The sequence below is a fragment of the Nicotiana tabacum genome, chromosome 11 (assembly GCF_000715075.1).
Source record: "Nicotiana tabacum cultivar K326 chromosome 11, ASM71507v2, whole genome shotgun sequence".
In the NCBI taxonomy this organism is placed as follows: domain Eukaryota; kingdom Viridiplantae; phylum Streptophyta; class Magnoliopsida; order Solanales; family Solanaceae; genus Nicotiana; species Nicotiana tabacum.
In genome coordinates, this window is record NC_134090.1 from 124628818 (window position 1) to 124700906 (window position 72089).

At 39.6% G+C, this 72089-nt stretch overlaps 1 protein-coding gene across 1 annotated transcript; it reads left to right on the forward strand.

Moving 5' to 3' along the window:
- The first annotated feature begins 31409 nt into the window (after positions 1–31409).
- Positions 31410–40940, forward strand: LOC107819090 (respiratory burst oxidase homolog protein E). The gene is made up of 14 exons (XM_016645171.2): positions 31410–32568; positions 32901–33060; positions 35148–35196; positions 36224–36337; positions 36812–37234; positions 37314–37697; positions 37798–37893; positions 38116–38231; positions 38310–38480; positions 38563–38716; positions 38808–38996; positions 39129–39257; positions 39507–39585; positions 40245–40940. The coding sequence occupies exons 1-14, from the start codon at positions 31956–31958 to the stop codon at positions 40352–40354; spliced, it is 2787 nt and encodes a 928-aa protein (XP_016500657.1). The 5' UTR covers positions 31410–31955; the 3' UTR covers positions 40355–40940.
- The last annotated feature ends 31149 nt before the right edge of the window (positions 40941–72089 follow it).

The following is a 72089-nucleotide window of genomic DNA, read 5'->3' on the forward strand; positions in this document are numbered from 1 at the left end:
GTTAACTCTCGAGCTCAGGAAAAAACTCATTCAAATTGTTTTGCTTGGTCCCATCTTGACATGACAGGGACCCCCCCCCCCCTCGAAAATAACCACCCACAAGCTAAGCCTGGACCCAAAATTCCATCTAGTCAAGCATAAAAGAAGGCCCTAGTTCGAGGTCAAACACGCTTTCATCAAGGATGAGGTATCTAAAATCCTTAAAATAGGGTCCATTAGGGAGGCTAAATACCCGGATTGGTTAGCAAACATAGTGGTAGTCCCTAAAAAGGGGAACAAACTAAGAATGTGTGTAGACTATAAGGATTTGAACAAAGCCTGTCCGAAAGACTCCTTCCCTCTGCCTAACATCGATCGCATGATCGATGCCACGGCCGACCACGAGATCCTCAGCTTTCTCGATGCCTATTCCAGGTACAACCAAATACGGATGGACTCAGATGATTAGCAGAAAACCTCCTTCATTACTAAGTACGACACATACTGCTATAACATGATGCCATTCGGATTAAATATGCCTGTGCCACTTACCAACACCTAGTAAATTGGATGTTTAAGTAACAAATAGGAACATCGATGGATGTTTATGTTGATGACATGTTGGTTAAGACCCTGTGAGTAGAGGACCATTTAAAATATTTGCAGGAAACTTCCAGCATTTTGAAGTAGTACAACATGAAGCTGAACTCGGAGAAATGTGCGTTCGGAGTCGGATCAGGTAAATTCCTCGGGTTCATGGTATCCAATCGAGGAATTAAGATCAACCCCGACAAAATCAAATCCATTGAAAATATCACGGTCGTGGACAACGTGACTGCCGTCCAAAGATTAACCAGACGCATAGCCGCCCTGGACGATTTATCTCGAGGTCCTCGTATAAGAGCCACCGATTCTTCTCCCTACTCAAAAAGAAGAACAACTTTTCTTGGACCCCGAAGTGTCAACGGGCCCTGGAGGAACTCAAATGGTATTTATCGATGTTAGCAGGACCCTAGGTGAGGCCGAGACTAGGTAACCTCATCTAGAAAAATTGGAGATCGCTTTGCTAAGCGCCTCTAGGAAACTAAAACCTTATTTTTAATGCCACCCCATATGTGTTGTGACAAGTTACCCATTGCAAAATATTATGAAAAAACCTGAGATCTCGGGACAATTGGCCAAATGGGCCATTGAAATCAGCGGGTACGATATTGAGTATCGACCCCGGATCATAATCAAATCTCAAATTTTGGTAGATTTCATGGCCGACATTATGGCGACCCTAATACCCGAGGTCGAACGAGAGTTGTTGGTAAACTTGGGGATGTCCTCGGGAATCTGGACCTTCTTTGCAGACGGTGCCTCAAATACGAAAGGATCCGGACTCGGCATTATTTTGAAGCCGCCAACAGGAAATGTAGTTAGACAATATGTCAGGAGTGTAAAATTGACTTACAATGAGGCCGAATATGAGGCCAGGATTGCAGGTCACGAACTAGCCAAAAACTTGGGGCCGGAGGTGATTGAAGCTATGTGCGACTCCCTTCTCGTGGTAAACCAAGTCAATGGAACATTCAAGGTCAGAGAAGAATGAATGGAAAGATACATGGATAAGTTGTAGGTAGCATTACATCGGTTCAAGGAGTGGACCTTACAACATGTGCCCCAGGATCAAAACAGTGAGGCTGATGCCCTTGCTAATTTATGGTCATTGGTCGAAGAAAATGAGCTTAACATGGGGATAGTTGTAACGACCCAAACCGTTGTTTCCTGTATTTTCGTCTCGTATTCCCCGTTAAATGCTTATTCATGTTTCAATATGTGTACTTGGTGAATTTGAGTCAATTCGGATCAAGTTTGGTATGAAATGGGACAATTAGTCTCTTTAAGGAAGAATTAGTTTAGAAAAGTCAACCGTATGTTGACTTGTGTGTTATAGGGATCAGAATTGAATTTTGATGATTCAGTTAGTTTCGGGGGATGATTTAAGGCCTAGGAGCGCAATCGGAATTAATTTTGGAGGTCCGGTGAAGAAATTAGCTCATTTTGGCGAAGTTAGTATTTTCAAGAAATTCCTTCAAGAACTCAAAGAAGGGTTTTGCAAGATTTCTTCCAAAAGGTAAATCCTACACCTTAGACTCACATATATGGATATATTATGGAAATATGAGTATGAATCAAGTATTACAACTTATTGTATGGTGGTTGGAAGCCATAAATTCCCAATTTAAATACATGAACATGGTAGGGATTTAAAGGTGTTTATTTGATGGAATTTTTGTTGGTTTGGGTGTGAATGGTTGATCACACATGTGATGTTAGGAGTATAAATTGTTAAAGAATAATAGTGTGATGAATTGTTGGTTAATGGTGATAGTTGGAGAAACCAATGCTATAGTTAAGAGGTGCAAATATTTATGCCTACAAGATGTTTGATAATATGCCTAAATGGCATAATTTATGGGATCTAGTACTAATATTGGCCATATTGAGTGTTGTATTGTAGATTGAAGTTACATAACTGTATGAGATCATTATAGTATCATTAAGGGACGAATTTCAGATATGTATGGTTAAAACCCCGTCTTTTAGAAATCGAACTTCATCGAGGTTTGTGTGATTTTTGGCAGATTCGTCACACGAGGAGGCCAATTAGAGAGGCAATGGCATAGCGAGCTTGAGGTGATTAGTGATTTTAAATGATGCACTGAGGGTTTGAAACCCCGGATTGCACAACATACTGCTATGTTGAGATGAGACACGCGTTGTATGACGAGGGCGGGTCATTTACTATTGGGGATTGTGACTTGGTCCATCCCAGTTGATATTTTTACCGCGTAATTGATAAAGATTTATTATTTTTCACTATGATTGGGGCTTATTGCCATATTTGGACTTCGTGCCAATTATCTGAAATCTTTTGTGAATTTACATCACTATTTTTCTCACGAATTGAAATATTATTTGAACTCAGTCCAATTGAATTATATTATTTTGTGAACTCAGCTACATTTATACTCAACTCGAGATTTAATGATATTTATAATGTTGTTGAGTTGAGCACTATTGTTTTACTGATGCCCAAGAGGCTTATGATTATTTTCTGGACTGATTGAGGCCGAGGGCCATACGTGAGGATATGTTGAGTGTTATATGAGGAGGCTTTCAGGCCTCGAGTGTTATATGAGGAGGCTTTCAGGCCTCGAGTGTTATGTGAGGAGGCTTTTAGGCCTCGAGTGTGATGTGTGAAGGCTTTCAGGCCTATTGATATTGCGCTTAGGCTGTAGGAGCCCCTCCGGAGTCTGTACACACCCCCAGTGAGCGCAGGGTACCCAGGTGAGTTGGGAGTGGGCCTGAGAGGCCGTTACTTGTGTGTGGTGAGTTGGAAGTGAGCCCGAGGGGCTGAGGTTGTGTGCTGGTGAGTTGGGAGTGAGCCTGAGGGGCTGATATTGTGTGCTGGTGAGTTGGGAGGGAGCCCGAGGGGCTGATACTATACTAAGATTTACATATTGAGCCCGAGGGGAAAGCTTTTGATTTATCCTTACTGTGGAAATTATATGTCTTTACTATTTTAAAAGAAGAATTATCTGATGCTCACTATTTTACGGTATAACTGATTTTACTTCTTGGGATAGCGCTATATTGTGCCGTTATGAGATTTCATATTTTCAGTCGTTATTTATTTTTATTATTCACTAGGTCGGAGTACTCACATTACTCCCTGCACCATGTGTGCAGATACAGGCAGAGCTGAGTTCGCTCCTGAGTGCTGATTCTTTCCAGACCAGGCGGTGACCAGGAGTAACGAGGTAGATGTTGACGTCCGCAGTCCCATTTTCTTCCTTATCTTTGTTATTTATGATAATTCCAGACTTTGTAAATTATTAGTAAACTCTGTAGTAGCTCATGACTTGTGAGACCCCGATTTCGGGCTGAGTTGGGAGGGTTTTCCTTGTTCTATCACGTTTATTTCGCATTTAAGATTATATTGCCCATGATTTAGACTTATTCCTGCTAAGTAATTATAAAGAGATGTACTGTTTTGTTGATTGGCTGGCCTTGTCCTCACGAGAGGCGCCATCATGACCGGGTTGAGATTTTGGGTCTGAAGACCAGAAAACTACCCTCGGATCCAAAAGATTTGAGGGCCCTCCGTATAAAGGCAGCCCGGTTTTGTTTGTCCGAGGATGGAACCTTGTTTAGGAGAATGTTTGATGTCCCCCTGGCAATATGTTTAGGACCAGGAGATAACGAATACGTTTTGAGGGAAATTCACGAGGGCACTTGTGGAAATCATTCAGGTGTCGAATCATTGGTTTAAAAAAGTGATCAGGACAGGTTATTACTGGATCGATATGGAAAGAGATGCGAAGGATTTCGTACGAAAATGTGATGGATGCCAACAACATGCTCCAATGATACACCAACCTGGGGAGCTAATGCATTCGGTTTTATCGCAATGGTCGTTCAAGATGTGGGGAATGGACATTGTCGGCCCCATTCCATGGGCACCCCATAAGGCCCAATTTATTTTGTTTATGACTGAGTATTTGTATAAGTGGGTAGAAGCCCATGCATATGAGATGTCAGGGAGAAGGAGGTCATCGATTTCATTTCGGACCACATCATATGTCGGTTCGGAATGTCGGCCGAGATCGTGTGCGACAACGAAAAACAATTCATCGATAGTAAGGTGACCAAATTTCGCGAAGACCACAAGATCAAAAGGATCCTATCAACACCCTACCACCCTAGTGAGAACGGACAAGCCAAATTGACCAACAAAACCATACTCCAGAACCTTAAAAAGAGTTGACCGATGCCAAAGGAAAATGGAAGGAAATCCTACCCGAAGTCCTTTAGGCATATCGTATGACCTCGAAGTCCAGTACCGTGGCTACTCCATTCTCATCAGCTCTAATATTGGTCAAAGTTGGAGAGCCAAGAATCAGATTCCGATATGAAACAAAGGAATCAAATGACGAGTCCATGGATAAAAGCCTGGAGCTATTGGATGAAAGGCGTGAAGCCGCACTTGTTCGGTTGGTTTCCCAAAAGCAACGAATCGAGAGATATTACAACAGAAGAGCCAAACTTCGATACTTCAAAGTTGGGGACTTAGTACTAAGGAAGGTCACGTTGAACACCCAAAAACCGAACGAGGGAAAATTGGGGACAATTGGGAGGGGCTGTATTGTATTATCGAAATCACCAAAAAGGGATCCTACAAGATCGGAACGATGAACGGTAAACAACTACCGAGCAATTAGAATGTAACTCACCTAAAATGATATTACTACTAAGGTACGACCCCATTTATTTTATTTCATTTATATTTCGGACTAACACTTGAAGGTGATGGACAAAGAGCAGTACAAAGTTTTAAGACTGAAAGCACGTGTTCCACTCTTTTTCCCTTGAACCGATTCTGTCCTAAATGGGTTTTCCGGAAAGGTTTTTAATGAGGCAACAATGGATTGTACTAACTTAAAATCAAAGACCGGTCACAAATAGATGTCGAAGATTGCATCAAAAGTATCCGAGGCTTCTCTACAATCCACCTTGAATACTATGGGGCAGTACCCTTAGATATCGACTTTATCAAGGAAAGAAACTTTGTAACCGAAGGGTTTCGATCGATAGGATATTTTGTAAGGGCCAAACGGTCAAACAAATTGTTCCTGCATAGGCTGCTCGAACCCTAACACAAAGTATGTACACATATATTATTATTATTATTATGCACAAGAATAAAGACAAGTCTCTTCCTTGCAATCATCTTGTCCTTTGAAATTTCTTCTTTACATTCCTTAAGGAATTCCCTGCTTCCGATCCCCTAAAGGTAGCGAGCCCAAGGTCCACTTTAACCTGAGTTCAAACGATCACTCTCTCACTCGGGGACTGCCGTCCGAAAACAAACTCGAACAACCCAAGCTATTAGACCTCGGGGGCATAAAACCTATTAGGTAAACCCCGAATTTTAAAGGTCACGACCGCCCCCACTCGGGGACTGTTATCTTAGGCAAGCCCGTATAACTCGAGAAAGCATGTCCACTAGATGACTCCCAAACTGAAGGCCATGGCCATATTAACACGGTTTAGAGACGTCTAAGACCCATAACACAAATAAGGCCTTCAAAAAGAAAATGTTTCATAACCAATTCCAAAGGATACCCTCGGCAAACTATAATCTAAATTATTTACTTTGGATGAATATTTCCGATAACACCGAACCCCTAAGATGCCTTAAAATAGAATAATATAAAGGCAAGGCTTGTTTGAAACTTCGAACATAACTTAATTATGTCATGCCAAGGCATTTCGATCTTTGTGAACACAAATAATAAAGCAAAGGAAAAATTCGAAAGCTTTGAAAGGGAAAGAAAGCCTTATATTTATCCAAAATCCTTTTTACAAGGGCCAAATGGTCCTGATACAGAATTATACAAATGGCCAAAATGGCCCCCAAAAAAACAAAAGACAAAAATGTCTAAGAGGATCCTAATTGGCCTAATCTTCACCAGGGGTTGCGTCATCGCCTTCGGGGTCTCCGCTACCTTTGGGCTCAACCGAATCTTCAGACCCCTCTGAATCCTCCTCTTCAGGAAAAGCCAGCTTCCTGGCCTTGGCTTCAGATATCTTGGCATTCTCGATTTTAGCCAACAGGTCAAACCCTGAGCTTTAACTCCCTCGAGGGCCTCCCTTCAGGATTGCCACTTCATATGCCACACCATATTTCTCACTTGGTCCTGAGCCGCCTCGGCATCGGCCTTATGCTGGGCCACCCTCTCATCGACCTCGGCCTTGACTACAGCAATCTCTGACTTGGCCGCCTCAAGTTCCTTTGCCAGATATTTTTTGGCTAAAAACTGCCGAGCACAGTTGAGACTAGATCTCCCTAATCTTTCTTGCTTGTACCAAGGTTTTTTCTATTGTAGCTGGAGCTGGACCTCATTCGAAACCAGTTGTGCCCATGCAGTCTCCTTTTTTGAGGCTAGGAGGTCCGTGTTTTTCTTCCATTTTTTGGCCTCAGCTTTCACCGAACTTTCGGGTTCGGGTCATTAGCCACTGTGTCTAAATCATCGTCACTAACTTCAAACACTCATCTTATTTGCTCGACCCAATTAGCATGCTCCTTCCGAGCAGCTTCTAGCTCAGCCTGGAGTTTCTCACTAAGAAGCTTGTAAGCATCCCTCTTCTTAGTGAGCTCCCGAGTCTCGTCCTCGTGTTGGTTTAACTCTTCCTGGTGTCGGAGAAAACTTTTGTGATGAAGCACCAAGGCCTGCAAGCACAAAGAGAAATATTACGATTGTTTGCAACTTAAATCTAAGTACGTAATAAAGAGGCATTCGAAATTACCCGATTTAATGCTTGTTGAACTTCTTTGAACAGGCAGGGCGCTTCCACTTCGTCCATCTTGTCCTGGTTTTCTTTGGTCACCAAGCACCAAAGATAGCTGGCAACCCCCACGGGGGCGGAGAGAACCCGGGCATCCTCCGGGATGGACATACTAATTGTCCGCTTTTGGCTAGGATCTATACTCGGAGTTGGGAACCGGTCCACTAATTTCAGACTTGAAGAAGGCCCGCTGGTTCCCGAAGGCGGACCCTTCTTTGATGCCGATAAATCGCCCAGCCCGGTGACATCTTCCGAAGGGGTCTTCCACCGCTTGGACCCCATAGTTGGGCGCTTTATTAGCATTTGGGCGTCATAGATCATAGAATCAGTAAAAAATGGCGACTCGGAGTGGTCTACCACCCTAAGTGCATCCTTTGGGACATCATCTTCCGCCCGAGAAACACCAACCGCAGCATGTCGATCGGCCTCCCTAACTTTGGTCAAAGCAGCCTTGCCCCTCTCTAATTCGGAGGCCTCGGTCGCTACCCTCTTAGCAGCCTCCCTGGCTTAAGGCAATGCGATGTTACCTCGCACATGGGCCACCAGCACGGAAGCGTCTTCTTCTTATTATTCTAACTCATCCCTCAGCCAGTGGACTGAGTCCGATGGGAGAGCATCAGTGCCTTTTTTAGGTTTACGCACCATCCTCCTTTTTGGTTTTTCTTCTCTGAGTTCGGAGAACTCGGAGCCCTTTTTATTTTCTTCTTTTTATCCTACCTCAAAGCAGGTGATTGGGGGAGGATGTCTTCATCTCCGTATGAGGGCCTCATTTCAACATCTTTGGGAAGGCCTGCAAAGGAAAGAAAAGTGAGAAGGAACATGGCAAGGAAAGTAAGTATCATTCATTCAGCAGAGAAATCTCACCGTGAGAACGGGCCTCCCACCGGCCCTTTGAAAGTTTACGTCATGCGCACTTGGAATAGGGTTTCTGAAACACGATGCCCTCGGCCTACTCCTTGAGTCGAGGAATTGTATCTAGCATCCGAGCAACAACTACATTACAAAACATCGATAAGAAGGGAAGAAAAGGAAAAGCAATAAACGAAATATTAAAAGTCAAGGTTATACTTATGTTTCATGTTCCATTTCTCAGGAAATGGCATATTCTCAGCCGGGATTAAATTCGAGGTTTTAACTCGAACGAATTGGCCCAACTAGCCTCGATCCCTATCCTCATCTATACTCGAGAATGGGACCTTAGTGGCCCGACGGGAAAGTTTTATTAATCCCCCTCGATAGATTCGGGGACTATACAGATGCATGAGGTGATCAATGGTGAAGGGACATTTCTCGATTTTGCTTACGAAGAAACGGAGGAGAATTACTATCCTCCAGAAAGAAGGATGAATTTGACCGAGGGTCCCCTCATATCTCTTGCAGAAGGCGATGATGATTGGGTCCAAAGGACCCAACATGAAGGGATAGATGTAAACACTTAAAAACCCTCCACGTTGGTAGTAATCGATTCCTCGGGCGTAGGCACCACCACGTGCTTACCAACACAATTGCAATCTTCCTTGACCTTGGAGAGGAGACTGTGGATGATCGAGCAAATATATCTCGAGATTGGCTCTCACCGACCCGGTACAAAATAGCTTTTCTCGACTTTGAAATAAGCACCAGTCGGGCACCCTGCAGGAACAAACGTCGTCGAGGAGGGCTCCGGAGTCTTTTCCGCAGTAGCGGCAGACGAAACATTTTCCTCTTCATCCAGTCGCGAGGCAGAGAGAGCTTCTTTATGGGGAACGGAATTTGAGGTTTTTGCCATTCTTTTTGGAAAATTAAGGTAGAAGAGGAAGTTAAAAGGATATGCTTGATAATTTGGGATAAAGAACAAAAGTTCTTATAAAAAGGTTTCAGAGTAATCAGAAAGTTGATGTTTGGGAGTATAGAAATTTCTAATGTATGATGGCAGAGGCTTTGATAGTAAAGTTTGAATGAGATGATGAGGAGGTATTTATAGTTTTCAAACGGCGGTTTAAAACCTGTAATGGCCGACCAGCAACTAACGAACATTTAATGCCATTAAGACGTGACTGACGAGACGTTTTGTCAATTTTGTTGTTTCTGAGGTGTAGTATCAAGATGAAGATCGAAGGATCATATCGTTTATTGTTGTTTACTCTCCAAAAACCGAGGGGACTATTTGAATATGGTTGAAACCAGGATCGTCTATTGCATGACAGATCAGAACTGAAACGTGATGGATTGAGGATCGACCCCGAGTTCCATCGAGCCAAGATACGAAGTTAGAACATACATCTTCAAAGATCATCGAGCCCGTGACTCTAGAACCAACCGCGACTTCGGATAAGCTCGAGGAAACATTGTCGGATATCACGGCGGGAATCTCGGCACGTATCAATAAGAGATCGATTAATTAGTAAATTATGAGATTTCTTAACTTTTATAGAACTATATCTAGGGTAGGACTCCCCTGCTATATAAAGGGGATCTGATTGTTTGTATTGCATATTTGTTTGTATTGCACGTTGTAACACGCATCCCAAAGCTATATACTATATTACTAGTTCTTGTTATCTTATCATTTTGTTCCAATATTGATTAAGACACTTTTGACTCGAGGGCGACCAACCACAAGGCCAAGACTGTTCAACTTATGTGGTTTGCATTTACTTTTCTATCATTGATTTCAATTTTAATATGATTTTCTTAACTTGTGTCAAGTTAGCTCACGTATTCTTAAAACCGCGTATAAATTCAATTGTTATCCGATTTTGAGGGTAAACAAAGAGCTTGTTAGAAGGAGAGATTTCCAAGAAGGCAAGAACCAAATCTTGCAGGAAATAGAAAACTAATAAAGAAGGAAAACCTGGTTAATTCCAGCAACTGAATACGGATTTAGCGTGTGATTAGTATGGTGGAAAATATTTTCTGAAAAATATGCTCAAATTTGGTTTGCTTAAATCTTTTGAAAAATATGAACTAAATTAAAGGAAAATGACTCTTGTAGAAAAAGTAGGAAAAATATTTTCCGAATCTCCAAGCATGTTTTTAACCCTCCCCAACCCACATCCTCTTACCCCACCCACCTTGCAACCCCTTTAACTCTGACAAACCATCTCTCGGCTAACCCAACCCCCACTAGCCACCACACCTCAACCTCGACCACCACTCTAGCCCTAACACCCTACTACCCTCCCACCCTAATCCCAACCTTACCCCTGACCCCGACACATTCATGTGACCCAATTCCGACCCCCTAACCAATAACCCATGACTCGCCCTGAACTCTCATTCGATTTCACACGAACTTGACCCTCGACTCCCGACCCCCAATGTAGGTGCCTAATAAGTGTAGATGAAAATTATATCCCCACTTGATGCAATGTTGAATTGCTCTTTTATTTCTTATGACTGATCATTTTTAGCGGTTATATAAAGGCTTTTATGATGAGGGATTTCTTTTAATCTTGAAGGCATCCAACGATTGTTAGGAATAGTTAGTGACTATTTAGAATGAACACAACTATATTTAGAAGAACACAATAAATGTTAAAATTTTCTTCCTTATAAACTGTTATTAAGTAAATGGTTAAAAAATTATTTTATTTTTTAATGGGCTTTTTGGTAATTCAACTTTTAACTTTTGAGGTTCCCACTTTTAAAATACTATAGGTATAGATTAGATAAATAGAAATCAAATTTAGAACTCAGGGAAACATATGCACTGCTTTACCAAAATAACGAGTACATAAAGAAAAGTGATAGTAACAACAAGCACAACTGCGAAAATCCACTAGAAGCCTCAAAATCCGATGTCACAAGTGCATGAGTAATTTAGGGAATATATAAAATTACTACAACTACTTATGAAATGAAATAAACAAAAATAGTAAATAAGGCAAAGGGATACTCCGGGTGTCGCAGAACGAAGCGGGGAAGGCAGGTCACCACCTAAGTGCCCGTGAAATGTGTCTATGCGTTGTGACCAATAAAAGTACTTGTCTCAGTACCTGCATAGCCAGTGTAGAAGTGTAGCATGAGTACGTAAATTAAAGTGTACCCAGTAAGTATCTAGCCTAACCTCAAAGAAGTAGTGACACGGGGTCGACTTGACACTTTAATAATAAATTTCAAAATGTGGATCATTACAAAATCACTATGCGCTATCAACTGATATTAATATCAAATAAAATCCCAAGTCTTATACACAAGTCTGCCGAGGCGAACGACCTCATCCCATAAGAATTATGTTATACAATACCACTGAGGCGAACGGCCCGATCCCATAAGAATAGTATTACATAATCTTGCTGAAGTGAATGGCTCGATCCCGTAAGAGTAACTAACAATACTGCCGAGGTGAACGGACCGATCCCATAAGAATAGAGAAACTGTCTCACTCACCAAAATACATACGAGTTGAGAAGGCATGAAATTTTTTCACAATTTCTAAAGTAAGAGGCTCGATTATTATTTTTATTCTAGTCTGAATTTCAGTCATGAATTAAAAAAGTCAAACAAACAAGATTAATCTATTAGCACATTTAAAGCATGATTTGAATCTAAGTCTATCTGGCCATATACATGAATCTAGCTGCGTAAGGACTCTCGTCACCTCGTGCGAATATAGCTCCCACAATAAGTAGCACACAACAATTAATATACCTACGGGGATCATTTCCTCTTGCAAAATTAAGCAAGAGACTTACCTTATTTCCAAGCTCACTACTAGAAATCCCCAAACAATGCCGAGCAATCCGAAACTAGTCAAAAGTCGTACAAATCAATCAATATATCATTAAAAATTCATAAGTCATCTATTAGAGTAATTTTCCAACTCAATTTGAAAAGTCCATAAAAGTCACCCCTAGTTCCACATGCTCGGATTCCGAAAATTTTCGAAGATATTTTTTACCCATGACCTCACTTACTCAAACATAAAATTTATTTCCAATTTCATAATCAATTTCGTGGTCAAATCCTATTTTTACCAAACCCTAGGTTTTCAACAAAATCCCATAATTTTCACTAATTTTAATATTAAAATCTACCCATAATCCATATATTAAACTCATACTTAGTAGAAATCACTTATCTTGTAATGTTGATGAAACTTCCCCGCAAAAGAGCTCCCAATTATGTCCAAGACCAAGTGAAAATGAGAGAAAAGAGAGCTAAGTCCCGTATTAAAATCAAGTCTACCCAGGTCTCCCCTTTTCATGCTCGTGGAAGGTACCTCGCAATCGCAAAGACCAACTGCCCAACTGACCAAATTTACCCTTCGCGTTTGCGACCTTCTCAGCTTTCCGCATTCGCGATCGCCCAGTCGAGTTCATGAAGGCCAAATGCCTTCTATACCAGCTCAGTTTCCCCCTTCTTTGCGTTTGCGAAGCTGTCTATGTGTTTGCAAAGAAGGACTAGATTCCCCCTCGCATTCGCGAAGAGTAAAATCCTAGACATCCCTCCAGCATAGTTTGGCCAACTTAACTTTGCTCCGGGTGATCTGAAACACATCCAAGCCACCCGGGACTCCATCCAAATGTACCAACAAGTACATAAACATACTATGGATCTAACCAAAGCCTCAGAACACATAAAATAACACTGTAACCAAGAATCGCATCTCAGAACCAAATTAATCAACTTCTAAGCTTCAAAATCATTTCAACTAACTTCGAACGTGACTAAACATACTTAGACAACTCGTAATGAAGCAAAATTTTACGTACAAGTTAGAAATCACAATACAAACCTATTACAAGGCTTAGAATCCCAAACGGCCACCGATAACACCAAAATCCACTTCAAATCAAACTTATAAAATTCTAAAACCTTCAAAATGCTAACTTTTAACATTAAGCGCTGAAACGCTCCCGGTCCACCCAAAACTCGATCCGAATATACGCCCAAGTCCAAAATCATCATACAAACTAATTGGAACCTTCAAATCCTGATTCCCAGGTCTTTTACTAAAAATATTGACTCAAGTCAAACTTGGCTACCTTAGGACACTATTATCGAACTAAGTATTCCAAATTCAACCCGAAGCCTTCCAAAACCAAACCAACCATCCCTACAAGTCATAAAACAGTAAAAGCACATATGAAAAATTTTAAATAGGGGAACAGGGATCTAGAAATTAAAACGACCGATCAGGTCATTACAGCAAGTCTCTCTAGCCTCCAAGAAGAAGAAATACCTATAAGAGATATATCTATGATTTTCAATGATAAATGTGAGCCAAGATATGACAAATAAAGTGCTTTAGGAATGGTGTAACCACTTGTATATCATATAATATCCTACCCCGAACCAAAATCCTTCATTACTCGAAATAAGTCCTATTTGATTTCAAACCGAGTATGCATACATTAGTGAAGATGTACATGAAGGGCAAGCCTATGGTACTTGAAGTTTAACTTGTGACCGTTCTTTTTGAGAGAAGAGTGAAACTTTTGATGCACAAGAAATTGAGTGCTGAATTTTGAAGCGATCAATGCCAATGGAAGGTAGAAGAGGGATGGTTTGGAGTCCATCATGATTAGCATGAAAGAACAAGAATCCTTGATGAATGAAATTAACTCTTGAGACTCAAATGTCACACTAGAGACACATGAGATGATCAAGTTACAGCTTTTTGAAAAAGTTGACACCTTGCTTAGAATGCATGAGTATTGTGGGTAATTGTTAGTCCCAATTGAGTATAAATAACTTGTGGGTAACTCCTTGAAATGACCTTAGAATGTGGGAATGAGGGTGATAATGTATTTGCTTGAGGAAAAGAAAAGGCTTAAGTTTGGGGTAGTTGATAAGTGTCAATTTTAATCACTTATTAGTGTATTCTTGCTATAGTTTTTAGTTTGAAAATACTGATTTTGTCCCCTAATCTAATGAAAATGATTGAATTGCAAGTGTGATGGAAAGTATAAGTTCAATGAAGAAAAATGATCCAAAAAGGAGATGTTCTCGCCAAATTTAGTAAAGAGGAGAAGAGTTGAGATAAGTGTGGTCCACATAATTACAACTACGGCTGTAAAAGCAAATGCGATCCGCGAAAGACGAAATGCAACCACAAAAGAAGGATTGAAGCTTTGGGAACTTTAGGCAAAAGTGTGGTCCTCAGAATAAAATGTACTGTCGTACTTAGTCTACAAAACAGGTGTGCACTGACAAGCTTGAAAGATCAGGCAATGAGCAATTGAACAAGTCTGAAGCCTCCTCAAATACGCTCCAGAAAATTTAAAGTGCGATCAATAAAGCTGATGTGTCGCCGCAAAAGCTGAAGTACAACCGCAGAACTTTCCTACTAAAAGCACAGGCAATGTCAATCTAGCAAAGTGCGGACTGCAAAAGCCGATGTGCGGCCGCAGAACCCTCTGAAGGGCATTTTTGTCAGATATTTTGGGATCTTTATAAATAGAACTTTCTCACTTTTATTTTTTCAATGTAGCAGCTAGGAGTTAGTTACTTTTAACTATTTTGAGCAAGTTTGAGCTACAATTGGAGAAGATCATCCACTCTTTCTTTTATTTTTGATTTTATGTCTTTAATTTCTTCTAATTTTCATCTTTCCATGTCTTTTATTATGAGTTGCAAGATTTTTATCTAGGGTTGTGATCCAACTCTAATGTGTAAATCTTATGGGTTATTGATATTATGCTTATTATTGATTGGATTAGTGCTATTTAGCCTTGTTTATGTTTAAAGCTAGAATTGATGGTTGAAAATATTGATTCATGCCTTTTTACCTTGTTCTTACTTTAGAAAGAGGAACTTAGTGTAGGAAAACTTGGCTAAGAAGAAATTAAACTAGTTGAGTTATTGATAAGTTTAATTAACAGATTTGAACTAGAAATAGAGATAAACTAACTTAGGCTCATATTCAATTGCAGTTATAGCTAACCATTTGGACTTGAGAAAGCTAAATTGGGCGTAATAACTCTTTAACCGAGAGGTATTGAGTGAGTACTTGCGTATTGAGATTCATAACAACCCCGATCTATCAAGCAAGCATATCTGACCTTACCCATTAGGTTTACACCTAGGTTAAGATTACAACCCTAGGCTTTTCTCCATTTGATAAAACTTCAAAAATATTTTGTTTATTTCTTGTTTGCTAGCTTAGTTCACAAATCATTTTAGTTTAATTAGTGAAATTAATACACCACTTTGTTTGAAAGACAAATTGAGTTATATCAAGTTGCTCACTTAAGAGTTTACTATAACACCCATATTAAACTCCTTGAGGTTCAACCCCCACTAGGGTTGGGTAATTATTATTGTAACAGTCATTTCATATTCCCTCATTTGGGATGTAACTTGGACAAAATCAGTGCCTAGGTTAGAAGGTTCAGGGTTGGGTTTGGTTGGGTTGGGTTGGTTCGGGTTAGATATCAAGATTGAGGGTAATAATTAGGGTCGAAAGTAGGGGTCGAGGTTGGGATCAAGGTCAGGATCGAGAATCTATGGTTGCGGTTGAGGGTTAATAGTTAGAGTTTGTAATGACCCGGTCGGTCTTTTTGAGTGTTGTAGCCTCACTCCCTTATTTACTGCTCATTTTCTACTTAATTATTGTTATCTGACTTGTCGGGGTAGTTGATTCGGCCCCAGGGATGTTTCTGAATGAGTGAGGACACTTAGTCTCAATATTGGAAGCTTAAGTTGAAAAGGTTGATCGGATATTGACTTATGTATAAATGACTCCGGAATGGAGTTTTGATGGTTCTAATAGCTCTATTAGGTGATTTTGGACTTAAGAGTGTGTCTGGTTAGTGAATTGAGGATCCGTAGTTGATTTAGGCTTGAAATGGCGAAGGTTGGAAAAGTAGAAGTTTTGGAATTGAAAAAGTTTGACCAAGAGTTGACCAAATTGACCTAAAAGGGTGATCCTTTTAGTTGATCGGATGAGTGTGAGGAGAACTTTCAGAAGCTCGAGAATGCCTTGACCACAGCTCCAGTTCTAGTTTTGCCTTCATCTTCTGGCTCTTATACAATGTATTGGAGTTGGCATCCATCGTTCATGCATTAAAGATTTGGAAGCATTACCTTTATGGTGTTGTCTTGCAAGGTATTTACAGATCATTGGAGTCTCTAGCACATGTTCAAAGAGAGGGATCTAAATTTGAGACATCAGAGATGGTTAGAGCTGCTAAAGGACTATGATATTACTATTTTGTATCATCCCAGAAAGGCCAATGTGGTGGCCGATGCCTTAAGTAGAAAGGTGGTGAGTATGGGTAGCCTTGCATTTATTCCTGTTGGTGAGAGACCGCTTGTAGTTGATGTTTAGGCCTTAGCCAACCAGTTTATGAGATTAGATATTTTGGAGCCCATCCGGGTTCTAGCTTGTGTAGTTTCTCGATCATCCCTATATGATCGCATTAGAGAGCGCCAGTATGATGATCCCCATTTGCTTGTCCTTAAGGACACGGTTTAACATGGTGATTCCAAGGATGTTACTATCGGGGATGATGGGGTGTTGAGGATGCAGGGTCAGATTTGTGTGTCTGATGTAGATGGGTTATGTGAGTTGATTCTTGAGGAGGCTCATAGTTCACAGTATTCCATTCATCCGGGTGTCGCGAAGATGTACCAAGACTTGAGGCATTACTATTGGTAGAGGAGGATGAAGAAGGATATAGTGGGGTTTGTAGCATGGTACATAAACTGCTAGAAGGTGAATTATGACCATGACCATCAGAGACCGGATGGATTGCTTTAGAGGATTGAGATTCCAGAGTGGAAATAGGAGCGTATCACCATGGATTTTGTAGTTGGCTTCACGGACTTCGAGGAAGTTTGGTGCTATTTGGGTGACTATGGATTCGTTGACCAAGTCCGCACTTTTCATTCCAGTTGGGACTTCTTCGGGATGGTTGTCTAAGATCTAAATCCACGATATTGTTCGCCTTCACGGTGTGCCAGTGTCCATCATTTCATATCTGGACATGCAGTTTACATCAGAGTTTTGGAGAGCAGTGTGGCGAGAGTTAGGAACACAGGTTGAGTTGAGTACAGTATTCCACCCTCAGACGAACGGATAGTCCGAGCGCACTATTCAGATATTGGAGGATATGCTACGCATTTTTGTTATAGATTTCAGGGGTTCTTGGGATCGGTTTTTGCCGCTTGTAGAGTTTTCATACAACAACAGCTACCAATCGAGTATTCAGATGGCTTCGTATGAGGCCTTGTATGGGAGACGTTGTTGGTCTCTGGTGGGATGGTTTAGATCAGGTGAGGCTAGGATATTGGGTACTGACTTGGTTCAGAATGCTTTGGACAAGGTTAAATTGATTTAGGATTGACTTCACGCGGCGCAGTCTAGACAGAAGAGTTACCCGATCCGGAGGTTCGTGATGTTGCTTGCATGGTTGGGGAGAAGGTACTACTCAAGGTTTCACCCATAAAGGGCGTTATGAGGTTCGGGAAGAAGGTTAATTTGAGCCCTCGGTATATTGGGTCATTTGAGGTGCTTTAGAGGATTGGATAGGTGGCTTACTAGCTTGCCTTGTCGCCTAGTCAGTCGAATTTTCATCCAATATTTCATATTTCTATGCTCTAAAAGTACGTCAGTGTTTCGTCTCATGTTTTGGATTTCAACACAGTTCGGTTGGATGGTGATTTGACTTATGATGTGGAGTCGGTGGCCATTTTGGATCGGCAGGTTGAAAGGTTGAGGTCAAAAGACATAGCTTAAGTGATGGTGTAGTGGAGAGGTCATCCAGTTGAGGAGGCTACTTGGGAGATCAAGCGAGAGATGGGGAGCATATATCCATGCCTATTTGAGACTCTAAGTACATTTCTAGACCCGTTCGAGGACGAACGTTTGTTTAAGAGGGGGAGGATGCAACGACCCAGCCAATCGTTTTGAGTGTTGTAGCCTTGTTCCCCATTTACTAATCATTTTATACTTAATAGTTGTTATGTGACTTGCCGGTGTAGTTGATGTCGTTCCGGGGATGTTTCGGGATGATTTGAGACACTTAGTCTTAAGGTTGGAAGCTTAAGTTAAAATGGTTAATTAGATGTTGACTTATGTGTAAACGACTCTTGGACGGAGTTTTGATGGTTCTGATAGCTCCATTGAGTGATTTTGGAATTATGAGTGTGTCCGATTAGTGATTTGGAGGTCTGTAGTTGATTTATGCTTAAAATAGTCAAGGTTGGAAAATTAGATGTTTTGGAAATTGAGAAGTTTGACCGAGAGTTGAATTTGTGGTTGTCGGGCTCGGATCTTGTTTATGGGAGGAGTAGGTTCGTGGTGTCATTTATGAGTTGTGTGCAAAATTTGAGGTCAATCGGAGTTGATTTGATAGGTTTCCGCATCGATGGTAGAAGTTGGTATTTCCTAGTTTTCATTAGGCTTGAATTGTGGTGTGATTCGTGTTTTCTTATGTTGTTTAATGTTATTTGAGGCCTCGACTAAGTTCGTATCATGCTTTCTGGACTATTGGTGTATTTGGTTGAGGTCCCGGTGGCCTCGGGAATGATTCAGATAGGAATCGAGTTGAAATTTGGACTTTGGAAGAATTCTGGGTTGCTGATGTCTGGTGCCATTGCACCTACGGATTTTTGGTCGCAGGTGTGTGACCGCAGAAGCAAAGTAATGGTTACGGGTGTGGTTTGAGCGAAGTTGGGTAGTGGTCACAGATGCAAGTGATTGTCTGCACCTGCGAGGTCGCAGATGCGGAGATGGGTCACATGTGCGAGATTTGGAAAGGAAGCCTGGGAGCGCAGGTGCGGAAGGGTATCCGCAGATGCGGATGCGCATCTGCGCATGAACGATCGCAGATACAGAAGTGGGCTGGAGGTCTTGGATTGCAAAAGCGGGAACGCTGATGCGATTAAGTCGAGCGCAGGTGTGAAAGCACTGCAGAGTTTAGAGTCGAAGAGTTCCAAGGTTTTAATCATTTTGGACATTTCAAGCTCTGGCTAAGCTGATTTTTGTAAGGTATTTCGAGGGGTTTCTTGAGGTAAGTCACTTGTGATCATTTTTAATCAATAATGTTGTTTCCCCCATTGAATTTTCCACCTAGTTTATGTGATTTTGAGGTGGAATTTTGGGAGTTTGAGGCTAGGGATGTGGAGAGTTTAATTTGGGGATTTGAGTGGCGATTCAATGTCGAAATTTGGTATGATTGGACTCGTGGATGAATGGGGTTTTGGATTTTGTAACTTTTATTGGATTCCGAGACGTGGGCCTGGGGGTCGACTTTTGAGTTGACTTTTTGACTTTTGATTAAGAACTTGGTATTTTCTTATGGAATTGATTCCTTTAGCTCGTGTTGGTTGTATCGAATTGTTGTGGCTAGATTCGGGGTATTTGGAGGCCAATTCGCGAACCAAGGGCTTGTTAGAGTAGAGTTTTTCATGATTTGATTTAAGTAACACTTCCAAACTTGGTTCTAAGGGTATGAAACCCTGAATTACGTATTATGTGATTGATGTTGAGGTGACGCGCATGCTAGGTGACGGGCGTGTGGGCGTGCACTGTAGAAATTGTGATTTAGTCAATTTCATGGAACTGCGTAGCCATCTTTTCTGAACATTTTTACTGTACTCTATGTGTTAGAACGGTTGATCTATGATTCATGCTAGAAATCATGTTTAGGCAATATGCCGGTATTATTGGGACCCATAGTGGTTGTGCTTGGTTGTTGAGTTATTTGCTTAATTGAAGTTATGTACTCAGTTGCATTCATCATTACATATCATATCCCAGTCTCTGTTAACGTATATTGTCACATCTCGCATCATTGATTAGGGCTACTTAGCATGAGTGTTGTGAGCCCGAGAGACTAAAGAGATTGATGATTGAGTGAGGCAAGGGCCTGTTGTGAGTGATATTTATGGGATCGGGTTGCAAGCTGCAGTAGGCTTTATAGATTCATGTCAGGATTTGGCTTATTTTAGCGCTTGGTCTGGATCTGCCTCTCCGGAGTCTACACACCCACAGTGAGCACAGTTGCTATTAATTGATTTGCATTGGGTTGGATCTGCCCTGGATTTATTTGCATTGGGCGGGATCTGCCCTGGATTTATTTGCATTATGCTGGATCTTCCCTGGATTTAATTGAATGTGGGTTGGAATTGCCCTGGGCTGGATTGGATTTAGTTGCATTGTGTTGGATCTTCCCTGGATTTATTTGCATGTAGGTTGGAACTGCCCTGGGCTGGATCTGCCCTATACAGTGCTGAGTGATTGAGTTTGATGAATGAGAATTGAGATAGTAAGGTTGAGTACTCCGAAAGTGTGAGTACGTGAGGCTTACATTACAGTGTATCACATACGATATGTGTAACTGACATGTAGATATCGAGGCATATCATTTCTTATTCCAATTGAACTTTACATATCTTATTTGTTGAGTTTTAACTGTTAAACCTGAAAGCATGCCTATATTTCAGTACTGTAATTATATAATTGAATTGTACCTGTGAAGCTCGTCACTACTTTCAGCCCAATAGTTAGACTTGTTACTTACTGATTTGGTTGTACTCACGCTACACCCTGCACTTCATGTGCATATTCGGGTATTTCCGGACATAGGGGTTGCTGATTCTCAGAGTTAACGTCATTAGGAGATTATCGAGGTAGATTCCCTAGCGTCCGCAGGCCTTGAATCTCCTCCCCTATCTCTCTGTTTGCTTATCCAGTTTCAATTTCTTAGGCAGTGTTTCATACTTGTATTGTATAGATGCTCATTTACTCAGTGACACCTTGGTTTTGGGAACTTATGTATCGAGTTGTGATCGTTTTATTCGGTTTTTATAAGATTTTTATTTATTTAAACATGTTCTAGTATATTTTTCTTTTGAAAGTGTTGGAACATGTAACTTTTCGGCTTGCCTAGCATCATGATAAGTTCCATCACGACGTGCTACATTTGGGGTCATGACAGAGTTGAGAGTCGATAGGAGGGTCAAGGTTTAAGATTTTAGATCGACGGTTAGAGGATAGGTTCGAGGTTGAGTCGGGTTGGCCAGAGAATGAGATCCAGGATTAGGGACTAAGGTCGAGATCGAGATCGAGGTTGAGAGTCGAGAGCTAGGTCAGAGTCAGAGATCAGCATCAAGATAGGGGTTGATTGAAAGTCAAGGGCTGGGATCAAGATCTAGGATTCGGGCCAAGGGTCAAAGGTCAGGGTCAAGGGTTAGGTGTGAGGGTCGGGGTCAGAGTGGGTGTTAGTGTCCGGGTGAGGGTTTGTGTTAGGGGTTTTCCTAGATTATACATAAATACTCTTGGAGTGATATTTTGGTTTGTACCACTAATCAAATACCAAAAAATAAATAAGAAAGTAACCAATTATTTTTTAGGAAAACCTTTTCCGGGGAAAACCTTTTTCGTGGAAAATATTTTCTTTCGTACCAAATAGTCCCTTAAAGTGTTGGGATTGAATTGGGATCTTTTAACAATTAACATGTGACATAGGCCTACCTGTGCATTTTACACATACTTTTATTTTGTATGGGGTAAATTAACGAATGACAGGTGGACATTCATCGAGTTGATATGTGGCAGTAAAGACAGGTAGGATATGACTCACCAAATAGTTGTCACCGGCTACAAGGATATGATATGTTGTATGAGTTCCTAATACATTGAAACCAGAGATAAGAGTTTGAAAGCAAGATATCAGTTGAAGAAGGCAGGATTAAAGGAGAAGTCTTTACATAGAATATTGGCATTTGCACACAACCGTTATGTAACCATCAAGAAGGGTCTTTGTTCACCTTAAAGAGGAGCTTGATTTGGGTATCTTGTCTCTCTGAATTTAGCTATAAATATAGAAATTTGTACTCATTAAAGGACACGGAATACTTGTATAAAAAGGCTAATATTACTCTCTCATTCTCCTAAACATTGCTATACTTGAATTTAGCTCCTGATATTGTTCTTGTTTCCGGAGAAGTTCAATTCAAGGCCCGAGCTTGTTTTCCTTCAATTATTATTATTTTATTCAATTTTGTTCTTCTATACTCTCACATCAATTTAATTCACGTGACTATAAACAACTTTACAAATTTAACTATACTGTTTTACGGGTAAATAAGTTGGCACCCACTGGAGGGAATAGACAATTGTGATATTACTTTGATCCATTCATCTTTTACTAACGTACTTTGAAGTTTTACTTTAGTAGAGCAAGAAATTGATATGACATCTAATGATGTCAACAACTCACTCAATGTTGGGACAAACAACGAGCTTGAGGATAATTTTTGTGGTAAAGATATACAGGATGATTCGACCAGTGAAACCTGCATCGATAGAAATGAGACAACTCCGGTCCGGAAAGAACGAAATACATAGTGTGTGAGGAGTCCTACCCCTGATGATATGAATGATCAACCTGTTGTCGAGATGGTAAAAGTTTTGACAACACAGTAAAGGAAAATCATGAATCATCTCTCAAGATATGATAGGATAATGACTAAGCTCCAGCAAGCACTATCGGTTTCCTTAAATAATTCCAATGGAGGAGTTCAAGCCCCTCCTTGCGTGCCTACAAATCAAACAGCGTAAAGAACTAGTAACATTTCTTCAAGGGAGGAGTTCAAATCTAACTATAATCAAGCATGTGACGTAGGAAGTGGATCCAGGAATGAAACAGCATAGATGATCCTTTTAAAACCGAGCTCAGGAGGTTCATAAGGGAAATATGATCAGGTTGATCAAGATGTTAAGGAGTTTCACGTTTGAATGGATGAGATATCGGGGGCACCTCCAATCCTTAAGGGCCCAGACTCAAAGAAATATACCTAGTTTCCATTCAAACATAATATGGCCCCGGAGTTGATTCCAAAAAGATTCAAGATATCAGATGTTCCAAAATATGATGGAACGTCGGATCTACAAGAGCATATTATAACTTATACCACAGATGTGAAAGGAAATGATTTGGCTCTACAAGAGATTGAATCAGTTTTGCTAAAGAAATTTGGAGAAACTCTAACAAATAGAGCTTTAACTTGGTATTCACCCTTACCTGAACATTCAATTGATTCTTTTGAAATGCTTGTGGATTTTTTTATCAAAGTTCATGTTGTGGCAAAGAACCGCTCAAGGAGATTCAGAGTTTCTTTGAGAGTTCGTAATTCGGTTCCAAAAGGAGATGATGTTGTTGCCGGCAATACTGGACGAATGGGCAGTATAAGCATTCATCAAAGGTCTCAATCCCTTAAGCTTTGATGCTTCAAGGAAGTTGAAATAAAGTCTATTGGAATTTCAGGTGACCACATGGATTGATGTCCATAATCGTTATGAATCAAAAATTAGGATTGAGGATGATCAGTTGGGTTCTTCGGTGTCATCTAAGAATCGTAATCGCGATCAGAATCAAGAAAAGTTCAAAAATGATCCTGATACGCAACGGAGATCATCCAGGAATTGTTTTCAACCTTATATTTCCAACAAAAGATCTGATGGGCATGGAGCTAAGGATTTTCAGTCATCAAAAAGATTCATACCAGATAGAAGGATAGATTATGATCGGAGTAGTAGAACTTTGGAGGATAAAGAACCATCGGGCTCCAGGGATTCAGGATATCCCTAGTTATCATATTACAATTACAACATCAGTTTGCCAGAGTTGGTTTCGTCTATGAGAAATATTAAGGAGGCAAGGTTCCCCAAACCAATTCGATCAAACCCCAGTCAAAGGGATCCTAATTTGTAGTGTGAGTTCTACGGGACATGTGGTCATAGCACTGGGGGATTGTCGGCACCTTCGTGAAGAGGTAAATATATTGTTGAAAAATAGTCACCTTAAAGAATTTTTAAGTGCATGTTGGTTAATTCTCTCAATGCAGGGGATAATTTGACCTATCTTCAAGAAACATTCGGCATCTTGAGGAAGTACAACATGAAGCTCAATAAGGTGAGTGCGCTTTTGGAGTTGAATCCAGGACATTTCTTGGTTTCTTAATTTCTCAAAGAGGAATTGAAGTAAATCCCGACAAGATTAAGGCCATAAAAGATATCCTTAACCAACTGAAAAGTATAAAGGAGGTGCAAAGGTTGATTAGTAGGTTGGCAGCCCTTAGCAGATTCAATCAAGGTCATCTGAGAAATTTCATAGTTTCTTTTCGCAATTATAGAAGAATAATGACTTCTCATGGACTCCGGAGTATCAGCAAACATTGAAAGACTTAAAGAGGTAGTTGTTCAGTCCTCCTTTAATGTCTAGATAAAAAGAGCGAGAACAATTGTTAATTTGTTTAGCGGTATCCGAAGTTGCAGTGAGTGTAGTTCTAGTCCGAGAGGAAAAAGGTACACAATCCCCTATACATTATGTTAGTAAAATACTGTCACATGAGGAAACACGTTATCAGCAGCTGGAAAAGTTGGCTCTAGCTCTCGTAGTCGCATTTTCAAAGCTTAGACCCTACTTTCAATGTCACCTGATAGCCGTTGTTACGACTTTTTTGCTGATGAACGTCCTTCATAAACCTGAATTATCGGGTCATTTGGCTAAAGGGTAGTTGAAATTAGCAAATTTGATATTGAATATAAACTTAGGACTGCGATTAATCACAAGTTTTAATTGTCGTTGTTGTTGATTTTAGTCCAAGGATGATGCCTTTAGCTGCAAAAGAAGCATTTCTTGTATCGGGAATTGTTTTGACATATGGACCTGGTTTACGGATGGAGCCTCCAACGTAAAGGGTTCTGGTCTTGGGATAGTGCTAATCACTCCTTAAGGGGAAACCCTGATACAGGCCATTAGAACCGTTCCGTTGACTAACAATGAAGTCGAGTACGAGGCTATGGTTGCAAGACTTGAATTAGCCGAGGGACTATACTTTGAGGTGATTGAAATAAAGTGCAATTCCTAGATGATGGTAAATCAGATATATGGGATATTTGATGCCAAAGATGAGCGCATGCGGCAGTACTTGAATAAAGTTCAAGTTTTACTCTCCTAATTTAGGGAATGCTCAATGATCCTTACTCCAAGAGAAGAGAATGTGGAAGCAGATGCATTGGTTAACTTAGCTCGTCCACATAGATGAAAAGTGTTGAGTCCGGTGCAGTTGTTCAATTGTGACATTCCGTCCTAGACGTAGATGGCTATTGTGAAGTTAACTCAATCAATTTGGTACAGGATTAGAGGAGTGAGTTTATCGAGTATTTAAGGCATGAAAAACTACCTGGTGATTCTAAAGCCTCTGGGTAACTACGAACAAAAGTCACCCGGTATTATCCCATTGATGGACAATTATTCTGAAGGTCTTTCCAGGGTCAGTTGGGTTGGTGTCTAGGACCATCAGAAGCTGACAATATGATGAGGGAAATTCACAAAGTAACTCCGATTCGAATTTAATAGTGCTCAAGTTAATGAGAGTCGGTTACTATTGGGCCTGGATGGAGCAAGATGCAAAGGCTTTTGTACAAAAATGTGATAAGTGCCAATGTCATGCTCAATTTGTGCATCAGCCGGCGGAGCTTTTGTGTTTAGTGGTTTCACCGTGGCCATTCATGAAATGAGGGATGAATATAGTTGATCCTTTCCCTAAAGGGCCCGACAGGTAAACTTTCTTTTAATTTTGACTGACTATTTTACAAAGTGGGTTGAAGCGGGTGATTTCAAGAAGATTGGAGAATGAGAAGTAATTGATTTCATTTGGGATCATATCTTTTGCCATTTTGGAGTACTAAAAGAAATTGCTTATGATAATGGGCCACAATTCATAGGTTCCAAGATTACAAAACTCTTAGAAGATTGAAGATTAAAAGGATCACGTCCTCCTCATACCCCAAGTGCTAACAACCAAGCGAAATCAACCAACAAGGTGATAATTCAGAACCTCAAAAAGAAATTAGAGGATGCTAAAGGCAAATGGTCAGAAGAGTTGTCGGAAATATTATGGGCGTATCGAACAATGGCAAAGTCAAGCCCAGGAGAAACTTCTTTTTCCCTTATGTACGATGTGTAAGCTTTGATTTAGGTGGAGATTGGGGAACCGACCATAAGTTATTCCTGAGCAAACGAGCATGATAATGATGAAGTAATATTTATTAAGTTGGACTTTCTTGAGGAGCACCGGAACTTAGCTTATGTAAGAATGGTAGCACAAAAGGAAATGATGGAATGATACTATAACCGCAGAGCAAATCTTCGATATTTCAAAATTGGAAACTTGATTTTGCGAAAGGTAACTCATAATACCTAGGAAGTCAATGCTAGAAAGATGGGACTAACCTGGGAAGGACCTTACTAGATTTCAGCTATAACCAGTAAAGGTTCATATCAACTAGAAAATCAAGATGGAGTAAAAGTACCAAGCAACTGGAATGTGACTCACCTCAAAAGGTATTAAGGTTGAAGATCCTTGATGAAACCGACGTATGCTATGCACTCTTTTTTTCCTTCATCCATATTTTGTCCCAAATATTTTTTTCTGGAAAGGTTTTTAATGAGGCAGCAACGTAAACTGTACTCCGAAGAAGGATCGTCGATAGCAATAAGAACTCCAGTATTTGAATTCTCATACTTTGCATCCGAACACTGGGGAGGAGCTATTGTATAATAGAGCACTAAAAGTGTCAATGAAACTGGGGACTACTAGAATCGGGAATTATCTCTTGAACTTAAAAAGTTCCTATGACCAGCTCTGTAGAAATAAGTTGTACAAGTTAGCTGCATGTATTGGCAGCTTTATTTACTTAAGCCTAAGTAAATGTGATTTTTTAACTTATATAAATGTACTTTGAAAGAAAAGGAATAAATAAAAGTGATTTTGTTTTTATCTTATTTCTTGTCCAAATGATATGACTTGGTCTTTTTCCTTTAAATGTTACTTAAACATCAAATGCAAGTGCCGGAATAAACTGGAGACATCATCTTTAAAAGAAGCATAAACATAAGAGTCCTCTCTTATGAAACCCTCAAATTTGAGGGTAAAATCGAAAGTATGAATGTCAGGTACTATAGTTAAAAGGATGTGAAAAATTCCCAAATATTACCAATAGAAAAACAAAAAGATACCTTTTGCACAGAAGTTAAGTAAAAAAAAGTATCTTTTATTTTGAAAAATCTCGGACTAAATAAAGGCTCTGAGGTAATTACAAAAGAAAGCAAAAAAATACATTAGTCTGCTTTATCAACAGATCTAAAAGGCAAGAAGTCTCTGCTGCATCTTTTGAAGAACAAGGTTGCTCAACATCCGATTCAACACCTTTATCCTTATCTTCTTCTTCATCTTCAACTTTTTTCCTCAGTTTTCGAGGACTCAAAGCAAGTGCTCAAGGAGCTTAAAGCAGTGGGCCAGGAAGGAATATTCTTGAAGGCAGTTGTCTCCAAATTAAGGGATTCAACAATGCATTCATCTATATTTGAAATGCCTTCTTTGGCATCCTCCAAAGTTTTCCTACTCGTGTGATAAAGTGCATGAGTTTTCTAAAGCAAGAAAAAATCTTCTTGATCTTGGAGTTTGGTTTGGAGTCTTTGGATTTTCGATAGTAACCGCTCGTTATCAACATTCAAGATGTCATATATCCGGGAAAGGTCAGTATTGGTCTTCACATATTCGTGATTTTGCTCCATGACCTTTTTAGCCTTTCCTCCATTCTTTCCATCTTCTCCTCGGTCACAGTAACTTCCTCGATTTTGGAACGTAAGTTTGCTTCCAAGTTGTTGATTTTTTTCATGGAAGCAGACTCGCATTCGGCTGTCGAAGTTATAGTATCCTGCAGCTCAGCCCACGTGGCCTTCAACTCAGCAAGGTCAGCATGCAACTGCGTGGCCTCTTGGTTATGGACCATTTTTTCTTGCTCGGTTTGCTCAAACTAGGCTTCTAGTTTGCCCATCTGAGCAAGCCTTGCCTCTAAAGTCAGGAGACGTTTGGTAAGTTGATCCTGTTTATAAGCGATTTGATCATATTCAGTAGGAATTGCCTCTTTATCTTGGATCAACCCCTGTAAGCCCTCAAAGGCGAGGAGGTTAGACTGTAAAGTTAAAGATTAGAGTTTCCAAAGACGTTGGTTAGCAAATGAAAAGGAAAAAGAGAAGGATGAGATGATACTTGAGCAGCAAGGTGCATGCTGTTGTTGATTAAACATTCCGCAACGAGACTATCCATTTTCTCTGGTCTTTGTCCAAAGCCAAAGGCTTCAAGTAGTTGGCTACTCCATCGGTTTGTAAAGCAAATGGCATTCATCCAAAATCTAAAAGGTAATATTGTGTTTATCATTAGGATTTTAGACGGATGCCGGGAAGGCGTTTCCTGTATTCCCTTGATTGGGTGATTGGGGGAACAAACATCTTCCTCTTGTTTGGTTGGAAATGGCGGCGAGGTAGAAAATGATGGTGCAGGAGCTGGTGATGGAATAGAAGTTGGAGGAGCATCAAAAGAGAAACCCTTTTGACCAGAGGCAGCAACTGGAGCGCAGAAGCGGGACTCACCATTCTCAACTAAGTCAAAATTCGTAAAGCGTCCTTCTACGTCCTCCGATTGAGCTGGGGGAGTTCTTCTTTTTCTTCATCTATGAAGAGAAACTGCTTCATCATTATCCTCGATTTTATCTACATCAAGGACCACTGTGGTCGGTCTTTTCGGGATATCTTTCATGATTGAAGGCTTCTCCTGAGCCTCAGCCTTCGTAGCATGCTTTCTTTTAGATTTTTTTCCTTTGGGCTGGGGACTCAAGGAAGATGTGCCTTCACCGGAAGCAAGAGTGGCATCACGAGCCCTCTTTCGGTCAAGGCTTCTTGAATTCGTTGTTGAGAAACCTTCGGGTCATGTGAAACCACGACGGTAGGACAGACTGAAGATCCCTTCGGAAGGCCTACATGTTTTTGAAAGAAGTCAAAATTCTATAAGCATAGAGTTAGAGGTTAAGAAAGGAAAGGGGAAGTTTTTCTTACACAAGAATCGAAGGCAAGCCACCCTGCACCATATTGCTAGTCCTACTTGAGCTAAACAAAATCGGTAGTTCTGGCAAAACTCCAAGATCATTGGGTCAATTTTTCTTGCCAAGTCTTAAAGTGAAAGGGTATGTGTAAATATAAATCTACCCTGGTTTGCTGAAAGTAATCCTCTCCACTTTACTGGGGGCTGAAACCTCAATATTTTTCCAGTCACAATCCTCTTTTACGATAGGAATACTAGCTAGGCGAACATGTTTCTGTCATTATCGGGGTTTGAAGATTCTTTTTGAATACGGAGATCAATTTTTCAAGATAATTGAGAAGGGATGATTGTGTTAGTAGAGGGAGGACCAATGTCGGGTCTTTGACTTGTTCTTCTTGGATGGGTCGCCACTAATGCAAGTGCATATGTAACCAGAGAAAGAAATAGTAAATGATATATTGACGGAAATTATGAATTTGTAAGTTCCTCTTGAGAAAGGGGGAGTTACAGAAAAACTTTAAAAAGACTTAAAGAAGGAAGTTTATAAAAGTGAAAGATGAAAGTGGTGAAAAGGGGAGAAATTTATAGATGGTAGAATGCAAGACCATCATTACCTAGGTAACTGTTGAAAATACTTTATCGAATCAGAGGACAATACGTGTTCAGCTCATTAAATACAAAGAGACGTGCATCCTTTCAAGTATCAGAGGCAGTTCAAGAATTTTCCCTCCAAAAAAAGAGGTCTTATCTACTTCCCCATCACATCAAATTGAGTCACCGAAAAGTAGGGGCTGTATGGAATAAAATTAATGAATAACAGGTGGACATTCGTCGAGTTGACACGTGGCAGTAACGACAGGTAGAATATGAGTCAACAAATAGCTGACACCGGCTACAAAGATGCAATCGATGTTGCATGAGTTTTGAAAACATTGAAATCGGAGATGAGGGTTTTGCAAGGAAGATACCGGTTGAAGAAGGCATCATTAAAGGGCAGCCATTACAAAGTATCTTGGCATTTACACACAACCGTTATACGACCATCAAGAGGGGGTCTTTATTCACCTTTAAAAGGTGCTTGATATGGGAATTTTGTCTCCCTTAATTTAGCTATGATAAATAGAAAAAATTGTACTCATTGAAGGACACGGTATACTTGTATGAAGAAAGGCTAATATTACTCTCTTATTCTGCTAAACATTGCTCTGCTAGAATTTTGTTCCTGATATTATTCTTGTTTTCGGTGAAGTTCAATTCAACGCCCCGACTTGTTTTTCCTTCAATTATTCTTATTTTATTCAATTTTGTTCTTCGTTACTTGATATTCTCAGATCAATTTAATTCATGTTTCTGTAAATCATGTTGCAAATTCAATTGTACTGTTTTACGGGTAAACATACTTTTCGGCAATTTCTTCGTTGTTTCTTGTCTTTAACCGCCATTAGCTAATGAGTACTTTTGAATCCATCTAAACTAGTATTACGATAGAAATTTAATTGTGGTTTTATATATCCCTATCGGTTGGAAAACCCTCCATTGATTTGAGACACAATCAGAATTCACAAAGGATTTCTTACGCGACTAACTGTTCCTGATGCTCTCTTTAGCTAAAAAAAAAAAAGTGGAATTCATCAAACATTGCACAACTTAATATTTGGTATTCTACTTGGCCTACTTAATTGAAAAAGAAGGCATGCACAATAAATGCCTATTTTCTCTATTTTCTGAAGAGTATATGCTATCTTTAGAAGAGGTGAGAGCGCCTAACTTAAAAATAAATGTTCTTTCCCTTCTTTACCTGCTAGGGGAATATATATAGCCTGTGGCGCAAGGTGAAAATCAGAAAATGCCATCACTAGATTGCAACTTTTATTAACTTCTCTTTACTATTTTAATCTTGTTTATATTAAATCATTTCCACAATATTAAGAGTGCTGACTAATGATTATAGTAGTAATACTGGAAGAATACAAATAAAGCAATGTCAAAAGGTTAATTTAATAGAGAGATCGAATCAAAATTTACAATATAAAAGGTCGATGAATTAAAACCTAGAATACTATTATGAATTTTAAGTTGTATATATTTATAACGTAAGAAGAATTTACCATCAGTTTCATTTGACAAGTCACAAAGATTGATACCAGAAACTTTATTTAGTGTCTCGCAAGTTGTGGGTGATTTTTTTGTTTTACAAACTAGGGGACAGTGGACAAATCTTACACTTTTGGATTGCAAATTTTGGCCCATTAATTTGTGAAAAAAGAAAAAAGAAAAACTTACACAACTTGTGTGAAAGTGTAAAACACAAAATAAAAATCCTAAAATATACCAAGTCTTCATTTACAAGTGTAGTAAATGAAACCAATATGTTGGCACGTAGTTGCCTGGCTAGGCCATTGTGTTAAGAATATATTACACAACAGTTACAATTTTGTTATGTGATCACCCGGCTGCTGATATAATTCTTCAAAGAACTTTTCAAACAAATCCCACCTACTCTTTCTAATTCTCTCTCTATATATGGCACGAATGTGTATGAAAGAGCAAAATCAGAAAGCGTGGAATTCATGTTAGAGAGATCGGTTGAGATGCGTTTGTTTCTAGCACGTCATTTTAGCCCCCAACTTAGAAATTTTTTGAGACTACTGAAAGCAAAACCAGTTGTATATCCATTAGCAGTTAGCAGATAAGCACTGAAACGCAGAGAGCTAAAGCTAAAAAAGCTTTATTTACTACTACCGGAAGCGCGAATGCAGCTGATGTCATTTTTGAGGTCATCTCCTAGTAGCTCAAAGCGATCCAGTTACAGCCGGAACTTTGACATGCCAGATGATTCTACGGCAGAAACGTCGGAGCATGTTGGTGGCGCAATGTTGCCGATTTTCCTCAACGATTTACAGAGAAACAACGACAAAGACATGGTTGAGGTCAGGCTAGAACTTGATGATAATTCCATTGTTTTGTGTAGTGTAACACCAGTTTCACCACACAATACCAATGTTGCTGCTGCGGAAGAAGAACATTCTCCCATAGGAATTCCGTCAAACAGCACGTATGCATCTGTCATCGCTTCCAGAATTTGCCGGAAATTCCAGTGGCTGAGATCACCGGAAAGTGATGATCACCATCATTTTCATGGCAACCAGCTGATGACGAATTTATCGGCGCGAGAGGAGATGAAATCGAAATTGCAGGTGGTGAGGAATAAACAGAGTGCTCGGCACGCGCTTGGAGGGTTGAGATTTATAAGCAAGAGCACGAGTGAATCTGACATTAATGAGCTTTGGGGAAAAGTTGAGACGCGCTTCGATGCTTTGGCCAAGGATGGTTTGCTCGCTAGAGAAGATTTCGGTGAATGCATTGGTAGTTTGGTACATTCATTTTTTTTTCCTTCATAACTACTTGCCCAACGAATTTAAAATATCTCCGACTAATAATGGAGAGAAACCAACCATCTCACTACAGTCCCCACGGGTTAAATTTATGATATAATTTTATAGTAACACAAATATCACATCACCACAGATTTTTAAGAATATTCTTATTACATGTGAAAGGGTGTTACATAGTACTACTAATAATCTTCAACTTGAATTATATAAGAGTACGTAATTAGAAGTTCTAAAAATGTATATTTATATTGAATTGAGACAAAATTACAGACGTGTTTAATTATAACGGTGGTGTATGTGCAGGAATGGCGGATTCAAAAGAGTTTGCGGTGGGGATTTTTGATGCATTGGTGCGACGACGGAGACAAAAGACAGTAAAGATAAATAAAGCAGAGCTTCACGAATTTTGGTTGCAGATTTCAGACCAAAGCTTTGACGCTCGACTTCAGATTTTCTTTGACATGTGTGTGTGTCTCTCTCATCTTCTATACTTTTCGGTTTCCACTTGTCTTCTTCTTCCCCAGTTTTTACTTGTTTGTAAGCGTGCATTCGGCTTGCCATACGAAATCTTTATCGTCCTCTTCTGTCAAATAAATTAGATTGCCCACGTGCATTGAATTCTCGCCTGTAATATAATCTGATTCTGACAATCTAATACGTCAATAACCCCATTTTTCTCAAATCATACGAGGTAACAGGTAAGTCAGAAAATTTTATAGGACCTAGGGTGTGTTGGGGGAAAAGAGAACATAAAACAAATAAAATGCAAAAACAAGAACCTCAATAGCATAAGGTAAGTGTCACGGGGGCGTTTTTGGTCCGTCCAAAGTCACACCCGCGCGGCAGTCAAGTGGTGCAATTGACACAACCTTCCCTAAACACTTAGCCAATTTTCAGCAAGTTTGGCTTTAACGATTTTTAGGCAGCAATTCAATAGGAACAACAGCAAATACGGGAAAATCTCAACATTTGCATTAATTTTGAAAATTTACAAAGGACCCCTCACTTTGCTATGAACACAAGTCGTTCACAGCCCACTCTTGACAAAGAACACAAGTCGTTCTTGGCCAACACTAAGACCTGCCCAAGCCTAGCCTTAGTCCCTTTTGAAACACCTTGAAACCCTCACGTTTCACTCTTGTTTCCCACTTATAATTTCACACGAAATTATCCGCCCACATCTGACTAAGTCCAAAGGCCCTATTTATAACATATAGGCAGCCCTTAGAACTTGACAGCACAATGACACTTGTCGTCTACAGCTTTTGCCACTTGTCGGGCTAAGACTAAATCTGTTCTTAACATGCAGTTGACATCCCCAATTACTTAGGACATGATATACACGAAATGGGATAATGATACAAGCATAAATCAGTCATGGTACAAAGAGGTTATGACAAGGTAACCGCCAAACTACTTTTCATGTGCATTGCATGTACCATCTTCACTTGCCCAGCTGAATCACGCCCAAGGCTGGCATTGCGCCCAGCCTTGGCTCATATTGACATTGCTCCGCACCAATGCCATGCCCGCAATCCGCCGCCCATGATTTTGCCGCACATGCCCGACGCCGTTGCCGCCCGCACACTGCCTTGGCCGAGTTTCTGCCTTGCCCATGTCAACCTTCATTTCCCTCGTGCCATTGCTTATTTTTTCCTTCACATAGCTTTGCCTTAGCTATTGAAAGCCTTTGCCATCGTCCCGCATTTCCGCCTTGCCTTAGCTTAGCCCGCCCTTAGCTGCCACAACCCAAAGTGTCGTGCCACTGACTTTGGCATGCATGTCGTGCCACGCCGCCCTAACATTGTCCACACAGCTTTGTCAAGCCTTTACCAAGCGCGCCTTGCCTGTCCCAAGGCCTTGGTCAATATTTGCCCACAACAGCCCTCAATGACAATGTCTTGTCCGTTGTCTGCATGATCGTTTTGCCCGTACATAGGCCAATGACAAGGCCATCACGCCCAAATCCTTGCCACGGCCGTGCCACGCCCGATGACAAAGAGTCAGGCCCTAACAGTAAGCTACATGTGATATTGGAGAATACACCAATAATATAGGGAATTTTTTTTTTTTACATTTTTAATGTAACATTACAAGACCTGATTGCGTAAATTTCTCTTTTATCTACGGCCTCATACCCTTATTTGGTCAATTTCAACAAGTTGACAATCTCAATTTCCAAGTCAACAATCAATTCACTCTTACTCTTAGTGCTCGTTTGGTACGAAGGACATGAGATATTTAATTCCGACGAATTAAATTTGAGAGGAGTTTATGTCAGTTTGAATGATGAGTTTATGTCAATTTGATTGAGATAAAATCACGGTATAATTAATTTCCGCATTAATTATCGCCAAATTTTAGTGTTATTTTTATCCATATGAAACAGTGGGATAACAATACAGAAGTTGCCTAGGATAGCTTGTTTCTCGACGAAAGAATCCCTTAGCGTAGACACTTCTCCGTGCAAACATTTATTGTTGTCTAATAATTTCACTGTTTCAACTCTCAACATTTTGAATAATGACCAATATCGTGTTTTCATTGTAGGGCTGATAGCAATGGAGATGGGAGAATCACGAGAGAAGAAGTTCAAGAGGTAAGATTATCATTGGTTGAACTTTCTCAATCAAAACAAAAAAGGGTGAACTACGAAAAGAAAAAACAAAAAGAGTGGTCACGTTTTGGTCGGACCATATTATTACTTGTGTAATTTCCATCAGGAATACGGCCATCTTAAATTATTGGGGAATACAAATCCTATTTAGGGTTTGCTACCTAATATTCCCTCCGGTCCCATTTTAGTTGATTTTTTTTTTTTTTTGCCCTTTTTTTAGGTTTACGATGACAAGAGGGGTTGCTCTGATGGTAAGTAACCTCCACTTCCAACCGAGAGGTTGTGAGTCCGAGTCTCTCCAAGAGCAAGGTGGAAAGTTGTTGGAGGGAAGGATGTCGGGGGTCTACTTGGAAACAGCCTCCCTACCCCAGGGTAGGGGTAAGGTCTTCGTACACACTACCCTCCCCAGACCCCACTAAGTTAGATTATACTGGGTTGTTGTTGTGTTGTTATTTTTAGGTTTACGATATTTGATTTTTTCTGATATAAAAAAGCGAATTAACTTTTTTTTTTTAAAGTTGCCCTTATATAAACAACCTCTTTATCTCCACGAGATAGAGGTAAAATCTTCATACATACTATCCTTCCCGGACCTCACTATGTAAGATTTTACACTAGGTTTTTGTTGTTGTTGTTTCCAAAGTTGCCCTTGTAATAAAGAGTTTAGGAATATTTGTTATATTTCCAATGAACAAATTAAGGTTAATATGGTCAATTTTATTGTTCTAATTATTGCTAAAAAGTGAATTCTTTAATACGTGTGAAAGCAACAAAAATCAATTAAAGTAGACCGAAGGAAGTAGTATTTGTAAACCAATTTCGCAAATCTCATCCATCGATAAGGGTAACGAAGAGAATTCCACAATCAAGTTATTACCAGTAATGATATATATAGTAAGTTTAAGTCAAAAACTCAAGATGATAAGTAACTCGCTGTTGAGCATGTACAAAGTCTTACATTTTGAATTATCACTATTCACTAATGTTTTTCTTCTTGTTCCTTCACCAGCTGATAATGCTGAGTGCTTCAGTAAATAAGCTCTCCAGATTGAAGGAATGTGCAGCAGAGTATGCTTCTTTAATAATGGAGGAATTAGACCCAGAAGGTCTCGGTTACATTGAGGTATATAACAAGAGATAAAGAAAGTTCGTACCTACTATCTACTAACTTGCCCTCCTTATTTCCCAAGAGTATTTAAGCGCAGGCATATTTAGGATTTTAAGTCATTTTGCAAAGTGCTACTGCAGACACAATCTCTTATTTGGATTTGCCACCAAATACGAGAAAATTATCTTCTTAAGTTTCTCCAACTTCATACCAATGAAAGAACAGAAAGGAATTAACACTTTCTCCTTTTCTTCTCTAATAATTGCTTGAACTTATCACTACGGAGCAGCCTACGTATAATGCAGCTTCAAGCTCAAACAACATCAGAATACTTCCACTATGAACTATCAAGTCATCATTTTATCTAGGCATTAGAAGATATAATTAAGCATCAGCAGAACACAAATGTGTCTATCTAATTCATGTACCAACACTTGTTTGGTTAGAATTGCTAGTGATAAAGATCTCTTTATGTGCCTTTTCATTCAGTTATGGCAGTTGGAAACACTTCTTCTACAAAGGGACAACTACATGAGCTACAGCAGACCTTTAAGCACAACAACCCTTGAATGGAGTCAGAACCTAGGAATCAGCAAGACCAACATCATAGTAAAGAAAGCAAGTTGTGCCCTCAAATGCCTTGTCTTAGATAACTGGCAGAGGGGCTGGATTCTGCTGCTATGGTTGTCGGCGATGACTGCACTATTCACTTGGAAATTCTTGCAGTATAGGCAAATGGCAGCATTTCAAGTTATGGGTTACTGCTTGGCAACAGCTAAAGGAGCTGCAGAGACTCTCAAGTTTAACATGGCACTAATCCTTTTACCAGTTTGTCGAAACATATTAACTAGGTTACGGTCAACAAGAGCCAGGATACTTATTCCATTTGATGACAACATCAATTTTCACAAGGTAAACACAGCATACCTGAGTTTCTTCTGAATTTGTCAATAGTATCATATTCTTCTTAACTGTGTCATCAACTTGGCAGATTATTGCACATGCCATAGCTGTTGGCATAATACTTCATGCAGCCAACCATTTAGCGTGTGATTTTCCCCATCTGGTTAACTCATCGCCAGAAAAATTTGCACTCGTAGCTTCTGATTTTGACAAGTTAAAGCCAACTTACAGAAGCCTTTTGATTGGTGTTGAAGGCATAACTGGTCTTTCTATGGTAACTTTGATGACTATAGCTTTCACACTGGCAACACGACGCTTCAGGAGGAGCACACTGAAGCTACCACCCCCCCTGAACCGATTAACGGGCTTCAACGCATTTTGGTATTCTCACCACCTTCTGGCATTGGTCTACGTATTGCTAATACTACATGGAACATTCCTGTTCTTTGTCCACAAATGGTATCAGAAAACGGTACGGATTATGTAGAGAATTAGTGCAAATCGAACATTAAATTTATTTACATTTTTCCATTGATTATATGCCGACAATGTGTCGCTGATAACTATTGCAGACATGGATGTATATCTCCATTCCCTTAATCCTCTACATTGCAGAGAGGAGTTTGAGAATATGGCGTTCAGAAGACTATGCAGTTAAAATCTTGAAGGTAAGTTACTAATGAGGCCTTCACCTCTGGCGAACTAAAAGCAAGATACTGATACATATGGGTAAATAGATGAAATTCATTAACTACTCTTGTATTCTTGGGAAAATACAATCGCCTAGCCCCAAAAGTTAAACTGTATAACCACCTAAAAATATAGAGAGAGGAAGATCAAGAACAAAAATAGGAGGAAACAAATGAAGAATTGATTTTCGGACCTTACAGGTTTCTGTACTTCCAGGAGATCTCTTAAGCTTGATCATGTCAAAACCAGATGGCTTCAAATACAAGAGCGGCCAGTACATATTCCTGCAGTGCCCAACAATATCCTCATTTGAATGGTAGGTATGGCTGTTTCACATTCAAGCTGACTTTGTTCCACCAACAGGCATTAAACGTACATCTCAACTTTTCTCCAGGCATCCATTTTCTATAACATCAGCACCAGGAGACGACTATCTCAGTGTTCACATCCGAATTGTAGGTGACTGGACAAAAGAACTTAAGAGGGTATTCACAGAGGATAGAAGTTCAGCATGTGTAGTTGGTCGAGCAAAGTTTGAAGAACGTGAAAATGTTGATCAAAGAGGGTAACTTTACCTGTACTTCTGACCGGTCAAACCTACATCAAGATTTCCCTTCTAAGGTCTAAAAATTCTATGTATGACGCAGCTTACCTCGAATGCTAGTCGATGGACCCTACGGTGCCCCAGCACAAGACTATCAAAATTATGATGCCTTGCTTCTTGTAGGACTTGGTATTGGAGCTACACCTTTTATAAGTATCCTAAAGGATCTATTGAACAATACAAGACCACATGAAAACGTACTAAATCTTACTTCATCATTAAATTCAAAGCAATAATGTTGAAATCTAGACTCCAACTAAATATCTTTCTTCCATGATGCTGTTTCAGGATTTGAATACTGAGACTAGCGCATCAGATGATAGCTGGACAAGTTTTGTCTCTTCAAGCACAACATCAAGTGTAAAAAAGAAATCACAAAGGATAAGAAGTGCACATTTTTACTGGGTTACCAGAGAACCTGGATCCTTTGAGTGGTTCAAAGGAGTGATGAATGAAGTTTCAGAGACGGATCACAAAGTAGTAGACACATACTTCTTGATAGATGTCCTTAAACTGCCCACCCCTCTTCGCTCCTCCTAATTGGAGTTCTATGTTGGTCTATTTTTGTTAATTGACTCAGTTATCTCCTGTATTCTGGTAATGGAACAGGGTCTGATAGAGATGCACAATTATCTAACGAGTGTTTATGAAGAGGGTGATGCCAGATCAACTCTCATCACCATGATCCAGGCACTTAATCACGCAAAACATGGCGTAGACATCCTGTCTGGCACTAGGGTATGATCCATCATTACCCTCTCCACAGCTTCTCAAAGAGAAATGTAAAAGAAAAAACAAATTGACAAGTAAATGAAAAAGAAAATAAAAAGGTGTTTGGCTTAGCTCAATGACTTGATTCCAGCCAAAAAAGAAAAGGTTTTACTACTATATAGCTGCCAAACCTTTATGAAAGGTCTTCAACAATAGAACAGAAGATAGTAAGATTGCAATTCAACAGTACTGACACCAAAACAAATTATATTGCAGGTGAGGACACATTTTGCAAGGCCCAAATGGATGGAAGTATTCAAGAGAATAGCTTTAAAACATCCCTATTCGACAGTAGGTAAAGAATTTCTACAATCTCGACAATGATAAGTTATTAAGCATGGGCAGTTCCAACAAATGATGCTTCCTACCTGATTTTGCTTGATCCCTTCTAGAGCTAATGGTCACAAGCCACAAAAACGAAACAACCTTGTTCCAACGAATATCATTACATAGTAGAGACAAATAATAATTAATATAAAAATTATATACAAGCATGGCGAAGAATCTAAAAATGCAGCAATATTTGCTATATCCAAAGAATAACATGGTCGTTGATTAGACGAAGATAGTGGACAGAACTCTACAATGATAACACATCATCAAGCGGTTTAATAGCATCCAATATTCAACAGGGACTCATATCTTAAGTTTCTTTAGAAAGGCATAGGTCAGCTATTATAGAAGTCATGGATAGTAACTTTCGTACTTCATGAAGTATTCAAACAGTTAAATCAACTAATAGCAGAAAGTACTTAGCTTCTTAAAGCATTTAAAAGGTGGAACATCCAACCAGGCACTTCCCAGTTAACATTGAATATTCAAAATGAAAAGTGAATAGAAATAGAACCACAGCCAAAAAACAAAAGAACAACTCAAAATTAAAAAGCAAAACTGCAAAATGAAACTGGAGATTGAAAATAATCAAAGTAAATTCACTAACAAAAAGATTTGCAGGAGTCTTCTACTGCGGGATGCCTGTCTTGGCAAAGGAGTTGAAGAAGCTATCACAAGAATTAACTTACAAGACATCCACGCGTTTCGAGTTCCACAAGGAGAACTTCTGATATTAGAAATTTTCGCTTATAAGCCAAGTGTTTTTTTCCCCTTTTAATTTTTTAAGTATTTTGTGATACATCATACATGTACATCGATTAGGAGAAATGCAAATGCAAGTATCAAACAAGATACTACGCTGAAAGAGAGTTCTTTCACTAGAAGACTATAAATTTCATTAAAGTAATCATTTTACAGAAATACATAAGAGCCATATTATTGTACCATCATACACATCTCATGTGCTGCATGCCAAGAATGGTGTATCAAATTCTCAGAGCATTTGCAAAGATCAATAAGTTGCAATTGTTAGGACAGCAAAAAACAGTTACAGAAAGAGGGGCAAGAGGAATAATAAGGAAATAAAAAGAGGGACATCTGCTTCGTTTGGGCACCAAGTTACAAGGCATTCATAGTATCAAGGTTTCTGAGCAGCAATAGGATGTTTCTTTTGTTATTTGTACATAAAATTTGTGATTGCTAAAGGTAAGTTTGTTCTTGTGTATAGTCATTAGTAAAGCCTGCTGATGTATTTCTTTCTATTTTTGTTTCTCTTTTTCATTCTGTCAAAAGAGAAGTCCAATGACGTATCAGAAATTACACATGGAAGACCCTTATCAAAAAAATTACTAATAGAACAGAGCACTCAGTCTGAAAAGCAAAAGGAACTTTTTTTAAGAGATCAAATAAAGTATCATAACTTTCTGAACTTCCATGAAGAACTCAGGTAATTTGTATTATCTTAGAAAGTCAATATACTCTTCTTATATCAAATATTCAATGATACATTCAAACAAAATTTCTCTACAACATAGAGAAAATTAGTATCATCACACTTGGACATTTGTCATGCATAATTGATAATAGAATCACAACCTACCTACCAAAAAAGAAAAATCATAAACTCTACATCTCAGAAAGTTATTCATCCTTCAATCTCCTGAGAAGTTTGGAAGCCCATCGCCGCACCCTACGCTTCAGTGTATAGCCAACAAATACTCCAGCAATAAAACAAATGGCACAGAGTTTTGAGCAAGTCCACAATGATACCACTTGTCTGCAGAAAAAGATGGACAGAACTTTCCATATGAAAATCACAGCATTTTCATTACTATCTACATCTTTTCCAACAAGACATTAATGAAATTGATCACATGTACATGATTAATGCATTGGTCACATGGTGGAGGCTTGGATTTAGTAAGGGAAGATCACTTAGATGGAAACAGACCTTTTGATATTGCAAATAAAAGAGTTGCAAAGTTTGGTTAGCTGAAATACAAAAATGATCATGGATAAGGTGTATGATATTAATAGCAAACATGAATATGGACTTCCCATCTTGGAAGTATAGCGTTCAGGTACCCATTATCTCTCTCCCCCTGTTCACGCATATAATCAATCATATCAATTAACTACCTCAATCCTAAACTAGTTGCGGATAGCAATATGAATTTATACCTTTCTCTATTTGCACCCATCTCAGAGTGGATCTGATAATTGTTATGCGACACAAAGACATGACATTTTCATTGCCTCTACACATCGTGTATCTATGGGGTTAAAGTACAGATACCTTGTTCAACAATTTCTTTGAGTGAGAAAGAATATGTGACGCTAGCCAATTTCTTCGTGTTAGTAGACATTAATCACAAGTCACAAATTGGAAGAAAAAGATTTCTTTTAGTCCCATACCCTACACAGAGAATTGCTATTTTGGTTCCTGAATATATGGTGACTCCTTAATCTAGTTCTACTTTCTTCGTTTGTCAAGAGCACAAAGAAATCTTTAATTTCTTAAAACAGTATTAACCAGATTGGTAAAGAGATAATGAGAAATGATAATAGCGAAGCTGCAAAACCATTTTTCTCCGAAGTGATGTGGAACGAAGTGGGCTTCTAGTCCCCTTACAATCAAGTCGATGTTTCATATTTAGTACTCATTCAGTTACAGTAAAGCAAAATCTCCTCCGTAACAGTACTTTTATGAAGTTTCTAAAAGAAATTATCTTAAGAATCCACGTCCCAGTTGCGACCAAAATAACATGCTCTGTTACTCTGAACCCCTCCATTATCTTTGGTACGGAGGAGGTATTATTGTTAAAAATTTCAACTATAATATATATTTCGAGCTGAAGGCACACAAGAAACCTGAAAGGAAAAAAAAAAAGAAACTAAGCAAACAAGAAACAGAGTAAATTGAGGGAGAAATACCTAGGAGACCGAGCAAGCAAGAGCTGAGACTGGTCAGCTGCCGCAACGGAACCAGCCCCAGATGATTTTGAGCTTGACTTTTCAACAACAGCAGAAATTGAGCTTAAGTTGCTATCTCCATCTTGTGACATCGCACTGCGAAAAACTCGCTTCAACCCCTCCATAAATAGAGAAATTGGGTTTGTATAACAACTAAATCTTGACCAATTTGGTATTCCCTTTCGACTCTTTCTAGGGTTTTAGGACTTTGGAATGCTTTTCACGACATCTTCCTCTCCTTTTTTTGTGCTTAAGGTTTAAGAATTAAGAGTGTGTTTGAAAACCAGTCAAATTAACTTTACTAAAAAAAGATCAATACATCGAACCGAAGGGAGTAATATTTTACGGTCGGCTGAATCAAATGTTGAGTTAAAGAGTGATTTCTTTTCTTTCTTTTTTTAACTTTTACTTCAAAAGAAATTATTATAACTCTAAAATATGAGTAATATTTAGAAATGAAATGACTTATCTTGACTTATTAGAGAGAACATCTTCGATGATTACATAACAAAAGAAATGTCTTCATTTATAAAAGATATCTTATGAACTTTTAACTTTAGAAAAATATCAAAATAAAAGTTTATTGTTATGAAATAAAAGTAATTTAGTAAAACATAAATAAGAAGCGGAGATAGAAAGAAGGAACAACTTTTCTTCTTCAATTGTGTACTTTTACCCATATGTTACAAAGTTTTTATATATAGGCATAAAAAGTGAAGAATCACTATTGTAGAATAATGAGAAGAATGTTATTACACAGTAAATAATGGGGCTCAGCATGGGCATCCATAACTATTATATTTTCAACACTCCCCCTAGGATGTCCATGTTAAAAATAAAATTTCAAGTGAAAGGAAAAGAGCATGTAGTTATTGTTATATGCATTGTGTGTTGCCTCACTAAAAACCTTACTAGGAAAATTCATTGGGACAAAACCTTGGTTAGGGAAAAAAGAGTGCAGCGCGTAGTTACTTCTCTGATAAAAACATCATTTAATGTCTTGTAGACAACGCATTCCAATCTTGTAAATTGAAAGGTTTGATAAGGTTCGATACGAGTTTTGGAAGTTGAATGATTCAAAGTTCATTAAGTTCGATTTGAGGTGTGATTCGTAATTTTGATGTTGTTATGCGTGATTTGAGGCCTCGAGTAAGTCTGTGCTATTTGTTTGTATGTTCGAACGGGGTCCTGAGGGGCTCGGGTGAGTTTCGGATAGGTTTGGGTTGTGTTACGCTCGTTTTTTATGTTACGACGTCGTTTTTTTCAAGCATAAATGGTACCACATTAAGCAAATGAGCTCCAATTTCTGTTTGAATGAATCATTAGATCTGTATTGTAATTTTGGAACCATAGCAACTGGAATCATCAAGTTTTGACTTCGTATGAGGAATTTATGGTCATTTTACTAAGAATTGAGTTGCCTAATTTTTTCAGATTAATTATGAAGTTGCCACTGAATTCGTATTTAAAATTTGCACTATTTCCAAATATTGAAACCAACATACCTCCTTCATTATAAGGTCAAATGGATGATACAAAAGCCTAACTTGAGTGGAATTTCACAAAGATTCTATTGGAGGGATCAAAAGCAAGTTTCGAGATTATTTGGCACAAAAACGAGACAGAACAACTGGGTAGAAATATATAATATCAAGGGTTTGTTCATTTGGTCATATTTTGAGTTGGGGAGCTCGGATTTGGGTGATTTTGGAGGTGATTTTTACCACATGGATTGGAGTAAGTGTTCTACACTCGGTTTTGGTTATATTTCATGAATCCGTCTTTATTTTTGGCATTTGACTGAGGATTTAAAAGTGAAATTTGGAGGTTTTTGTCTAAAATTTCACAATCGGATTCGAGTGAAACTAGTATAGTTGCAGTCATAATTGAATGTGTTGTCAGATTTTATGAGATGTGGCAGGTTCCAAGGTGCGGGCCCGAATTTGAATTTTTGGTTGACTTTGGACTTTTGATTAAAGATTCTACCTTTATCAATTGAGTTTGTTTCCTTAGGAATTATTTGATGTTCTGAGTTGCTTTTGGCTAGTTTTGAGCCGTTCGGAGGTCGGTACGCACAGGATGGCATTTCTAGAGTATTGTTTGGCTTGCTCGATATTGGGTTTGGCTTGTTCGAGGTAAGTAACACTTGGTGTTGAGGATATGAACCCCTGAATATACGTACTACATGTTTGGTGTTGAGGTGACGCACATGCTAGGTGACGGCGTGTGGGCGTGCATCGTGTGAATTATGACTCGATTGATTCTGTGCTACCGTGTAGTTATCTATCTTGTTTCTATCCATGAATTTTTTACGTTCTAGAGTAATTGAACTGTGATCCATATTAGAACCCATGTTTAGGCTATATGCTTATCCTGTTGGGATCCACGGAGATCATTTCTGTTGTTGAGTTATTTGCTTAAATTGCAATTATGTACTCAGTCGCATTCATTATTTGCGTATCATATCTCAGTCTTTGTTACCATTTGTCTCACATCATATTATCTTTGTTTGGGATGATTGGCATGAGATTTGTGAGGCCGAGAGATTGGAGAAGATTATGACTGACTGAGGTTGAGGGCCTAATTGTGAGTGATATTTATGGGATCGGGTTGCACGACGCAGTAGGCTTTATTGATTCATACCATGATTGGCTTATATTAGTGTTTGGGCAGGATCCACCCCTCTGGAGTCTGACATACCAACAGTGAGCGGAAGTACCTACTGAATGCGAGTGTCGAGTGATTGTGAGGATTGAGTGACTGTGAGGACTGAGTGATTGTAGGAATGAGTTTGTGAAGATTGAGTGACTGGGAGGACTGAGCGAATTAATACTCCGAGGGTATGCATATTGTTTTATCACTGTGTTGCATTATAATTAGCATGTATACTTGGCATGCAGGCATTGAGATATATTTCTTCATGTCGTACGACATTGTGACATTTATGACTTCACATGCATATTGACATGTAGGCATAGAGATGTAATTTTCTCATGCCATCTGATAACGAAACTTCTAGTCTGTTGTTGAAAGTTTTTGGGAAAAAACACATTTTTCAGATTTACTCGTATTTTGGTGATTTCTGTGAATGATTTGGGTTTTACTGTTATACTTGAAAAGCATGCCTTTTTCCGAACTGTGAATGAGCTGATGATTATATCTTTGAGTTATTACTTGTATTGCTTTATTTATATTGTTACGAGTTGTTCCTGGCTGTTGGTGTTGGACTCTGATCGTTGTCCAAGCTCGTCACTACTTTCAACCTAAAGTTAGGTTTGTTACTTATTGAGTACATGGGATCGGTTGTACTAATACTACACTTCTACACCTTGGATGTAGAATTTGGATGTTGATCTTACTATGTATACGGGTGCTGGCATTGAAGATGTACTGCGTTCTAGTCATAGTTGTCTTTTGTCCTTGGTAGCTTTAGAATTGTTAATCTGTTCATGTACATTTGAAATAGATGATGTATTTATTTCATACCAGCTTTGTAAGCTCTAAATCTTAGAAGCCCATGATTTGTACTACCACTACTTGGGAAGTGTATAAAAGTTTAGTTGTTTCATCATTTATTTTCTCAATAAATCTCATTGAATTGGATTGTTGTTAATTGGCTTACCTAACGGATTGGGTTAGGTCCCATCACGACTAGTTGGATTTTGGGTCGTAACAAGTTGGTATCAAAGCTCTAGGTTCATAGGTTCTACGAGTCATGAGCAAGTGTCTAGTAGAGTCTTGCGGATTGGTATGATGACGTCCATACCTATCTTCGAGAGGCTACAGGGCATTTAGGATAAACTTCTCACCTTTTTTTCCTTATCGTGCGACATTGATTTAGCTTGAAGCATATATCTTTGAATTCTTTCCACTCGCTCGTATGCGTATGTGAGTGCTCGATATCAGCTATGTATCGACGGCTTGTGATTCCAAGGATGAGGTGCAAGATGCATTTTCTATGTTTTGGTGATGGTCTAGTCTAGAGGACTTGAGGCCAGGTTTAGACCGCAATTTAGGCTCCGTAGTTTCAGTTGTGTGAGCATGTGCTTTGGGACTTATATGTCTGGTAGTGTCCCTATATGTAGAATTTATGGCTCGATGAGTGGTTGGATGGCTATATGATGAGTATGACGTGACTGCGGTATGTTTCGGATGGTTTGGATGTGGCGAGAAGAGTTTGCGTGGGTGTGGAAAGGACTATTGGATGCTCGATTTCTATGGATGTATCATACAGTCTTGAGTTATGAAGGTTTTTAAGAGATTCTTTCGTGTTATTTCATTTGTATAACGAAGTAGATTTTCATGTCTTGTTGATGAGTTCAGACTCAAGAAGACTAAGTGATTATGTAGTAGTTGTGGCTGTGAAAGGGTATAGAGAGATGTCAGTTTGAGGCTAAGCATGTGGGTTATCACTTGCGGGGTAATCTATAGATGTGTGATCCTTATGTTGTGTGGAGACTTTCTTTTCTTCCATTGGGTATAGGTGTTGCGATTTGAGTTTGGATTGGTTGAGAAAGTTGACCTGACCGTCACGAGTATAAATGCGAGCTTAGCAGATGATTTGGGGCATTTTATGGGTTGTGTTGCAAGAGCTTGTGAAGGATTTAGTTAAATCTCATAGTGAGATTATGGAAGTAATAGAATATGGGTATTGTGAGTCATCATATGTTTTATTCTATGGCTTTAAGCCAAGTGGTGGATTATATCATCGGCGATTTGATTGTATGATTATGTGTTGTATTGGTTTCGGTCTGAGGCATACTTGTGGATCGCTTAGACTTGCAGAGGTTGGTTTTGAGGATGAGTTGAGTAAGGAATTTTTGGATGCATGATGTATTACATGTTATGGATATATGGAAGTCTTGGTATGGTTTAGGTTTGATCTTCGTGATGGATGTAATGTACTAAGAAAAAGGGATTCGCTTGGTTGCTTAGAGGTGTGGATTACTTCTTTGGGGTTTATCGTGCTAATGAGACACAGGTCATTCGTCCCGCTTAGGCGGTGCAATTGAAATTTGAGCAAAGTGGATGACTCTCGAGAAAGTTCTAATGGATTCAAGATTTATATGTAGCAATTGAGAATTTCTTGGATGTATATATGGCTAGAATATGATATTTGCATTGAATGGTATTGAGACTTGCGGTATTTCTATGTCATTATGGATTTTATATTTTAGTATCAGGAAGGTGAAGGAAATAGCTTTAGATTCATAGAAGGTCTTCTCAGAGTGGGTGTCTCGATTGTGGTATTTTCGAGGTGCTTAAGAGGGAATACAACGGCTTATGGGCCTTATGGCAGTGTGGTTTTATGCTAGGATCTCTTGTGGTGAGCTTTGGGTAAGGATTATGCTATTTTGGCAAGGAGAAGTGTCAACTTGAGGGTAATTCGAAAGGAACTTGTAGAAATAGGACAGCTTGGTAGCAGGTTGAATCAGCACGGTCATGGATATGATCGGTTTTATGAGTACTTATGATGTGGTGAGTCTCTACAGGTGTTTTGTGGCAATACTCTTCGGCTTGGCGACCTGTGTGGCTTGGTTGAGTTAGAGAGATTCAGTTCTGATGGCTTGGTTATGGGCAAATGGGTTTCGAAGAGTTCTCGATGGTTTCTACCACATTTGGAGCTGGATATTTCCTACCGGTGTGAGGAGCAAGTTGCGTATTGCGATTTTCTCCTGGATGGGATTAAATGGAAGGTTTCTGAATGATCAGATATGTATTCTACTGGTGACTCAAATTTGATTATAAGATTCTCGTGCTTTTTATATGATGGCATGATAGGTGTGGTGTGTTGTTTGGGATTAAGATTTGCATGTGCAAGGTTACTGTTCAGTTTTGAAAGGAAGATCATGAATTCTTAGACAACATGGACGGTTTCAGATGACTAGATGAATGCTATTACTACTTGGTATTACCTAAGAAGGGTGCGCATTTCAGAAGGCACACTGTGTTTTGACTTACAGATGCTTCATTGGTATTGCGGTACTCGCCTGGTTGATCAACTACTGATGTTCAGATTTTGCTATGTGTCATGGAAGAATCATAAAGGTATTTATTGTGGGGATTATTATGTATGAGAGATGTGTTAGTCATTTGAATGGTGAAGTTGGGATCAACTATGGTGATTCATGTATTCTATAGATTTGGAGACTAGGAGTTCTTAGAAGTAGATTGTTTCGGGGTTGCGGACTGTGAAGATGTGGCCAGAGTTGGCTAGATGGTAGCACGTGCTATGGTTAGGTCATTGTGGACTTCTGGAGGGCTATTTATCCATTTAGGAATGATTAGAGTTAATTTTGGGGCCCATTGGTAGGCCCAATGTGGATGTGTATTCTACACCAGATCGGATTTGTTGACTCAAAACTGTTTATGTTGAGGGGTGTGGCATCCAATTAGAATCAAGCTTGTTAGTGTTTGGATATGTTCTATGCTTTACTCTTCTATGCTACGAGGGGTTGTGATTTATTGGTTATGTGCACACATGATGCGGTTCTATTTGGACCTTGCAGCAGAATTCGAGCGAGATGGTTATCGGGGTGTTGAATAGTTGATTGCACCTTGGTTGTGTTCTTTCCAGGTTGTGGTATATTATTTTATTTGCTTCTCCATGTTTATGGTCATGCACTTGTGTACTTGATATCAACTTGCTTGTGGTTGTTATTTTGAGCATTGGAGCTTGAGGTATTTCATATGAATCGGTATTTGGATGGGTCACGTATTGTATCAGGGTTATGATGGGATATGATCTTTTATGATAGATTCGTATGTTTTGATTTTACTGTGTATGATAGGTTCTTAGCATTGCGTTGTGGTGGTACTTGTTGATCATGCGAGACGGTTCTCTTATTTGAGTCATTTTCCATGTTTGAGTACATTTGAATTGTTGCTTATTGGTGCACGGATTGCATGGTTTGCTTTAGGTTGTGTTGGTGTGGCATGCCAATAAAATGGTTGTGTTGGATGAGATGAGGTCATTGGACCTAGATTGGGTACTATCGGATTTGATTACAGTATGTATGGAGGAATAATTTAAGAAGTCGGCTTAGAATTTGGCTTTAGGTTTATCATCGGGCAAGAGAGCTCCACGACTTGTTAATCTGATGGGTGGTTATGAATTTCTGCATGTTTCTTTCGTTATTGGCAGTATACGAAGGTTCAAAACAAGATTTTAATTGATATGAGGTTTGTTGCCAGTGTCGGGTTTATTTTGAGCAGCTACTGTAATAAGGAATTATTGCTATAAGTATGCGAGTTGTGTGGTATATCATGTGATTACATCTTAGGTTATGATTATGGCTTGATACAATTTGGCCAGACTTATATAGTGTGTAGTTGCGAGATTCGGGTCTTTCAAGGAATTCAGGTGTTGGTAATTGGGTTCTAAGGCTTACGGTCTAAGGTTAAAGTAATGATCTTCAATTATGTTGTGTGGTTGTTGATACCCAATTTTCCCCTATGTATTTTTATATACAAAATACTTTCAAAATAGCATGTACATACATATATAAGCATGCCCAAGAGTTTTGGTATTTTTCCTAATTTTTTAAGATTTTTAAAATCAATTTATTATATATTTTTAGCAGTATAAAGACCAATAATTACTTCCAAAATCATCAATTTTGGTGAATAATTTATTTTATTCCCATATTTATACTAAAATATAGTTAAGGTGATTTTTGTATATTTCTTACAAATCTATTTGGTATTTTAAGCTAAATTGCATGTAATTGCAATTATAGCCTATTTCACGATTAGTAGCATTTTATAATTATAAAATTATTTCCAGTATTTTTAAATTAATATTTATACAGTATTTTTTGGATCAGTATTTTAATTTACTTTTAAAATTAATATTACTATTTTTATAAAATAAAAAGGGGAAATAGGCTATTTAACACTTAGCCCATTTCTATTTCAATTACAGCCCTTTCACCTTTCAATTTTTTCCCTCAATTTGACCCAATTCCGCCCCCAAATTAAACTAGCCCAATCCCCCAAATTACCTAACCCCTGACCTGATTTAAAAACCTACTGGCTCCCTTTTGATCAACGGCCATAAACTCCCCTTTCCTTTTTTAATTCCCAAACCACCCTTAACCTAATTCATTTCACCGAGACGCCGCCTTTGAACCCTCTTCGTCTCTCAAACTCTCTCGAACCTCTTCGAAACCCTAATCGTTTCCCACCTTATCTCACCATGTTTCCACCGGAATCCATGGCGTCTCCGGCCATGGACGGTCTGTACTCATCCTTTCTCACCATCAGACCTAAACTATTCAAGGTTTGAAGCCCAACTTCAATGGCCTTCTTTAAATCCTTCTCAGATCTGTAGATCTATGGCTTCTCCGGCCATTATTCCGGCATGTTCAAGCAATATGAGTCTTTTCGACTCAGGATCTGACTTTCCTCAAGACCTTTCTCATTGCTAGGGTTTTCTCTGCAACTCTAAGCTGTCTGAGGTTCTGTACCCGCCTATTTTCTTAGATCTGTGATATGTCTGGGCTTTATTTGACATTTTAAAGGTTTTCCCCAAATTTCCTTTTTAAAATCATTCAATTTCGATTTTAAGGTTTCTGAAAAAGTTTCTTCAAATATCTTTATGATTCTTTCCGTTCTTTCTTTATGTGTGTTTACCTATGTTAGGCTCATATGTTCTTTTCTACTAAGCATGAGTTTGCTCTCTTGTTTCTTTTCTATTATGCGAGACTCTTCTATTTTGTTGTCACTCTAATGCTCTCATGTTAATCCGTGTTGTTAATCCTTATTCTTTGCTATATGTGTTTATGGTTGAGTTCTTTGATTTTTTTCATTTTACTGAGTTCTGTTTGTGTTCCTACTAAGCATATTTCATCTACTTTTGTTTAAAGCTCGTATCATCTCTTTCTTCTGAACTTGTTTAAACTCCAAGTTTTCTCGAGCATGTTCTCATGACTTTGAGTCAGTGTTCTTTCTATCGTGTGTGTTTGTCTCTCATAAGTCTTTGGAAAAGACTTCTGAGCCCCTCTCAAGTGGCCTGCCTTCTCATCTCCATTGTCTGACTCAATTTGAAACCCTAGGATTTGGGGGTTTCTTTGGCAAGTGGTATTAGGGACCCTAGGCTTTTAGACTCACTATGAGTCTGTAACTGAACTCGAATCCCTTTTGCTTGTGGCTCTAAGACTTTCAATGTTAAACTCTTTTTCTAAGAAACCTGACAATTCCTTTTGCTTGATCTGTGTGCTTTATATATGAGAAATTCCTATTTCAAAAGTTTTCACCAATTAAGTGATTGATTCTGAAATCTCTTTAATAAGGCTGATGAATTGTCACTGATTTTTCTTCGATTGAACCTCTTTTACCTTTCTTGACTTGGTTCATTCAAATTGAACTTGTAGTTTTGGTTTCATGGCTGTTTGATTGATTCCCTTGCCATATTTGGCACAAACCGTATGCCATTGATTGTTTTCCTTAAATAACTTCTATGTACTTACCCCTTTTGTGCTACTTTGAAAAGGTTTTAATTAAAACTTCTTTCCTTAACTAATTTTTACTCGTTGAAATCAGAATCCCTTAACCAAAGGGAGGTTGATTTCAATGATATTTCCTTGCCTTTCTTACTTGCTTTCTGCACTATAAAAGGGACTACCCTTCTGCACTTTTAAGACACCTTACACCTTCAGTTCACATGACCTACACACTACCAGTCCTTAACTCCAATTCAATACTGGCACACTTGCAATATTGCTTTGAATTCAATACTCTTTCAACACTCTACTTTTGCTTGAGATCTTTTGAAATTGCTTGGCTTGCAACTTGGCCTTTTCTAAGGCTACTGTTTTTACTTGTTTTCCCCTGAAACTGGTATATTCTGATTTAACGTTTTTGCCTCACCCCTATGTGCTTATTTACAGTCTTCTGCAATCATGTTTACTTTACTGCTCATGTTCAATGATTTATGCTAAGTATGTTCTTTTCCTGCACCTGTGTCTATTGTGAATCCCAACCCCCTATTCCCTTCTATGTGTTTGAGTTAAGGCTCATGGCCTGGCAGTACTCAAATTGCTGCTCAGTTCATAACCTGATCCACAATGGATCCTAACTCTTAAGATTTGGCTAACAGGCTGGTCGGGGGTGTGCCCGCAATCCCAATTGCTGAGCATGACCACCAGCCTGCCATGGCTTTCCCCTAATTCTCCTATGCACTTACACTTATTCTTAGACTCTTAAGTTCCGCCCCCTCTTATGAGCCTTGCTTTGGGACCTTGAGATCCCTCTTAACTTGGACTTCTGAGGGTTGGCCCTTCCACACTGCACTATAATCTCAATTCTGCAATGTGTTTAGGGTTTAAGCACTGCCCGGGGCCCTTTGAGACTCTTGGGAACTTTGACACATCCCAGACATGAGAAAGGCTTTTGGAAATCTGATCCTGGAAGTTGGTTTATCTCATATTGTTGGACTTTGAGTCTGAATTAGGCTGTTTGGTTGTAGCTGGAATTTCTGATGTAATTTTACTTTTTTTTTCTGATTCATTCGGGTCTGTAATAATTTGTAATAACTATTGGGGTTGGCTAGTGAAAAGGGATGGGGTTGAATGTATGCAAAGGGTAGAAAACTACCTATAAGATTTGTTTTTGATTTCTGTATTCTCATCATAGAACTCATGCCTATAAGATTTTCTGATTTCTCCATTCTCATCTTAGAAACCATGCCTATAAGTTTTTCTGTACTTCTGCATTCTCATCTTAGAAACTATGCCTATAAGTTTTTTCTGCACTTCTGCATTCTCATCTTAGATACCATGCCAATAGTACTCTTGCATCTATGTAATCATTTAAAACCAATAACGCTTAGATAACTTGCCTATAGGAGTAATCAATTGAATCAACTTCGTATATGAGTCTAATTTCAGTCATAAGGTTGTTTAAAATCTGCAGATCTTTTGAACCAGTAATCCTCTCTTTAAAATCAGTACGCTCCGTTAGATATCATCCCTATAGGTCTCACTTAGGCAAACCATTAGGTCATTAATTAACTGTGTCAGTTTTGATAACTACAACCAGACAAGGATAATTCGGACTCCTCATCTGAGAAATATGTGATGAAGCAGCATGTCCTAACGCTTTAATTTAATTCCGACTATAACCAGTATTTAAAGTCATGCTAAATAATTTGCTCCTTTAAGTGAGGAGGCCTATTTGAGCCCTTAAACTGCTATTTGTTTCCCTCGTACTTGCTTATGTGTTTTGTTTGTCGCATTAGAATTTTCTCCTTTTAAAACTCTGAAAAGCCCCAACCTCCCTCCCTTTAGGACTAGTAATTCCAAATGCCTCCGGGACTGATAGGATTGGGGAGGGTACTAGCATGCAATAAGTAACGATACTATTCCGCGCTTAATACCTTAACGGGGTGGGAAAGGGTAGATATGGACATGATGACCAGTGCGCTAACACCACGTGCGACCCCTCTTCTGAGGAGTGATTGTTGAGTATTGCATTGATGTGATCCATATTGTTTGTAAACCCAGGACCCCTTCCACTTTACTTGTTATCCCTTTTTTAACTGTCCAGACTATTTGCTTAAGATTTCTGTTTTCTTTATCTTTCTTCAAACTTTCAATTCACTTGCAACATTATGTGTAAATCCCCTTCTATTTGAGACCTTTATTTGCTTACTTGTTAGTTAATGTCACAATTGTAACATGGCCGGGAACCATACTAGTGGATCTTGGGGGTGCCTAACACCTTCCCCTCGAGATAATTTCTAGCACTTACCCGAACTCTGGTTTTCCAACTCGAACTCTTCTTTAGTGTCCTAATGCACTTTAATCATTAGGTGGCGACTCTTCAACCCAAAAAACCCAATTCTTAAGAGGGAACAAGTTGTCCTCCCAAATGTCATGAACCCGATTTCGCCTTTAGAAAAATGGGGCACGACAGCATGGAGACTCTGCTGGGGACTTCTTTAGGCTTTTACCATCTCATGTTACTTATGACTTCACTGCTTCTTTATTACCTTTATTAATGTCTTTACCTCTTTTCTGCTATGAAACTGACTTGGCTCTTTGTTTCTTTTGTTTAATGCTTTCTTTTACCGCTTTCCTTCAATGCCGTTGTAATTATGAGCAATTATTGTAATCATTACTTTATGAACGTGCAAATACATGACAACTTGTTTCATTCTTGTAATTGCATATTCAACATCATATTCCACTCGTGCCAAATAAAATACCATAGCAACGCTTATAATGAGTGTTTGCACCCTTCCAATATTATCACCCCCTAAATTTGGCAAAGGCATATTTGCGGTAAAACCAGTCGATCAGCTGTGCAGTCGACGGCTCCGTGCCTTTCTCTCTTGAGTTGTCCGCTCAAGGGTACCGGTCTAATACCCATAAAAACCTTACTCTGTTCAATTGTACATGCATCACTGTCAAACCTAGTCGAGTCAGCTATGTTGTCCGCATAATGACTCTTTAAGATAGCCTTGTCCAAAGTCCACTGGGTTTCCTTGAAACCCAAACGGACATTACCACGTCTGTGCATTTATTTGGAGAACTAAATGCTGCTCATGCTAATTGTTGATATTTAATAGCCGAGTCTGTCAGAAGTATGGTCTCACCCTTTTGTTTTGCAGAAATGAATGACAAAGTTCCCGACTTTGGTATGGTCAACATACCCTCACTCTTGCTGACCTGGTGGAGGAACCTCCCATCAAGTAACCAAATCAACGAATGGAAAGAGAGAGTCACCAGGGCTAGTGAGAAGCTGGAATATCTGGAATACAGTTTGCTAGAGTTGGAAGGGAAAGTGAGGAAAAGAGTCACTAACTGTCAAAACGCTGAGGAAGGCAAAGGAGAGCGTCTGGTGAAGGCATTTTTACTAGAAAATCTACGCGAGCTAGAGGATCTGATCAACGAAAACATTCAACCTGAAGAAGGTCCTTCTGGGACCAAGTAGCTAGGAGTTTTTTCTATTGCTTTAAGAATGTAATAAGGCCAATAGCCATTAGCGACATTTTATTTTCTACTATTTTTAGTGTCGTTTTGGGATTCGTCTTATTTTTATCAATAAACTGAGGCATTTAGCATTATAAGTTCTCCAAATCAACTTGTCACTAGGCCTACCTTAGGCATAACAAGGCTCCCAAATTAGGACACGAATTATATTCTCGCACTATGTGTTTAAATATCACAACTTCTTTTTCTTACAACCCGCACTAACTTGCTACCTTTATTTTTATTGTTTGTTTTATTCCCCTCCTCAAGGGTTAGTTCGTGCACTCTGGCATCGTCATCATACTCCACAAGATCTAAGGGCCCTCCGCCTCCTCCTCCTCCTCCGAGTCCTATCAAAAACAAGAACAAGGGAAAAATTGAAGATTTGAGCAACATCAAAAAGGAGAACTCAATTGAAAGGGTAGAGGTTCCTCAGGGTATTCAGGTTTCCAAGAAAAGTGCCTCCCAGTTCGAGTAAAATTTGTTGAAATTTCAGGAAGAACTGGACCAAGTTCGGAACTTGGCAAGCTTGTCGTTTTCCCTCACCACCCCAGATGTCAACTTTCCCAACACTCAAAACCCCACACCTCCATAAAACATCCCGAAACCACGAAACCAACCCGCTCCCCATCACCATTGCAACACATGCCACACTTCAAACAACACCTCACTGCTCATCCCTGAACCACTAAACTCCATAAATGATCATCTCCACAACACCTCCATCTATGTGGAAACCATACCACACTATACTCAACCTATTTCAAGCAAACCTGAGTCTGATAACAAAGACTCTATTATCAAGAAGCTGGCTGCAGAACTCAAGAAGCTGGCTAGCAGAGTTTAGGGTGTTGAAGGAAACAAGGGGATCGAGGGATTGAATTACGAAGACCTTTGCATTCAGCTAGATGTCGAACTGCCCGAGAGGTACAAACCTCCCAAGTTCAAGATGTTTGATGGCACAGGGGATCCCAGAGTCCATTTGAGGACCTACTGCGACAAGCTGATCGGAGTAGGGAAGGATAAAAAGATTTGCATGAAGCTCTTTATGAGAAGCCTGAAAGGGGATGCTCTATCTTGGTACATTAGCCAAGACCCGAAGAAGTGGTCGAATTGGGTAAGTATGGCGTCCGATTTCATGGACAGATTCAGATTCAACACGGAGAATGCGCCAGATGTCTTCTACATCCAAAACTTAAAGAAGAAACCTACAGAGACGTTTCGCGAGTATGCTACTCGTTGGAGATCAGAAGCTGCTAAGGTTAGGCCGGCTTTAGAAGAAGAACAAATGAATAGGTTTTTCGTCCAAGCTGAAGACCCACAATATTATGAGAGGTTGATGTTGATTGAAGGCCAGAAATTTTCCGACATCATTAAGCTAGGGGAAAGGATCGAGGAAGGTATTAAAAGTGGTATGGTCACAAACTTTGAAGCATTATAGGTCACCAACAAGGCTCTACAGTCTGGTGGCACATCCAAGAAAAGGGATGTGAGTGCCATAATGGTTGCACAGAGAACAAAGTCCTCAATCAAATACCAAATTTACCCATTACCTCTACTCACATATCAGCCTACCCCAAATTACCAAGCACCATTGCCCTCTTACCAAGCTCCACCGCCTACTTACCAATCATCTCCACCTCCCACATATCATCCCACTTCGCCTAGATACTCTCAACCCGCACCTGTCTACCAAGCCGATAACACCCAACAAGCCCACTATCAATCACCTCCCCCTCGCCAAAATTTCCTTAGACCCCGACCAAACTTCGACCGCAGACCCCCCAAATAGTATACCGCCATTGCTGAACCTATCGACCAGCTGTATGAAAGGCTCAAAGCTGCTGGTTACATCACCCCTATCCCTGCCATAAACCCCAAAAACCCGTCCCAATGGGTCAACCCAAACAAAACCTTTGCATACCATTTCGGCTCGAAGGGGCATACCATTGATAAGTGCCGCTCTCTGAAGGATAAGATCCAAGCTATAATTGACAACAAGATCATTGTGGCAAAGGAGCCTACTCTGAATGTCCGTAACAATCCTCTACTAGACCATAAGGGTGGAGATGTTCACATGATTGAGATAGAAGACGATTGGGACCCTAAAGGGTCGATTGGATTGATCGCTAAAGGTGATGAGCCAAAGAAACCAACAGTCACCCTTAACCCGATTGTGGTCCAGATGCAACTTTCTGGAGACGCTGAAATGAACATGTCCGTACCACTTGAGTTCGAAGCACCTTCTTCTGCAAAGAAGCCAGCCCTATTGAGGTCGAGTTTGGGTCCCCAAAGGCACATATACCATTTATGGTTGTTGTATTACCTCCCAAAGCAAGGGTGCCCATTCCGGTGGCTATGACAGCCGTAACACCGTTCCACCCAAAGGTCATACCGTGGGATTACACCACCGAGGTGAGAAGGAAAGGGAAAACCAAATCTTGAGAAGCAATTGCAGCACAGGGTATGACAAGAACTTGTAGGGTTTATACACCAGAACATCTAGCTGAATCTAGTAAATAGGCCTCTGGATGACCAACTGCCACTGAAGCTGGGCCTGACAATCTCTGGAGGAAGATACAAGCCAAAGAGTATTCGGTCATTAATCAGTTGAACAAAACACCGGCCCAGATATCTATCTTGGCTCTGCTACAAAGCTCTGACGCACATAAGAATGCCTTATTGAAGGTGCTGAGCGAGGCATATGTGCCCAGCAACATAACTGGAGGAGAAATGGCAAACATGGTAGGGCAAGTATTGGAGAGTCACAAAATCACTTTCCATGAAGATGAGTTGCCACCTGAAGGGCTAAGCCATAACAAGGCATTGCACATCACTATGCAGTGTGAAGATTATTTCATCACCAGAATCCTGATTGACGGAGGGTCCAACCTCAATATTTGTCCATTGGTGACTCTCAGAACATTGGGAAAGAGCCTGCATGAGATCAAGGATGGAGCCATCAATGTCAAAGCTTTCGATGGATCCCAATGATCCACTATTGGGGAAATCAGTTTGTGTTTGCAAATGGGACTGACTTGGTTCGACGTTGATTTTCAAGTGATAGACGTCCCAACATCCTACAACTTGCTATTGGGACGGCCCTGGATCCATGTCGCTGGGGCTGTAGCATCAACCCTACATCAAGCAATGAAATTCGAGTGGAATCACCAAGAGTTAATTATTCCGGCGACGGTAGCAATCCCATATACAGTCGCCAAACCATCCCAGCAATCAGAGGAAGAAGGAAGATAGGCGGAGAAACTTACCATCATATTGAGCGAGTCAACACCGTGGACAAGGATAAATGGTAGGATAACAAAATTGAAAGTATACTGAATTGGTGTGGATACGAACCTGGCAAGGGACTTGGCAAGAATCTCCAAGGAATCTCTAAAGCCTATCAAGTTGAAGAAACACGGTACCACTTTCGGTTTAGGATATGAATACACTTGGGAGGAGTTCAACCACTGGTCGCCACCATGGCGCAGTCCCTACTACCCGCTGGAGCATCCGATACCTCGCTTAGAGCAGACCTTCCATCCAGACGATGTCATATATGGGTCGGAAGAAGAGGAAGCACTGGCGGCGATGAGGATTTTGTTTTTGGAAGATGATAATATGGATTGTTGTGTCATTTTTTAGGAGGAGGGGGAGGAAGGCCCTTCTATACAAGCTGTGAGCTGAGAATCACGCCTCAACAATTGGTCTATCAGAACCACCAGGGCCCAGAAAGCTTCGGGGTAGCAAGGATGAACAAAGCACCATGCATTATCTTTATTTTTCGCTAGTTGACTTTCTTTCCGCATTTTTAATATTGAAATAAGAGCTACGATGTTCAAAACAATTATGAAATTTATCAAAGCATTTCAGTTTCTTATAAATCTTGCTCTTATTACTTTTTATCGTTTACTTTATTTACACAGCATTATTATTACTTATCTTGATGAGCCGACGATTGTGACATGCAACGAGACAACACAACAAACAGATATAGACTCAGAAGAAGATGATATATCAGAAGAGGTTGTTAAAGAGTTTGAGGATTTTGAGAACAGACCTAAGTCTAACCTGGACGAAACTGAGGTTGTCAACCTGGGAGATGCAGAAAATTTCAAAGAAACGCACATCAGTGTTCATCTGTCACCATCAGAAAGAAAGAGTACACGAGATTTCTAAGGGAATATGAGGACATATTTGCCTGGTCTTATAATGACATGACTGGTCTCAGTACATCTATTGTAGCTCACAAACTGCCAACCGATCCGACATGTCCACCAGTAAAATAGAAGAAACCCGACATGAGTTTGAAAATCAAGGAAGAAGTCACCAAGCAAGTCAAAGCCAAGGTTCTCAGGGTAGTAGAGTATCCAACATGGTTTGCCAATATTGTTCCAGTGCCGAAGAAGGACGGGAAGGTTAGAGTCTGTGTCGACTACCGGGATCTCAACCGGGCCAGTCTGAAAGATGACTTCCCCTTGCCGAACATACACATTCTAATTGACAATTGCGCCAAGCATGAACTGTAGTCATTCGTTGATTGTTTTGTTGGGTATCATCAGATATGGTTGGATGAGGAAGACGCGGAGAAAATGGCTTTCATTACGCCGTGGGAGATGCATTGTTACAAGATGATGTCGTTTGGGTTAAAGAATGCTAGGACCACCTACATGAGGGACATAACTACCATTTTCCATGACATGATACACAAAGAGATCGAGGTGTATGTAGACGACGTCATCATCAAATCCAATAGAGCCATTGACCACATGGAAGATTTGAGGAAGTTCTTTAACAGACTAAGAAGGTACAACTTGAAGCTTAATCCCGCCAAATGTGCATTCGGGGTTCCGGCCGGAAAACTACTTGGGTTCATTGTGAGTCGCCGAGGAATAGAACTGGATCCGTCATAGGTCAAAGCCATCCAAGAATTACCACCACCGAAGAACAAGAAAGAGGTTATGAGTTTCTTGGGAAGACTCAACTACATCAGCTGGTTCATAGCTCAATCCACTATCATTTGTGAGCCAATCTTTAAGATGTTGAAGAAGGATGCCGCTACCAAATGGACTGATGATTGTCAAAAAACCTTTGACAGGATCAAGGAATACTTGTCGACGCCGCCAGTTTTGGTCCCGCCCGAGCCGGGTAGACCTCTATTACTCTACCTTGCAGTATTGGATGGAGCTTTTGGTTGTGTTCTGGGGTAGCATGATGAAACGGGAAGAAAAGAGCAGGCCATCTATTATCTCAGCAAGAAGTTCACCCAGTACGAGGCCTGGTATTCTCTATTAGAACGCACCTGTTGTGATCTGACTTGGGTAGCTCAGAAGTTGAGGCACTATTTCTGTGCATATACTACTTATCTCATATCAAGAATGGATCCTTTGAAGTACATCTTTCAGAAGCCCATGCCCACTGGCAAGCTAGCCAAGTGGCAAATCCTGCTGAGTGAATTCGACATTGTTTACGTGACTCAGAAGGCAATCAAAGGACAAGCACTAGCAGATCATCTTGCTAAAAATCCCGTGGATGGAGAATACGAGCCTCTAAAGACGTATTTTCCTGATGAAGAGGTATCTTTCATAGGGGAAGATATTGCAGAATCCTATGATGGTTGGAGAGTGTTTTTCGACGGAGCAGTAAATTTCAAAGGAGTTGGCATAGGAGCAGTCCTAGTATCAGAAATCGGTCAGCATTATCCAGTATCTGCCAAGCTCAGGTTCCCGTGCACTAACAACATGGCCGAGTACGAAGCCTGCATCTTAAGGATCAAGCTGGCCATTGACATGAACATTCAGGAATTACTAGTGATCGGAGATTCAGACCTACTTATACATCAGGTCCAAGAAGAATGGGCAACCAAGAACTCCAAGATACTCTCTTATCTGCATCATGTACAAGAGTTGAGGAAGAGGTTCACAAAGATAGAGTTCCAACATGTTCCCAGAGTTCAGAATGAGTTTGCCGATGTATTGGCTACCCTATCATCCATGATACAGCACCCAGACAAGAACTTCATTGATCCTATTCCGGTAAAGATCTATGATCAGCCAGCTTACTGTGCTCATGTAGAAGAAGAATCAGATGGAAAACCTTGGTTTCATGATATCAAGGAATATTTGACGAAGGGAGAATATCCAGAACTCACAAATCCTACTTAGAAGCGCACACTTCGGAGACTATCTAACAACTTCTTTCATAGCGGAGGAATCCTGTATAGGAGGACTCCTGATTTAGGATTACTAAGGTGTGTCGACACAAAGGAAGCATCCAGACTATTGGAGGAAATTCATGCGGGGACCTGCGGACCACATATGAATGGCTTTGTCTTAGCCAAGAAAATACTCCGAGCTGGTTATTTTTGGATGACTATGGAAACGGACTGCGTCCAGAATGTCTGAAAATGCCATCGGTGTTAGATACATGCAGACATGATAAAGGTGCCTCCAAACGAGCTTACTACAACAAGCTCACCATGGTCGTTCGACGCTTGGAGAATGGATGTTATCGGACCTATCGAGCCTGCCGCATCAAACGGGCATAGGTTCATTCTAGTGGCAATTGATTATTTCACCAAATGGGTTGAAGCAGCATCGTACAAAGCAGTGACTAAGAAAGTGGTAGCAGATTTTGTCCGCGACCGTATTGTTTGTCGGTTCGGAATTCCGGAGTCAATCATCACTGAGAATGGTTCCAATCTCAACAGTGACTTGATGAAAGCCATGTGTGAAACCTTCAAGATCAAACACAAGAATTCTACATCTTACAGACCCTAGATGAACGGAGCTGTAGAAGCCGCCAATAAAAATATCAAGAAGATACTAAGGAAGATGATAGAGAAACATAAGCAGTGGCCTGAGAAGTTATCATTTGCTTTATTCGGATACCGCACCACAGTTCGCACATCAACTGGGGCAACTCCCTATATGTTGGTTTATAGTACAGAAATAGTCATTCCTGCCGAGGTAGAAATTCCCTCCTTAAGAATCATACAGGAAGCAGAACTTGACGATGCAGAATGGGTAAGGATTTGCTATGAGCAGTTAGCTCTTATAGATGGGAAAAGAATGAATGTAGTTTGCCATGGTCAACTTTATCATAGCAGAATGTCCAGAGCCTTCAACAAAAGAGTCAAGCCGAGACAATTTACACCGGGGCAGCTGGTGTTAAAGAATATTTTCCCGCATCAAGATGAATCCAAAGGGAAGTTCTCTCCCAATTGGCAGGTTCCATACATAGTTCACCGGGTTCTAACCGGAGGAGCCCTCATACTTGCAGAAATGGACGGTGAAGTTTGGCCGAAGCCGATCAATTCAGATGTAGTGAAGCGATACTATGTGTAACTCTTACAATTTCCTGTATAATGTATTTGAATTATGCCTGACCTGATTCCTATTTAAGAGGGGATACGTAGGCAGCCCTATGGGTTCGGTCACAATTTAATAAAATTTTATTTTCCCCCGCTATTGGAAACTGGGGCAGAATTTTGAGGAGGACTCTCAAAATTCCGAAGTTGATTTCAGCCATTTATCGCATGCAGCCATCAGAAGCACCAGCCCAGTAAACTGGGGCAGAATTTTAAGGAGGACCCTCAAAATTCCGGAGCGAGAGAGGTTGCAATGTCTTGAACCGCGTCGCATTCGTCGGTTCATCTAAAGAAAACTATTTTAAATTATGTATTTATGTTACATTTTTTCTAAATCATGCATGTCTGGTATCAAAATTGCTTTGTTTAGCAACCCTACCTCAATGATACACAACGCCAAGTAGGACAAGTGAAGTTCATGGGGAAATGAACTAACCTTCCCCCCCTTACAAACTCACGATTTTTCTTTGGATGCAGGCACTTGAGTTGCAAAATCATCAAATGTACTATACGCTCACTCACAAAGTTCAGGAATACAACTCTCCGAACCATTGCACTTGCTCGCAACTGCTATCTGCACAACAGTGTCCCCAGCAGGCACAATATCCCCAGCAATCACGATGCCGCAATCCGCTATCAACTAAGAAAACTCTATTGCCATTTGCCATTTTTACTTCTTGCATAAGGCTACCATTCTGCCTTCCGAGACTAAGCTTTGTCTCCATCTGCATTTTCTGCATCGCATAAGGCTACCTTTCCGCCTTCCGAGACTAAATTCTGTCTCCACCTGCATTTTCTGCATTGCATAAGGCTACCTTTCTACCTTCCGAGACTAAGCTCTGTCTCCACCTGCATTTTCTGCATTGCATAAGGCTACCTTTCTGCCTTCCAAGGTTAAGCTCTACCTCCATCTGCATCTTCTGCATTGCATAAGGCTACTTTTCTGCCTTCCGAGACTAAGCTCTGTCTCCATCTATATTTTCTGCATTACATAAGGCTACCTTTCTGCCTTCTGAGGTTAAGCTCTACCTCCATCTGCATCTCTTGCATTGCATAAGACTACCTTTCTGCCTTCCGAGGTTAAGCTCTACCTCCATCTGCATGGCTGAAATACCGCCACCTTATTTCTCTTGCATGGCTGAAATATCGCCACTCTTATTTCTCTGGCCTGGCTGAAATACCGCCACCCTTTATTTACGTCTTGCATCGGCTGAAAGATCGCCACCTTCTGAATTTTCATGGGCTGAAAGATCACCAAATTGTCCAAAGGCGTCATTGTTTGGAGGAACCATTTTCATATCCCGAGAACGCCATGCCATGGCCTAAGGAACCCATTTTATCTTTTGCATATCATTATTCAAAGGCATCATGGTTCGGAGGCATCATCCTCATAGCCCGAGAACATCATTTCATAGCCTACGAATCCTTTATCATACGCTTCATGGCCCAGGACATCATGGTCCGAGGACGTCATCCTAACCGTCCAAAGACAACATTCACGGTCCAACAGGAACTTGCATCACGTTTAAATTTATGCACAATATATATATATATATATATATATATATATATATATATATATATATATATATATATATATATATATATATATATATATATATATGCAGGTATTGTTCATTTGCAGGTACACCGGCTAGCAATGGCCATCTCAGTAGGAGCGATCCCACTCCAGTTCTCGCAGCTTGTCCGACTCTGACCATCCTTTCTCAACCTGAACATCGCGTCCGCTTTCCAAAAATCTCCATCGGCATACTCCGCCGATGGATCCTGAACTACATATGGCTTGATTCCTGTAATACCAGGGATATGTAGGTAGCTCAGAAACTAGATCTCGGTTAAAACTCTTCAAAATCGTTTCATTCAGTCAAAATTGGCCATCATATCTTTATCTGACAACTCTTTCATCCTTCCCGGGTAAAGAGGGGCAGCTGTTGATACCCAATTTTCCCCTATGTATTTTTAAATACAAAATACTTTCAAAATAGCATGTACATACATATATAAGCATGCCCAAGAGTTTTGGTATTTTTTCCTAATTTTTTAAAGATTTTTAAAATCAATTTATTATCTATTTTTAGTAGTATAAAGACCAATAATTACTTCCAAAATCATCAATTTTGGTGAATAATTTATTTTATTCCCATATTTATACTAAAATATAGTTAAGGTGATTTTTGTATATTTCTTACAAATCTATTTGGTATTTTAAACTAAATTGCATGTAATTGCAATTATAGCCTATTTCACGATTAGTAGCATTTTATAATTATAAAATTATTTCCAATATTTTTAAATTAATATTTATACAGTATTTTTTGGCTCAGTATTTTAATTTACTTTTAAAATTATTATTACTATTTTTATAAAATAAAAAGGGAAAATAGGCTATTTAAAACTTAGCCCATTTCTATTTCAATTACAGCCCTTTCACCTTTCAATTTTGGCCCTCAATTTGACCTAATTCCACCCCAAATGAAACCATCCCAATCCCCCAAATTATCCGACCCCTGACCCGATTTAAAAACCCACCCGGCTCCCTTTTGATCCAGGTCGTTGATCATTTTGATCAACGGCCATAAACTCCCCTTTCCTTTTTAAATTCCCAAACCACCCTTAACCTAATTAAATTCACCGAGATGCTGCCTTTGAACCCTCTTCGTCTCTCAAACTCTCTCGAACCTCTCCGAAACCCTAATCGTTTCCCACCTTATCTCACCATGTTTCCACCGGAATCCATGGCGTCTCCGGCCATGGATGGTCTGTACTCATCCTTTCTTACCATCAGACCTAAGCTATTCAAGGTTTGAAGCCCGACTTCAATGTCCATCTTCAGATCCTTCTCAGATCTGTATATCTATGGCTTCTCCGGCCATTATTCCGGCATGTTCAAGCAATATGAGTTTTTTCGACTCAAGATCTGACTTTCCTCAAGACCTTTCTCATTGCTAGGGTTTTCTCTGCAACTCTAAGCCATCTGAGGTTCTGTACCTACCTATTTTCTTAGATCTGTGATATGTCTGGGCTTTATTTGAAATTTTAAAGGTTTTCCCCAAATATCCCTTTTAAAATCGTTCAATTTCGATTTTAAGGTTTCTGAAAAAGTTTCTTCAAATATCTTTCTGATTCTTTCTGTTCTTTCTTTATGTGTGTTTATCTATGTTAGGCTCGTATGTTTTCTTTTCTACTACGCATGAGTTTGCTCTCTTGTTTCTTTTCTATTATGCGAGACTCTTCTATTTTGCTGTCACTCTTATGCTCTCATGTTAATTCGTGTTGTTAATCCTTATTCTTTGCTATATGTGTTTATGGTTGAGTTCTTTGATTTTGTTCACTTTACTGAGTTCTGTTTGTGTTCCTACTAAGCATATTTCATCTACTTTTTTTAAAGCTCGTATCATCTCTTTCTTCTGAACTTGTTTAAACTCCAAGTTTTCTCGAGCATGTTCTCATGACTTTGAATCAGTGTTCTTTCTATCGTGTGTGTTTGTCTCTCATAAGTCTTTGGAAAATATTTCTGAGCCCCTCTCAAGTGGCCTGCCTTCTCATCTCCATTGTTTGACTCAATTTGAAACCCTAGGATTTGGGGGTTTCTTTGGCAAGTGGTATTAGGGACCCTAGGCTTTCAGACTCACTATGAATCTGTAACTGAACTCGAATCCCTTTTGCTTGTGGCTCTAAGACTTTCAATGTTAGACTCTTTTTCTAAGAAACCTGACAATTCCTTTTGCTTGATCTATGTGCTTTATATATGAGAAATTCCTCTTTCAAAAGTTTTCACCAATTAAGTGATTGATTCTGAAATCCCTTTAATAAGGCTGATGAATTGTCACTGATTTTTCTTCGATTGAACCTCTTTTACCTTTCTTGACTTGGTTCATTCGAATTGAACATGTAATTTTGGTTTCATTGCTGTTTGATTGATTCCCTTGCCATATTTGGCACAAACCATATGCCATTGATTGTTTTCCTTAAATAACTTCTATGTACTTACCCCTTTTGTGCTACTTTGAAAAGGATTTAATTAAAACTTCTTTCCTTAACTAATTTTTACTCGTTGAAATCAGAATCCCTTAACCAAAGGGAGGTTGATTTCAATGATATTTCCTTGCCTTTCTTACTTGCTTTCTGCACTATAAAAGAGACTTCCCTTCTGCACTTTTAAGACACCTTATACCTTCAGTTCACACGATCTACACACTACCAGTCCTTAACTCCAATTCAATACTGGCACACTTGCAATATTTCTTTGAATTCAATACTCTTTCAACACTCTGTTTTTGCTTGAGATCTTTTGGAATTGTTTGGCTTGCAACTTGGCCTTTTCTAAGGCTACTGTTTTTACTTATTTTCCCCTGAAACTGGTATGTTCTGATTTAACGTTTCTGCCTCACCCCTATGTGCTTATTTACAGTCTTCTGCAATCCTGTTTAGTGTACTGCTCTTGTTCAATGATTTATGCTAAGTATGTTCTTTCCCTGCACCTATTTCTTTTGTGAATCCCTACCCCCTATTCCCTTCTATGTGTTTGAGTTAAGGCTCATGGCCTGACAGTATTCAAATTGATGCTAAGGTCATATCCTGATCCACAATGGATCCTAACACTTAAGATTTGGCTAACAGGCTGGTCGGGGGTGTGCCCGCATTCCTAGTTGCTGAGCATGACCACCAGCCTGCCATGGCTTTCCCCTAATTCCCCTATGCACTTACACTTATTCTTAGACTCTTAAGTTCTGCCCCCTCTTATGAGCCTTGCTTTGGGACCTTGAGTTCCCTCTGAACTTGGACATCTGAGGGTTGGCCCTTTCACACTACACTATGATCTCAATTCTGCAAATGTGTTTGGGGTGTAAGCACTGCCTGGGGCCCTTTGAGACTCTTGGGAACTTTGAGACATCCCAAACATGAGAAAGACTTTTGGAAATCTGATCCTGGAAGTTGGTTTATCTCATATTGTTGGACTTTGAGTCTGAATTAAGTTGTTTGGATATAGCTGGAATTTCAGATGTAATTTTACTTTTTTTTCCTGATTCATTCGGGTCTATAATAATTTGTAATAACTATTGGGGTTGGCTAGTGAAAAAGGATGGGAATGAATGTATGCAAATGGTAGAAAACTTGCCTATAAGATTTTTTTTTTGATTTCTGCATTCTCGTCTTAGAACTCATGCCTATAAGTTTTTCTGCACTTCTGCATTCTCATCTTAGAAACCATGCCTATAAGTTTTTTCTGCACTTCTGCATTCTCATCTTAGATACCATGCTTATATGGCTCTTGCATCTATGTAATCATTTAAAACCAATAACGCTTAGATAACTTGCCTATAGGAGCAATCAATTGAATCAACTTCGTCTACTTCGTCTATGAGTCTAAAATCAGTCATAAGGTCGTTTAAAATCTGTAGATTTTTTGAACCATTAAGCCTCTCTTTAAAATCAGTATGCTCCGTTAGATATCATGCTTATAGGTCTCACTTAGGCAAACCATTAGGTCATTAATTAACTGTGTCAGTTTTGATAACTACAACCAGACAAGGCTAATTCAGACTCCTCATTTGAGAAATATGTGATGAAGCAGCATGTCCTAACGCTTAAATTTAATTCAGACTATAACCAGTATTTGAAGTCATGCTAAATAATTTGCTCCTTTAAGTGAGGAGGCCTGTTTGAGCCCTTAAAGTGCTATTTGTTTCCCCTATTTGCTTATGTGTTTTGTTTGTTGCATTAGAATTTTCTCCTTTTAAAACTTTGAAAAGCCCCAACCTCCCTCCCTTTAGGACTAATAGTTCCAAATACTTCCGGGACTGATAGGATTGGGGCGGGTACTAGCATGCAATAAGTAACGATACTATTCCGCGCTTAATACCTTAATGGGGTAGGAAAGGGTAGATATGGAAATGATGACTGGTGCGCTAACACCACGTGCGACCCCTCTTCTGATGAGTGATTTTCGGGTATTGCATTGATGTGATCCATATTGTTTGTAAACCTAAGACCCCTTCCCTTTTACTTGTTATCCCTTTTTTAACTATCCAGACTATTTGCTTAAGATTTCTGTTTTCTTTATCTTTCTTCAAACATTCAATTCACTTGCAACATTATGTGTATATCCCCTTCTATTTGAGACCTTTATTTTCTTACTTATTAGTTAAAGTCACAATTGTAACATGGCCGGGAACCACTATAGTGGATCTTGGGGGTGCCTAACACCTTCCCCTCGAGATAATTTCTAGCCCTTACCCGAACTCTGGTTTTCCAACTCAAACTCTTCTTTAGTGTCCTAATGCACTTTAATAATTAGGTAGAGACTCTTCAACCCAAAAAACCCAATTCCCAAGAGGGAACGAGTTGTCCTCCCAAATGTCATGAACCCGATTTCGCCTTTAGAAAAAGGGGGCGCGACAGTGGTTAGGTTTACATGGATTGGGGTGATATATGATCACCCCCGGGTATGTTCATGGTAAGGTTACACGGTGATTTGATGGATTTGGAATGACTCTTGGCACGTTCGAGGACGAATGTATCTTTATGTTGGGGAGAATGAAATGATCCAGCCGATCGTTTTGATCATTTGTATTCTGTTCAGCTATTTGAAGTCTTGAGCAGCATCGTATGATGTATTATGACTTGTGTGAATCATCCGTTTTGGTTTCCATGTTATTCGAAATTGATTTGAAAGAATGATTCTCAACTAGGAAGCTTTAAGTTGGAAGAGTTGACCAAGTTTGACTTTTTAGTACTTAACCTCGGATCAGAGTTTTGGTGGTTCTGTTAGATCTGGATGGTGATTTTGGACTTGGGCCTACGCCCAAATTTGCAACTGGATATTTCTAGAAGGTTTCGGCACTATTTGGCAAAAGTTAGAAATTTGAAGGTTTAGAATGTGTATAAGTTTGACCGGGAGTTGACTTTGACGATATCGGGTTCGGATTGAGGTTTCGGGTATTGGAATGGGACTTGTGTGAAAAATGTGAGTTCATTCTGAGTTGATTTGATAAGGTTCGGCACGAGTTTTTGAAGTTGGAAGATTCAAAGTTCATTAAGTTGGATTTAGGGTGCGATTCGTGGTTTTGATGTTGTTATGTGTGATTTGAAGCCTCGAGTAAGTCCGCTTTATATTATAGGACTTGTTGGTATGTTCGAACAGGGTCTCGAGGGGCTCGGGTGAGTTTCAAAAAGGATTGGGTTGTGTTGCGTTCGTTTTGATGTTTCAATGTCGTTTCTTCAACCATAAATGGTACCACATTAAGCAAATGAGCTCCAATTTTATTTTGAATCATTAGATCTGTATCACAATTTTGGAACCATAGCAACTGGAATTATCAAGTTTCGACATCGTATGAGGAATTTATGGTCATTTTACTAAGAATTTGTTTGCCAAATTTTTTTCAAATTAATTATGAAATTGCCACTGATTTCGTATTTAAAAATCTGCATTATTTCCTAATATTGAAACCAACATATCTCTTTCATTATAGGGTCAAAGGGAGTGATTCAAAAGCCTAACTTGACTAGAATTTCACAAGGAATCTATTAAAGGCATCAAAAGCGAGTTTTGTGATCGTTTGGCATAAGAAACGAGGCAGAACAACTAAGCAGAGACATAAATATCGAGGGTTTGTTCAGTTGGTCATATTTTAAGTTGGGGTGCTCGGATTTGGGTGATTTTGGAGTCGATTTTCACTACATGGATTGGAGTATGTGTTCTACACTCGATTTTTGTTATATTTATGAATCCATCTCCATTTTTGGCATTTGATTGATGGTTTCAAAGTGAAATTTGGGGGGTTTTGTCTAAAATTTCATAAAGTAAATTTTTGAGTTTTGAACATCGATTCGGAGTCGAATTCGAGTGAAACTAGTATGGTTGTCTCGTAATTGAATGGGTTATCAGATGTTGTGAGTTGTATTGGGTTCTGAGGTGCAGGTTCGGGTTTGACTTTTTGGTTGACTTTTGACTTTTGATTAAAGATTCCACCTTTAGTGATTGGGTTTATTTCCTTTGGCATTATTTGATATTCTTGAGTTGCTTTTGGCTAGTTTTGAGTCGTTCGGAGGTCGGTAAGCACATGATAGGTTTCTAGAGTATTGTTTAGCTTGGTCGAGGTCAGTGACACTTCTAAACTTGGTGCTGAGGGTATGAACCCCTGAATATACGTGCTATGTATTTGGTGTTGAGGTCACGCACATGGTAGATGGAGGACGTGTGGGTATGCACTATGTGAATTATGACTCGATTGATTCTTTGGTATCGTGTTGTTATCCATCTTGTTTCTATCCATTAAATTTCCACGTGCTAGAGTAATTGAACTGTGATCCATGTTAGAACCCATATTTAGGCTATATGTTTATCCTGTTGGGGCCCATAGATGTCACGACCCTAGTTCACCAACCGTGAACATATCATGACGGCACCTAGTCTCCGTGACCAGGTAAGCCTAACACTTGCGGAAAATATAATAATTGCGGAAAAATAGAATACCATATTTAATTATCTAAAAAGGAAATTGTACTGAATGCCGCTCGGCATATACGACTCAATATCTCAAGACTAAAACAATCCCAAAATCCGGAAACTCACGGGAAAACACAGGCTACAAAAATGTATAGTGAGGCTCCAAACTCCAGAATATCTAACAAAACGGAAGGAAAGAGAACTAAGTACTAAAGATAGAATAAAGAGGGAGACTCGTCGGTCTGCGGACGCAGCAGATCTACCTCGAAGTCTCTGTAGTCCTCCTGTCTCACTGATAGTGCGCCTGAGTAGAGGTACCTGGATCTGCACATGAAAACATGCGCAGAAGAGGCGTGAGTACACCACAGCGGTACTTAGTAAGTGTCAAGCCTAACCTCGGTTGGGTAGTGACGAGGAAGGTCAGGGCCCTACTGAGGTTATATAAAATATAAAGATGTCAGGATAAGATAAGCAATGCAATTGAGAACCTACAGTAAGAATCTATGCAGGATAATAAGAGTACAATAACGGAAACAATGATGAAAGCAAACCATAAGGAAAGTAACCGGGGATCTCTAAGTATCCCGAGGATCTCTCGGTATCCTCAATATAAGCCAGGGATCTCTTGGTATCCCGAGGATCTCTTGGTATCCTCAATATGTACTAGGGATCTCTTG

Bases quoted from the DNA above. Each gene is read 5' to 3' on its own strand.
- LOC107819090 (XM_016645171.2), top strand. From the start codon at position 31,956: ATGCAGCTGATGTCATTTTTGAGGTCATCTCCTAGTAGCTCAAAGCGA. The intron at 37,894-38,115 runs GTAAGTTACTAA...CGGACCTTACAG, and splicing joins ATGCAGTTAAAATCTTGAAG to GTTTCTGTACTTCCAGGAGA. The intron at 39,586-40,244 runs GTAAAGAATTTC...AAAGATTTGCAG, and splicing joins ACATCCCTATTCGACAGTAG to GAGTCTTCTACTGCGGGATG.